The 71,302-nt window shown below is 33.4% G+C and overlaps 6 protein-coding genes, 3 long non-coding RNA genes and 2 other non-coding genes across 11 annotated transcripts; 6 read left to right on the top strand and 5 right to left on the bottom strand.

Moving 5' to 3' along the window:
* The first annotated feature begins 1,267 nt into the window (after positions 1–1,267).
* Positions 1,268–3,286, top strand: LOC134270027 (oligosaccharyltransferase complex subunit OSTC-like). The gene is made up of 4 exons (XM_062752199.1): positions 1,268–1,439; positions 1,864–1,937; positions 2,860–3,074; positions 3,178–3,286. Exons 1-4 carry the CDS (start codon positions 1,301–1,303, stop codon positions 3,194–3,196), a joined length of 447 nt encoding a protein of 148 aa, XP_062608183.1. The 5' UTR covers positions 1,268–1,300; the 3' UTR covers positions 3,197–3,286.
* Positions 3,287–11,054: 7,768 nt separating this feature from the next.
* Positions 11,055–13,766, top strand: LOC134269984 (uncharacterized). Its single transcript, XR_009992699.1, has 6 exons — positions 11,055–11,137; positions 11,234–11,687; positions 11,787–11,888; positions 12,954–13,034; positions 13,135–13,584; positions 13,696–13,766. It is a non-coding gene; the product is annotated as an uncharacterized LOC134269984 (long non-coding RNA).
* Positions 13,767–15,321: 1,555 nt separating this feature from the next.
* LOC134269983 (uncharacterized) lies at positions 15,322–16,260 on the top strand. Its single transcript, XR_009992698.1, has 4 exons — positions 15,322–15,461; positions 15,602–15,677; positions 15,782–15,862; positions 16,183–16,260. It is a non-coding gene; the product is annotated as an uncharacterized LOC134269983 (long non-coding RNA).
* Positions 16,261–33,290: 17,030 nt separating this feature from the next.
* On the bottom strand, positions 33,291–37,067 carry LOC134270023 (uncharacterized). The gene is made up of 5 exons (XR_009992710.1): positions 37,021–37,067; positions 35,860–35,928; positions 34,904–34,976; positions 34,684–34,718; positions 33,291–33,337 (listed from the first exon to the last, which is right to left on the bottom strand). It is a non-coding gene; the product is annotated as an uncharacterized LOC134270023 (long non-coding RNA).
* On the bottom strand, positions 34,525–34,613 carry LOC134270064 (small nucleolar RNA SNORD14). The gene has a single exon (XR_009992713.1). It is a non-coding gene; the product is annotated as a small nucleolar RNA SNORD14 (small nucleolar RNA).
* LOC134270065 (small nucleolar RNA snR60/Z15/Z230/Z193/J17) lies at positions 36,001–36,082 on the bottom strand. Its single transcript, XR_009992714.1, has one exon. It is a non-coding gene; the product is annotated as a small nucleolar RNA snR60/Z15/Z230/Z193/J17 (small nucleolar RNA).
* A 533-nt stretch (positions 37,068–37,600) lies between the features above and the next one.
* On the top strand, positions 37,601–41,785 carry LOC134270021 (endoplasmic reticulum chaperone BiP). The gene is made up of 7 exons (XM_062752192.1): positions 37,601–37,758; positions 38,549–38,687; positions 38,842–39,321; positions 39,433–39,663; positions 39,778–39,937; positions 40,047–40,196; positions 40,351–41,785. Exons 2-7 carry the CDS (start codon positions 38,551–38,553, stop codon positions 41,173–41,175), a joined length of 1,983 nt encoding a protein of 660 aa, XP_062608176.1. The 5' UTR covers positions 37,601–37,758; positions 38,549–38,550; the 3' UTR covers positions 41,176–41,785.
* A 3,437-nt stretch (positions 41,786–45,222) lies between these two features.
* Positions 45,223–50,511, bottom strand: LOC134270028 (protein C10-like). The gene is made up of 4 exons (XM_062752201.1): positions 50,456–50,511; positions 47,742–47,918; positions 46,719–47,065; positions 45,223–46,191 (listed from the first exon to the last, which is right to left on the bottom strand). Exons 1-3 carry the CDS (start codon positions 50,496–50,498, stop codon positions 46,923–46,925), a joined length of 363 nt encoding a protein of 120 aa, XP_062608185.1. The 5' UTR covers positions 50,499–50,511; the 3' UTR covers positions 45,223–46,191; positions 46,719–46,922.
* Positions 50,512–50,706: 195 nt separating this feature from the next.
* Positions 50,707–59,203, top strand: LOC134270026 (eukaryotic translation initiation factor 3 subunit G-like). Its single transcript, XM_062752198.1, has 10 exons — positions 50,707–50,738; positions 50,838–50,881; positions 52,295–52,389; positions 52,552–52,611; positions 52,750–52,857; positions 53,436–53,564; positions 53,718–53,886; positions 57,326–57,459; positions 57,623–57,729; positions 59,074–59,203. The coding sequence occupies exons 1-10, from the start codon at positions 50,722–50,724 to the stop codon at positions 59,090–59,092; spliced, it is 882 nt and encodes a 293-aa protein (XP_062608182.1). The 5' UTR covers positions 50,707–50,721; the 3' UTR covers positions 59,093–59,203.
* Positions 59,204–60,251: 1,048 nt separating this feature from the next.
* Positions 60,252–61,649, bottom strand: LOC134270059 (uncharacterized). The gene has a single exon (XM_062752241.1). The coding sequence runs from the start codon at positions 61,647–61,649 to the stop codon at positions 60,252–60,254; it is 1,398 nt and encodes a 465-aa protein (XP_062608225.1).
* Positions 61,650–62,756: 1,107 nt separating this feature from the next.
* LOC134270020 (uncharacterized) lies at positions 62,757–66,602 on the top strand. Its single transcript, XM_062752191.1, has 4 exons — positions 62,757–62,918; positions 63,256–63,546; positions 63,887–64,084; positions 66,258–66,602. The coding sequence occupies exons 1-4, from the start codon at positions 62,855–62,857 to the stop codon at positions 66,473–66,475; spliced, it is 771 nt and encodes a 256-aa protein (XP_062608175.1). The 5' UTR covers positions 62,757–62,854; the 3' UTR covers positions 66,476–66,602.
* The last annotated feature ends 4,700 nt before the right edge of the window (positions 66,603–71,302 follow it).

Here is a 71,302-nt window from a genome sequence, read left to right as displayed (position 1 = left end):
GGGGGATGCAACACGGGGAAAGTGATATAAAAGAGAGACGATCGATCACTTCCATCAATAACAAAGCAATAATGTTGTCAAGCTTAATTGATTCCAGTACGTTATTTCTATTACAAAGCAATTAATATTGTGTTATTATTTTGACCACGATGAACAGTTACATAACACAAGCAGTGATATATGTAGATATAAATCGGAATCGGAAAAGGTCACAAATACCTTAAACATCCAAGATCATAAACACAACATAGAAACGGATGATTTTATATTTATTATCTGTTAATTTATCAATAAGAAACACCGTCATATTTTTCTCGGATGTCTTTTTACAATTAAAAGGATACATCGAGTGATGCCAGGGAAAGTTGAATATCATTTTAGGCCCTTATTTACAAATAAAGCACAAATTACAATTAAGGTAAATTAAATTAAGATACTGATTATGCCAATATCATTATTTTTTCTTAGCTATTATTTTAAAAATCAAATACTATCGTATGCAGGAACGTGCAATTGTCAGTTCTAATCATATACATGTATTTCTGTGGGCGCTATAGATAGCACTGAACTAAAGTTCTTGTTTTAAGCTTATACAAGCAAATCAAGCATAATAACCATGTTTTTTTTCCAAACATATGCAATAATTTTCAACTTTTTAAGCAAGTTTTACCTTTCTTTTTTTTTTTTTATTTGACGTTGAAGTAGAATTAGAGGTTCTGGGTTTTTTTTTCCTTTTTAATTGAAAGCATTTTAGAATTTTTCGAATACTTTTTCTTAATTTATAAAATTCAAAGAACAATGAATTTATTTAGAATAATATATTTACTTTATTTAGGCACAAATGGCTTAATTTGGATCATATGTTTTGAGGTACTTGCCACTTGGTCTATTATTTTAAATTGCATGAAACCTTTGCTCGCTGACCACCTAAACAATTATATTAGGACTACAGTGACACTCTTTTAAATTATTGATGCACAAATAATTTTCAAATTAAGAAATTTAAAAGAAAAAGATTCCAAAAATGTAAAACCACGAAAAGACCAATGACGTTATACATGTGCATCTACATGTAAACATAACTTTAATAATAAAAAAAAAACAAGAAATTAATGTATTAAAATCGTTTGTCTACTTTTTGTCAAACATTTAAAAAAAAAAAACCTGTTTGCATTGTGAAATAATTAATTTTTGTTCACTTTTTTCAAACTTGCATATATGCTATTTTCAAATACATTCGCAGTACGAGTTGTCAAAAATTCAACTTTCGATTTTTAACTTCCGGTTTTGCCACATCACGATGGAGGCTCTCTTCAATATCCCATTTCACGTTTTAGAAGTCCCAAATTTGAAGTTAAAGAGGCCAGGATGGGTGAAGCAACCGTCTGCAATGGTCATGTTTTCTATGGTCCTGTTTTCATATTTTCTGGTCACTGGAGGTATTGTTATACTTTCATTTACACGTCAGCAAATCTGAAGTAAACAAGCATCGAGTCATAAACACTACAGAAACAAAATGCAATCTGGTTTCAAAATAGTTTAATGACTGATTAAAATTTTAAATAATTATTTCAGATTCTTCTTCCTGAAAAACATATGAAAAAAGTAAATATAGGAAGTTCTTTTAATACACCATTTATGTCACTGCTCAGTTGAATTTGCAACATTTCAGTTAATTTTTTCTTTGGTTGTTCACTTAAATCTTTAAAATGTTTAACAATAAATACTTATTTTCTAAAAATGATATGCTGTAGCAGGTAAAAAGTAAATACCCAGCAAAGCAAAATTATCAAAAGATGAACCTTGTTTAAGATTTGTACTAAAATGGTTATGTTCCTTTCATTCCTTTGGTCTGATTTACAGGAATCATATATGACGTTATAGTTGAGCCTCCAAGTATTGGATCCACAACAGATGAAAGAGGAAATTCTAAACCAGTAAGTTAATAAATAGACAGCATGAATTATGTTTTGTAGATTTATTAACAGATCTTTTTACATGTCTCTACATGACAATAACAGGCATGCTCATACAGTTTAAATTTAAAAAATAAAAAGAGGTGAAAAATTATATTTAGATTATTCAGTATGGAATCAAGAATGAGATTGACAATCACTTTTAACTAATTTTGCATAATTATTTAAGCCTTTCATTATATTTTGTTATATACTTTATACATCCAAAACAGAATTTTTGATTTTCTTTTTTTTTTTAATATATACCAATAACTTTCTCAGAATTCTGTAGCTGCAGAACTGTAGCTCTGCTTAGCTTGGGAAAATTCAGACAGACGTTTTTAAAGCAGAAAGCTACAGATCCAAGCATTCTAAAAACCTTTGATTTATGCTGCCACTTTTTGTCCTCCAGTTCAGGTATTATATCTTGTAGTTTATGCTTTCCCTTGCATTTAGAATTGTATGTGATAATTTATCCTACATTTAACTCATTTTATTGATACTTTATTTACCTTTCAATGGTTTGAAAAAGTCCTTTATGGTTTTGGAAAGTTGATTTATAAAATTCCCATTTCGATGTTCCTAACCACAAATTACCATTTGGAATTGTTGAAAGGTAAATAAAATATCAGGAATAGGAATTTAAGGTATGGCCAATTTTTGGATAATATTTTTAAAACAGGGGAAAGCAAAGAATTCAGGCAATGATACCCAAAAGTAATCAACAACAAAGAGTGGCTGTGAAAATTGAAGGGTTTTTTTTTTACAACACTTGGATCTGTATCTCTCAGCTTTATATGTTTGAATTTTCTTCGGAAAAAAGGTTAAGAAAAGTATAGAAATACAATTAAGGCATTACACATGATTAATTTGTTAAAACTAAATATCTAATCCTATTTTGCAGGTAGCCTTCATGCCATACAGAGTGAATGGTCAATACATTATGGAGGGGCTAGCCTCCAGTTTTCTTTTTACAATTGGTGGTTTAGGATTTGTCATACTGGACAGGACGAATCATTCTATGCCCCGGCTAAACAGAATCCTGCTACTGTGTGTCGGATTTATTTCTATTCTTATCTCTTTCTTTATGTGCAGAGTTTTTATGAGGATGAAATTACCGTAAGTGCAGCAAGGATTTACTTGTGCAGTTCATTCAGCTTGATTTTCTTAAATATATCAGTGTTTGAGATATTTAAAATCATTGATATCTCTATCTTTTCAGGGGATACCTAATGGCATAAAGAGAGATCTATTGCTTCATCGAAGACTTTCATATATTTGATTAGTTGTAATTTTTGAAAAATTAAATCATTATTGATATTTTTCTAAAAGTTTGTTGATCATTTTGATATTATTTATCGTTTAAAGTGAATTCAAATGACCCCGCAAAATGTGTATTAAATAGGGTTTCTCTCAATTCACACAGCTTTAAAGCTTTAAAGCTAGGTCATTCAAAACTTGTATTAGAATTTGGTGACCGCAAGTTGCAAGAACATGTTCAACTGACAATGATGTTGTAAGACTGTAAACTTAAACCTTTTATATTTGGACGTTTGAGAAGAATTAATTTCCATGCCTAACAGTTTGATCATTTAATGTAGCTACACCCCAAACCTACTGGTCAGGATTTGAACGAAATTTAACTACCAGAGGATGATTCAATATAAAACTGATTTACATTTATTAGGGATGGATTAACAAGAAGAGCAGAATGATATATTTATCAAATTATGTTCAATTTGTGCATTAAGAAATTAAAGTAAAGTTCTCATTTTTCAGGGGTGTAGCCAGGGTACATCTGATTTGGACGACTGGATAGGCTGGGGGTTTGGAGGCCGCCTTTAGGCCCCCACTGGGTCCAGGGCGAGGCCCTGATTGGGGCTTAGGGGACGAAGCCCCCGGAAGGTAGTGAATTTTCGACGATTTCGATGTGCATATTTCACCCTTCTAGCATTTTTCTTACACTTTTTCGGTTTGTTACGCAGCTACATTTACGGTCTGTTCTTTCCTTGTACTAAATGCGGACAGTCACTCAAAAATGAGAAAAGATATGTCCACAAACGAACGCACTAAAACAATTGTAGACTTTTGAAGCTCGACAAAATACGTATGGTGACATACGGTTGTTGGTTAGAGTGGTTGACTGGTTTAGACAGACCACTGATAGTCAGGCTTACATTAATATTAAAATACAGATTGAATATATTATAACAAAGACAGAAGAATTCTTTTCAACACATTTTCTTGCACACTACCTATGTACATTGTATACATTTTAAAACGAATGTTCACAAATATTCACAAACCTGGTATCTTAAACTTTTTGCAACAATAATAAAAAACATGTAAAATATACTACTGGTTTTAAGGTAGTGTTACGATTGTCAATACTTAAACAGGCATTATTATTATTTTTTAAAGGTTAAACTGAATTTTACCAATTTTTCGATTTTCGACGTTCATATATAAAGCTGAATTATGATATTTGAAGTCTCGCATGAATCCGATATTAGGTTAAAATGATGTCGTTACAGAAGTTAAGCATTGCGGTTGGAAGTTAATTTCCATTATAATAGAAATTGAAATTTTTGGCATTAATTAAATTATCGTTTGTTTTAAGGGAACCGACTAGGGTTTTATTGTGTGACATCTACGATAGAGAAACTCTTTAAGAATGTACATGTAATTACACTTGGGGAAAAAAATCAGCAATATTCGATAGTAAACCAAAATCCGGGAAAATCTTTTGATTTCAGTTAGGTGTATAATATCGTATTTTCCCCCCGAAAACTGATTCTGTTGATTTTCATTAATTTTTTTTCGTTAATTCTATTATTTTTGAAAATATTTACTAATATAATTTTGCAAAAATGATGAGTACGCTTTACAATATTACGCCTGTCTCGCTCTCCTCTTCTCCTCTCCTTTCTTTTTTTTTTTTTTTTTGGAAAATGATGTGAACGTTTGTGCGTACAAACATACGCTTGGCTACACCCCTGATTATTGAAGTTTATATGACAAAAACAACTTTTCTGAGAAAAAAAAGTTCTCGACAAAAATTACTTTGAACACGATGTGCTTGTGAAACACCGATGCTCCTGTATGGCATGCTTATGGCAAGGGTAGAATTTTCTGAAACGGTTCCCATAGGAAGGTCTTGTTATAAGGAACACACTTGTGAAATATCAAAGCCTTAATTTTAAATATCAAAAGTTTTGGCTAAGGTTAAAGTTTTTAAAAAGTGGACCAAACTCTAAGGTCAAAAGGTCAAAAATATTTAAACCCACTGAAAGGTCTTGTCACAATGATTTACACATGTGGAGTTGGAAAATTGAAGTCTTAACTACAACTGTTCTAAAGTTATGGCAAAGGTGAAAGTGTGACATTTTTTGTAAAAGTAGGTCAAACTCCAAGGTCAAAAGTTCAAATTGAGTGGTACCCAGAGAAAGGTCTTGTCACAAGGAATACACCCGTGAAATATGAAAGCCATAGCCCCCACCCACTCAAAAGTTATGGGCAATGTTAAAGATTGTGCGGACAAACAGACAGACTGACGGACAGGACATATGCCCCTGAAACTTCGTTTATGTGGGCAAAAAAAGTGGTATTCGCGGTATAATAACCATAGCAATAAAATTCCAAGGTTTCATTTATTGAGATATTACCGAAAGTACTGTATAGTTTAATGCTTAACGAAACATCAAAGAAATTTTGTCACATGTACATTTATTTGAGATTGACCCGCTTCCGCACTACAGGCAGTTCGCTTGCCTTGATCATCCATCTTCATACAAATTTTATAACCTATATATTCTTTATGCCTATTCGTAAAAATTTAATCTTCTATTGTTGCAGGCATGAAGCGAAAGGGGGGTGCTTTCCAAACATAATGTTCATTAAAAGGTCGGTTGCCTCCCCCTCACTTTCAAAAACGATGCTACGTCACTGTGTTGCCATACCCTTACCCCGGGTCATGATTTGAACAAAGTTGCATGTACACTTCGTGTGGATGCCCTCACATTTGATGTAACGAATCATGATTTTAAGAACAAAACAGATAATGCACTGCCTGTAGCTAAGGATGCTCCCATATTTATATGACTTATCACGGTTCTTTAAAAGATTTTTGCGTTTATGTTCCTATGTGTAATGTAGTTTCAGGTGAACCAAAGTGCGGCCCAAAACATCTTTGTAACAAGTTGAAACTTTAAAAAAAAAAAGAAAAAATTCCCAGATTGAGAATAGAATATCCCATGAAGTAAGTCAACAGTTTGTTTTCAGTGTATGTTTCACCCAAAAAATTATGTGTGTGCGGGGATGGGGGTGTTCCAAGCAAAAGTTTGTATTATTTATCTTTAATTACATATTTTTTTAAAAAAAATCTCTAAACATGTCATGGTACTTGTAAAGCGAATAATACAGTTAAAATAGAACAGTAGGTCAGTGGTGTTCGTAAGAGCGAGCAAACAGATATGTGCATGTACATTGAATGTTACTGTCCATGGGAACCGGATAGGAAATTTGATATTATTACCAAGTAATTATTTTTAACAGTTAAAATGTGAAATGTGGTCTAGTAAAAGAAGTTATTAATCAGATTATACGAATTGATGTAATATACAGAGATATTAAGAGAATGTACGTGTGAATTAATCTATACATGTATATTTTGATATAGATTTACATGTCTAATGTACAGTCGTTTGGCCAGTTCCGGATTTTGGCCAGTTCCGAATAATTAGTAATTTAAGGACTGATAATTAATAAATTCAACGGTGTAAAAATAAATTGATTTCTATGGTAAGAAGGCTTATAATATGAGTGTTTGAATTATGTGAAGTTTTGATTTTTTGCCCTCAGTTTGGTTTCGTTATCGTACTTGAAACAGTTGACATACTTTTACAATGCAACAAATCTGAATCACCGCGACGCGTAAGTCGGCAGAAAAACCTCTGTAGATGCATAATTTTTCACATAAAACAACGTTCCAGGTATCAAAAGTAAGTTTGATATGTACTCTAATATATACTAAAAATATACTAAAAATTTGAAAATAAATATTTAGAAAACTGGAAGATATCGAAATATTTTCGTGTTCTTATTTTACCAGTTCCGAATATACCCATTTTAAACAATATTATAAATTCACTCTTCGATGTTTTTTTCATTGTAAACGTGACTTATTATACCCCCGCTTGAAAAACAGGAAGAAGGGGTATAAAGTAATGGGATGTTTGTCCATCCAGCCGTCTGTACGTCCGTCCGTCCGTCTAGCTGTACGTCCGTCTGTCTGATATGCTCTGGTGTATCCATTTCTTATCCGCAACCCCTCTTCTACCACTGAATAAAGTTTAATGACGCTTCACAGAATTTAATGAGTCTTTCACAGAATCTTTGTTTAACAGTGCCAAAGTGCACCTATTTTATTTTTGGATCTGGTACATAATTTGGGCTCCCTGGGAAAAACATAGATACTGCCATTCTTTGTAATATTGAAAGGTATATCCATCTCTTATACGCAATTCCTCCTATACCACTGAATAAGATTTAATAATACTTTCACGTATTCTTTATTGCATTGTGACATTGTGACCTTTTATTTTACATTTTGATCTGGCATTTATTTCGGGTCTCCCAGAGTAAAACATGGACTTTGTCTTAAATAATCATAAAGGTGGCGTGGGGTATCATTAAAATGAGCTCAGTGCCCACAGTATCTCTAGTTTCTCTTTAACCTTTGGAAATACATATAATTTATTGGTAAGCAATTAATTTAACTTTTCTTAGGCATACCAATGGATAACGTCTGGGACGTATATTTGTTAATTTAGGGTTGAATTGAATAAGAATCTCTAGGGTATCCGGAACCCGTCGGGTTATTCGTAACTGGTAAAATGGACACCTATGGTAAGTTGCGAAATAAATATTTTTGAGGGAAGTCTGAACTTTAATGAAACAATATTTCATTCCACAAGTCATCGAACTACCTTGACAAAACACTTGGATTTTGATATAATTCCTAGTATATTTATAGCACCGTCGAATCGGTTTCTTATTCGGAACTGGCCAAATAACTGTAGGATTAATGTTGGGTAAAAGTTTTGCTTTGGCTACGCGCAAAGGTACTGTAACTCAGCCCCCTCCCCTCTTTCTCTCTCTCTTTGAAAATCATATGTAAAATATATCTCATCAATGGGGGAAAATTGTATTTACATATTTGAAATAATTGATGTTTTAAATAACTGTTTCGTTTGAATTTTCAGTGCAGAGGCTAACTGTAAACCTCATATATTTTCAACCTCAAGCGCATACAAACACTTCCGGTAGCGTGAACAGTATTCTAGCTGAGCAGTAGTATGAGCCAAGACTGAAATGGCTGACAAGCCTTCCCCAGATATTTCACTGATTTTGTATATTTCAAGACACAAATTCTTTGTAAGTATTTATTATATTGTTTGTTTTACATCTGAAAATATGTATTGTAACAAGGAGAGAGATCAACTAGCACTTGACGTTTACAGAATTCACAGATATTACCATCGGCCAATGACTTTGTAAAATAGTATGCCAGGGTTTTTATGCCCCCTTAATCGAAGATTCGGGATATATAGTTTTGGCAATGTCCGTCCGTCTGTCTGTCCGTTTGTTTATCTTTTTGTCTGCAAAAACTTTAACATTGTCCATTATTTTTGAGTTGGCGGGCCAGGGGCTATGACTTTCATATTTCACAGATGTATTCCTTATGACAACACTCTTCGTTGGGTACCACCAAAGACCTTGTGACCTTGACCTTGGAGTTTGACCTTCTTTTACCAAAAAAATTTCTTCTGATTTTGTACGGAAATTTAAGCTCTTAAAAGGAAAAAGAGCAGAAAAGACCCTTCACTCGAAATAGGATTTTAGAATATATGCGTAAGCTGTTTGATTGTTAATTTGTTTCCGTTATTTTTTTCTCGTCTGTCAACTGTTATTGGAGGTTGCCCCTTTGCTACGGGCTTTACGTCGTTGTGCGATTTTTTGCATGAGATTTGGGGGAACCAACCCCCGCCCCTCATCCAAAAAATGCTAGATCCGCCCATTCCCTGTGTGCATTGAGGCGTGAATAAGTACGATTACTTTATATTCATCTGATTATTCTTATTAATCAAAATTTACCAGATTTTAAACTTCATTCACGATCACAAATCAATTGGTTTATATAGGCCCATCACTTTCAAAACTTTGTGCAAATTCTAAAGAGGAGACGTGGCTTAATTTATAATTTTTTGGTGTATTGTTTTCCAAACAATTTATAGTTCAAAGCTATCACTGCACCAAGGTGCGGCTTTTTATGCCCCGTAATGAATATGAACAGGACATTCATTGATAGTCATATGTCCGTCTTTCATCCTTTTGTCCGTCCGTCCATCCGTCTCCTTCCGTCCCGCTTTGCGTTTAGCTCTATTCAAAACCCAATTTCAAAGAAAATATCCATGATATTTTTTTTTTAATCAAATTTTATTTGCTGATAGATACTGAGGAGAGCTATTCAACTGCAACAGCATTTTTTACATTGACCTTTCATTTGACCTTGACTTGTTTTTTTCTTAAGAGTTAGTGTTTAGTTCAGTTTTAAAGAAACAATTCTGGATAGTTTTATCAAACTTCATATAATAATACATACTGATGAGAGCTATTTAACTGCAACAGCATTTTTTCACCTTGACCTTTCCCAAGACATTGACCTCAATTGTTTTTAAATCTAAGTGTTTAGCTCAGCTTTAAGGAACTCATTCAAAATATTTTTATCAACCTTCACATGCTGATACATACATGTACTGATAAGAGATATTCAACTGCATCTACATATTATAAGCTTGATCTTTCCTTGACCCCAGTTTTCTAAAGTTATTGTTTAGCTCATTTTTTTTAAAGAAATCATTCATGGTAGTAAGTGTTATCAAACTTCATATGTTGACACATACTGATAAGAGCTATTCAACTGCATCAATATTTTTTGAATTTGTTGGCCTTTCTTTTGATCTTGAACTCAGTTTTCTTAAATTAGTGTCAAACTTCATATGCTGATGCATACTGACGAAAGCTATTCAACTGCATCACCATTTTGACGTTTCATTTGACCTTGACCACACACTTCTCAATTTGTGATTTTACTCAGTTTTAAAGAAACCATAGAAAATATTTAAATTAAACTTGATAGGCTGATATGTATCAGTGAGAACGCTCCAAAATTTTTGACCTAAGTGTTTCCTTTGACCTCGACCTTTCATGTGAACTTGACCTCATTTTCCTAAAGCATATTTATGTAAGATTATGCACTTAAAATGCATTTTATTTTTTCAGAAATAACAACATGGCTAAATCTTTTTTGAATATATTTTTGAATCTATAAAGCTAATTCAAGTTTTATATACCGCAAATCTTTGAATAAATGGCTTAACAAAGATAACGTTAGAACTGTCTTTTCCATTTCTTCCAAGGAAGTTAGGGGAAAGGTATGTGATAAAATTAAGTTTTTGTGCACTTTTAAATACTTCTGTGTCCTAGATTGATAGGAAATGCATGGAAGATGCTTTTTGTGTGTTTCATTGCACCAAAAATAGGATTTCATATTCCATCATTTCAGCTAAGGAATGACGACGAGGATTATGTTTTTGAAGTGGGTTAATTAAAGTTTTTAGAATGGGTCTCATTTCTAAGTAACTATAAGCCCTATAATGACCAAACTTGCATAGATGATGCATCTAAGGATGCACACGGCTGAATTTGCTTCAGATGCTAGATCTGACCTATATCTTCTGGATGAGTGACCAGGTTAATAAAAATTTGGAGCAGATCTCATTTTTTTCTAAGTAACTGTAAGCCACAGGCACCTGTGCTGTAAGCCCTATGTTGACCAAACGTGCGTGGATGATACATCTAAGGATGTATACTACCAAGCTTACTTCAGAGCTAGATCTGACCTACATTTTCCAAAGGAGTGGGCAGGGTAAAATTTTTGTAGCAGGTTCATTATCAAGAAACTAGATGGCCTATCTGAATCAAATTTGCATAGATGATGCATCAAGGGATGAAAACTCTTGATGTTTTTCTATCAACAGAAGGCAGTAAGAATAATCTGCAGCCCCATGTGTGGATGAGACCTGCCTCCCATTACACTGCAACCATCGCTGGAAGACGTGGTAAGAATTGAGATGTACTCTTTTTTCCACTTTGACCATTTTTTACTTTATGATGCTTACTTGGTTTGGCCTTGACATCTTGACTTTCACTGACAGGATGCAGAAGAGAAGGAGCCATCCCAAGGTGCAGAAGAGGACCCAGTTCATCAGCTAGAGAGCCTGAATAGCTAAGCTTTTTGATTTATCCCTCTGTCTTTCTTTCTGTCCCCTCCTGACTCTAACAGACTAACCATCATCATTCCCATCCTCTTCTCTCTCCTTTGTTATGCCCCTTTCCCAAAGTAAGTTTCCCCTTTTGCTACTTTTTTTTGTCGAGTAATTTTTCTATTTTTGGGCTATGGGTTTTGTAATTTTCTGTCCGTTTTTGCAATTGTTTTGTGAATGTCTATTTAATTTTGCATCTGTTTTGATTTTGAACTGATTTGTTTGTCAGTTGTGTATTTTCAGGGGTTCAAATGAAGAAGGAGGACAGAAGAGGAGCTTGGCCGGCCTACAGAAGAAGAGGACTCAATTGCCCAGCTTTGAATAGAAAAGAACATTGGCCAGAGTGGTAAGAACATACTCTATTTGTTACGATTTTGATTCCCTGTTGTCTTTATTGTTACTAGATCAAAGCATTTAGGGAATTTCTGTTATAATGTTACAATAGGTAGATGCCTGGATCCCAGTGTTAAGAACAACTTGCTTGTTCGTCAGGAGGAGGGTGGGGAGGAGGGAGGGGAATTTGCTGTGGTCAAGCAGAGAAGGAAAGGTAGTACTGATATGATCACGTCTATTCTGTGTGGATTTCTTTTTCTCTTGTTCAGTTGAAATGAAGTCTGAAAATTCCTTTGACATCTTGATGTTTTTCTATCAACAGAAGGAAGTAAGAATAATCTGCAGCCCCATGTGTGGATGAGACCTGCCTCCTATGACACTGCAACCATCACTGGAAGACATGGTAAGAATTGAGATGTACTCTTTTTCCCACGTTGACCATTTTTTACTTGTTATATGATGCTTACTTGGTTTGGCCTTGACATCTTGACTTTCACTGACAGGATGCAGAAGAGAAGGAGCCATCCCAAGGTGCAGAAGAGGACCCAGTTCATCAGTCCGAGAGCCTGAATAGCTAAGCTTTTTGATTTATCCCTCTGTCTTTCTTTCTGTCCCCTCCTGACTCTAACAGACTGACCATCACCATTCCCATCCTCTTCTCTCTCCTATGTTAAGCCCCTTTCTCAAAGTAAGTTTCCCTTTTTGCTATTTTTTTTTTGTCCAGTAATTTTTCTATGTTTGGGCTATGGATTTTGTAATTTTCTATCCATTTTTGCAATTGTTTTGTGAAGGTCTATTTAATTTTGCATCTGTTTTGATTTTGAACTAATTTGTTTGTCAGTTGTGTTTTTTCAGGGGTTCAGATATGGGAGGAGGGCAGAAGAGGAGCTTGGCCGGCCTACAGAAGAAGAGGACTCAATTGCCCAGCTTTGAATAGAAAGCAACATTGGCCAGAGTGGTAAGAACATACTCTATTTGTTACAATTTTGATTCCCTGTTGTCTTTATTGTTACTAGATCAAAGCATATAGGGCATTTCTTTAACAACCTGACTCTGTGTGTTACAATAGGTAGACGCCTGGATCCCAGTGTTAGAAAAAACTTGCTTGTTCGTCAGGAGGACGGTGGGGAGGAGGGAGGGGAATTTATTGTTGACAAGCAGAGAAGAAAAGGTAGAACTGATATGATCACGTCTATTCTGTGTGGATTTCTTTTTCTCTTGTTCAGTTGAAATGAAGTCTGAAAATTCCTTTGACATCTTGATGTTTTTCTATCAACAGAAGGCAGTAAGAATAATCTGCAGCCCCATGCGAGGATGAGACCTGCCTCGTATGACACTGCAACCATCGCTGGAAGATGTGGTAAGAATTGAGCTGTACTGTTTTTCCCACTTTGACCATTTTTTACTTGTTATATGATGCTTACTTGGTTTGGCCTTGACATCTTGACTTTCACTGACAGGATGCAGAAGAGAAGGAGCCATCCCAAGGTGCAGAAGAGGACCCAGTTCATCAGCTAGAGAGCCTGAATAGCTAAGCTTTTTGATTTATCCCTCTGTCTTTCTTTCTGTCCCCTCCTGACTCTAACAGACTAACCATCACCATTCCCATCCTCTTCTCTCTCCTTTGGTATGCCCCTTTCCCAAAGTAAGTTTCCCCTTTTGCTACTTTTTCTCGAGTAATTTTTCTATTTTTGGGCTATGGGTTTTGTAATTTTCTGTCCGTTTTTGCAATTGTTTTGTGAATGTCTATTTAATTTTGCATCTGTTTTGATTTTAACTAAATTGTTTGTCAGTTGTGTATTTTCAGGGGTTCAGATGAGGGAGGAGGACAGAAGAGGAGCTTGGCCGCCCTACAGAAGAAGAGGACTCCATTGTCCAGCTTTGAATAGAAGGGAACATTGGCCAAAGTGGTAAGAACATACTCTATTTGTTACAATTTTCATTCTGTGTTGTCTTCATTGTTACTAGATCAAAGCATTTAGGGTTTTTCTTTAAAAACCTGACTCTGTGTGTTACAATAGGTAGATGCCTGGATCCCAGTATTAGGAACAACTTGCTTGTTCGTCAGGAGGAGGGTGGGGAGGAGGGCGGGGAATTTACTGTTGACAAGCAGAGAAGGAAAGGTAAGACTGATATGACCAAGTCTATTCTGTGTGGATTTCTTGGTCTCTTGTTCGGTTGAAATGAAGTCTGAAAATTTCTTTGACATCTTGATGTTTTTCTATCAACAGAAGGCAGTAAGAATAATCTGCAGCCCCATGTGTGGATGAGATATGCCTCCCATTACACTGCAACCGTCGCTGGAAGATGCGGTAAGAATTGAGATGTACTCTTTTTCCCACTTTCACTATTTTTTACTTGTTATATGATGCTTACTTGTTTTGGCCTTGACATCTTGATTTTCACTGACAGGATGCAGAAGAGAAGGAGCCATCCCAAGGTGCAGAAGAGGACCCAGTTCATCAGCTGGAGAGCCTGAATAGCTAAGCTTTTTGATTTATCCCTCTGTCTTTCTTTCTGTCCCCACCTGACTCTAACAGACTAACCATCACCATTCCCATCCTCTTCTCTCTCCTTTGTTATGCCCCTTTCCCAAAGTAAGTTTCCCCTTTTGCTATTTTTTTTTTGTCGAGTAATTTTTCTATTTTTGGGCTATGGGTTTTGTAATTTTCTGTCCGTTTTTGCAATTGTTTTGTGAATGTCTATTTAATTTAGCATCTGTTTTGATTTTAACTAAATTGTTTGTCAGTTGTGTATTTTCAGGGGTTCAGATGAGGGAGGAGGACAGAAGAGGAGCTTGGCCGCCCTACAGAAGAAGAGGACTCCATTGTCCAGCTTTGAATGGAAGTCAACATTGGTCAAAGTGGTAAGAACATATTCTATTTGTTACAATTTTGATTCTCTGTTGTCTTTATTGTTACTAGATCAAAGCATTTAGGGTTTTTCTTTAACAACCTGACTCTGTGTGTTACAATAGGTAGATGCCTGGATCCCAGTGTTAGAAAAAACTTGCTTGTTCGTCAGGAGGAGGGTGGGGAGGAGGGCGGCGAATTCACTGTGGACAAGCAGAGAAGGAAAGGTAAAACTGATATGATCAAGTCTATTCTGTGTGGATTTCTTTGTCTCTTGTTCAGTTGAAATGAAGTCTGAAAATTTCTTTGACATCTTGATGTTTTTCTATCAATAGATGGCAGTAAGAATAAACTGCAGCCCCATGTGTGGATAAGACCTGCATCCCATTACACTGCAACCTTCGCTGGAAGACGTGGTAAGAATTGAGATGTACTCTTTTTCCCACTTAAAACCATTTTTCACTTGTTATATGATGCTTACTTGGTTTGGCCTTGACATCTTGACTTTCACTGACAGGATGCAGAAGAGAAGGAGCCATCCCAAGGTGTAGAAGAGTACCCAGTTCATCAGCCGGAGAGGCTGATAGCTAAGCTTTTTAATTCATCCCTCTGTCTTTCTTTCTGTCCTCTCCTTACTGTAACAGACTTACCATCACCATTCCCAACCTCTTTTCTCTTCTTTATTAAACCCTTTACCTAGGTAAACCTCTCCTTTTTCTCACTTGTTCCTGAATAATTTTTTTAATAATTGCTAAGGTTTATGTGAATATCTATTTCTGAAATTGGTTTTTTTTTATGCTGTACTAATGTATTCTCAGTTGTGTATTTTCAGGGGTTCAGATGAGGGAGGAGGACAGAAGAGGAACTTTGGCGGCCTAAAGAAGAAGAGGACATTTATGCGCAGCTATGAGTAGAAAGTAACATTGGTCTGAGTGGTAAGAATACATTGTACATGTTGTATTTGTTCTAATTTGATTTCCTGTTGTTGTTTTTAAGTTGATCAAAGCATGTAGGATATTTCTTTAACATCCTCACTGTGTGTGTTAATATGAGGGTATCTTGATCTTAATTATAGGAATAACATCCTTGTATGTAAGGAGGAGGGAGGGAGCAGGGTGTGGAAATAGCTGCAAACAAACAGAGAAGAGAAGGTTATATTCACTTTTTAAAGTCTATCCTGTCTGGATTTCTTTGTCTTGTTCAGTTGATATGGTCTTTAAAGTTATTTAACATGTTGAGTTATTTCTTTCAACAGAAAGCAGTTTAGATGACTTTCAGCCACCACTGAAGACGAAACCCGCCACCCATTTAACTGCGGTCATCCTTGGAAGATGCGGTAAGATTTGAGATGTTCTCCCTATCCACTTTCCCAATCTTTTCCTTCAAAATATACTACTTGACACCATATCTATCTACAATGAATTAGTTGTTGATTACGTATAGCCACCAAACGATGGCGATCCACTCCAATCACTATTTAAGGAAAAAAATGAACACTGAAGGATGAAGGTTCGTGAGGGGAGTATCGGACCAGAAATTCTTCGCTAACAAAGATGATATGACAAAAATTATCTTGTCTAGATTTCTTTGGCTTTTGTCTTGTTGTTATGAAGTCTTTGCATTCATTTGACATTTTATTTTTTCTATTACTGATAGTGGTAAGGATGATCTGCAACCACTGGTCTGGACGAGTCTCCACTCCCATTCAATTGCAGCAAAGATTAGAAAATGAGGTAAGTTTTTTAAGTTCTACTTTCTTTACAATTAATTTTCACATCTTTTACTCGCGAATTTAGTTTTGTCAGGTATGGACAACCTCCTTTAGGTATACTGCTATATTTAATGTTTGTTGGGTTGATTCTGCAGTTAACTTCTATCTTTTTGATTAGCAGAAAATGAAGAGAGAGGAACTCCGGAGAATAATAAAGATGCATTCATTACTGAGCCAACAAAGGACATAAAGCACAGAAAATATGCTTATGTAATGGACTTGAAGAATCCGATTGAAAATGCTGATAAAAAGGAGAGCATTTGAACTTCATCTGGTCTTCATGATCCAGGAATCACCTCACCAGAACACCATCGAATGTACCTGAACAACTGAGGTAAAAAGACCTTGAACTTGAACTACTGAAGTAAGAGAAATCAACAGGAGACCTTAATTAAAATTCTTGCCATATGGAATCAGGACTTTACCTAAAATTCTTGCTATATGGAATGTGTGTCGATGACGATTTACAACAAAGATCGAAGATGGTATCTACTTTTCAACAGTTCATATAAGAATGGTGGATAATCAAGCCAAAACGGTTTTTACTGATAATCGAAAGGTGGTGTGAAACAAAAGAAACAGTTTACATCACTTTTATTATTTATTTTGGAATCGAGGAAGAACAAACTAAAAACAACAAAGGTTTACTCAAGTCAAAAGCAAAAGTACATTTAGAATAAAAGACCCACAATTAACCACGATTATTTACTTTAACTCAGAAATTGAAACCAACTATGTTAATAATTTAGTATCATTTCAGAATATTCATTTTTGAAGTTGATAAAGTCTAACTTCTTATTAAGAATATGTTTTTAGTGATAAATATTTTCTCCTTCACCCTTTTTCTTCATTAATTTTATTGAATTCCAAAGTTGACCTAACATTGTTTCTTCATTTATGTACCAAGTACATATCTTTGTCTCGATTTTGCTGTCGTTTGAACAATTTTTTTTTACATTTCATGTTGTTTAGATATTTGTTTAGCTGTATTTTGATCAGTACATGTCTGAACATTTATGCTTTGAGCGATTTTTTTTTTATTTTTAGGATAACTTAAATTTTTTTTAAATATTTTAGTTTGTCTTAGTATTTATATGTTCTATTTTTTTCTTCAGAACAATTTTAATTTTTATGCGCCCGGATCGATAGATCCGAGGCGTATATTGTTTTTGTCCTGTCTGTCTGTCTGTCTGTCCATTTGTTTGTCTGCAAACTTTAACCTTCGCCATAACTTTTGAACCATGAAAGGTAGAAACTTCATATTTGGTATGCATACTTCACTAATTAGGTGCTTTCAAATGACACCAATATTAATGACCTTTTGACCTTGACCGTGACCTATATGCTAAAAAAAAAGCTTCTCTCTTTGCAAACTTGAACCTTCGCTATAACTTTTGAACCTTGAAAGATAGAGATTTGATATTTAGTATGTATACTACACTAATAAAGTTCTTTCAAATGACACAAAGGTCAATGACCTGGTGACCTTGCCTGTCACCTCTATGCTAAAAATAGCTTTTTCGTACCTTCACCATAACTTTTGAACCATAAAAGATAGAGACTTCATATTTGGTGTGCATACTCCACTAATCAAGTTCTTTCAAATGACACCAAGGTTACTGACCTTGTGACCTTGACTGTTACCTATGCTAGTATGCTAAAAATAGCTTTTTCGATTTTTGTTGCCACCGGGCGCCTAGTGTTTCACAAACACATCTTGCTTAAAAATGTTTTAAGATTTTTCAAAGTTATTTAAGCTTAATAGCTATGGACATTTTTTATTAGATCAACGCTTGTCTTCGTATTTAATCTTCAAAGAACTGAACTGATATTAATATTTCAGCTTAAAAGCAATAGGGATATTTTTATCAGTGTTTCTATAAATACCTTAGATTTTAAATAAGAAGGTATATTGTGCTATCACTGATATTCACATGTAAATGTGAGGGAGGTATTTTTTGCTTGCTTGAAAATTTGATTTAAAAAATGAGGGAGTCTGAGTATTTAAGTTTAAATATAAGGGAGTATTTTTGTCTAAGTATAACGTGCCATTTTAAATGAAAGGGAGGTATTTAGTTCTTGCCTGAATATCCAAGCTAGATAAAACATGTTATCTAAATGCTTAGGAAGTATTTAGAGCTTCCATACATATTAAAGTATAAAAATGAGGGAGTTTTTAAAAAGTTATTTCCTGAGTAATAACACTTAATTTTAATACAGTTTTAGTGCTTGTCTGAGCATTTGATTTATAAAAAAAATTGCTGTTTGCCCTAGGTATAAACACTTTATTTTAAATGCAATAGAGGTATACGCATTTAGTTCCTGCTTGAATAGACAAACTTAAAAGCTGCTTGCCTAAGTGATAATTTATTTTTTATCTTATCTTATTTTAAATGCAAGGGAGGTATTTAGAGCTTAAAATGAGAAAGGGTTTATTTTTTTCTCCTGATTTTAAACACTTATGTTTAAATACGAAGGAGGTAATTTGTACTTGCCTCAATATTTAAGTATGTAAGCCTAAAAGTATATAGTGCTTGCTTAAGTAATAACATCTTATTTAAAATGTGGGGGAGGTATTTAGTGATTAAAATGAGAGAGCATTTATATTTTTTTTTAATTTTAAACACTTCACTTTAAATGCGAGGGAGGCAATTAGTACTTGCCTTGATATTTAAGCTTGTAAGCTTAAAAGTATGCAGTGCTTGCCTAAGTATAGTAACATCTTATTTTAAATGCAAGGGTGATATTTGTAGCTTAAAATGAGAGAGTATTTTTTCCTGATTTAAAGCACTTCATTTTAAATGCGAAGGAGTTATTAAGTACTTGTCTTAATATATTTTAGCTTGTAAACTTAAAAGTATATAGTGCTTGCCTAAGTAATAACATCGTATTCTATATCCCAGGGAGGTATTTAGAGCTTGAAATGAGAGGGGTGATTTAGAGCTTGTATGTATATTTAGGCTTCAATGTGGGGAAGTATTTTTAAATGCGAGCGAAGTATTAAGTGCTTATCTAAATTGTTCGGCTTAAAAATGAGGGAGTATAGTATTAGTTTGTGCTTGTCTGAGTATTTGGGATTTTTTTTATTTGAGTCAGATTGAGGAAGTATTTATTATTTTATTTGAATTTAAACGTGGGGAAATATTTTCAAATCCAAGCGAAGTATGTAGTGCTTATTTTAAATTTTTCAGCTAAGAAATGAGGGAGTATTAATTTATACTTGTCTGAGTAATTAAGATTTTTTATTTGAGGCAGATTAAAGGAGTATTTATTATTTTGTTTGAATTTAAACATGCTATTTTAAATGCAAAAGGGGTATTTTGTACTTGCTTTGAATATTCAGGCTTAAGGGATTAAATTTGTGAGTATTAGTATTGAGAGCTTGCATAAATATTTTAGCTTTAAAATTAGAGTTTATTAATTTTTTCAAGTGTAAAACACTTAATTCTAAATGCGAGGGGTGTATTATGTGCTTGTTCGAGTATTAAAGCATGAAAATGAAGTGTATATTCTTTGCACGAATATGAACACTTTACTCTAAATGCGAGGGGGGAGGGGGGTTATGTAATATTTGACTATTTAAGTTCAAGAATGAGGGGGTACCGGTATTTATTTGGTCTGAATATAAACACTTTATTCTGTATGGTACATTTAGGGGTCCGGAGGTGCCTTAATATTGAAGCTAATAAGTTTAAGAGTATATTCTACTTGCCTGAGTATTAACACGTTATTTTAAATTCAGGGGTGGGGTGGTTGTTAGAGCTTTTATGAATATATAGGCATAAAAATGAAGGAGGATTTTTTTCTGAGTATAAAGAATTTATTTTAAATGCGAGGGAGGTATTTAGTTTTTATCAGAATACCGGGTATCTAAGTTTAAAAAAAAAAAAAACGAATAAGTATTTACTATTTATTTACTATTAACATTCTAGATTAAATGCGAGGGAGGTATTTAATGTCGACCTGTATATTTATTTACAAACGAAAGAGAACTTTTACAAACGAGATATTTAACTTACGTCCGAAAATATAAGCTGAAATGTGAGAAACTCACGTTCTACTTGCTGAATATTAAAGCTAAAAATTGAAAAGGGAGTCGTCCGAATTAAGACATATGCAAAAAAACCTGCTCTCTTAATATTTTTTTCCCGAAGATTTAAGTTTTTTTTAAAATTGTGTATTTTCTTACACTGGAGGTAATTTTTTTTTCTCTATATTTTTTTTAAAGGGAGTTTGATGCATTTTGATAATGTTTAGTATGAAGACTGATCAGTGCACTTCCTCTCATTTTTCAGAGGAACAAAATGGCAGGAGATATCTCAAAGGCCATAAAAACCTCCCTCAGTTCCTCAATTTTGCAATGATCAATGAAAGGTTTGACTTCTTTCTGAATCAACAGATGTTATCCTTGCATACAGTTTTATACTAAGACAGCATTATTTTTTATTATCTATGGGTTTTTTTACTTCATCATATAATGGGTAATTTGTGTGCTTTAAATCGATTGCCATTTTCCGTTTTTTCTCTCAATTTATAAAGCAACATTTATTTTGGGGTTTTTTTTCTTTATAAACCTGCAAAATTTTACAAAAACTGAAAGAAAGATAACGAACAATGGTCCATCTCATTAGAAAACTTATAGGCAATACAAATCTGTGGAACGGACACAAAAGACGGACCCTCGGAAAAGTAAAAAGTGGTATTAGGTGTCTAGGAGGAGTCTCGTGGGCTGGTCACATCGGCCATGAGCCCCATGTTTTCGTAAAATGGACGCAATATTCCGTAGTCAAATTTATCTGTACAAAGAAAAGCCGAATAATTGGCATCAAATATGGCAGTCAAAATAAGCATCGAACTTACCCAATATATGATATATTTAAAGTAAAATATTCTCTCTTTCCCTTATTTATTTTTTTTAAGTTGTGGATTTTTATTTTTCTATCCTTTTCTTTAAAGTAAAATAATCTTTCATTCTTTCTTTCTCTTAGTATTTTTTTTTTGGTTAAGGTACATAAAGAATTCTTATTTTTTCTTTCTTTCTTTCCTCCTTTCTTTCTTTTTCAAAGTTTTTTTACATACTTTAATTTACAGATGTTTTCTTCTATAGTATATCTTTCATCTTTTCTTTTCTTTTTCTCTCTTTAATCCTTTGTCTATGAAGCTAAATGTAGTATTCATTTTATTCCTTTTTCTTTCTGATGCATTTATCAATTTTTACTACACGAAATTAGTTTTCTGAGATTTTTAGTCTCTCTCAATATAAGTTTTCTTTCAACGGTGTGTTGTAAAAAGGACTGATCAGTCCCCTTCCTCTCACTTTTCATAGGAACAGAATGGCAGGAGATATCTCAAAGGCCATAAAAACCTCCCTCATATCTCAATTTTCCAATGATCATTGCTGAATCAACAGATGTTATCTTCGCATACAGTTTTACTAAGACAGCATTATTCTTTTTTAATTATTTATATATTTTTTTTTATTTCATCATATAATGGGTTATTTCTGTGGTTTAAATTGGTTGCCATTTTCCTTTTTTCAGTTTATATAGCAATATTATAGTTTTTTGGGGGTTTTCTTTATAAACCTACAAAATTTTACAAAAACTGATTTAAAGATAACGAACAGTGGTCGGTCTCATTAGAAAACTTATAGACAATACAAATCAGTGAAACGTAAATAAAAGACTGACCCTCGGAAATCTAAAAAGTGGTATCAAGTGTCTAGGAAGAGTCTCGTGGGTTGGTCACATCGGCCGTAAGCCCCATGTGTTCATCAAATTGACGGAATATTACGTAGTCATATTTAACTGTACAAAGAAAAGCCGAACAATTGGCATCAAATATGGCAGTCAAAATAACCACAGAACTTACCCAATATATGATATTTTTAAACTAAGATATTCTTTCTTTCTTCTTCCTTTCCCTTATTTATTTTTTTTTAAGTTGTGCATTCTTATTTTTTCTACCCTTTTCTTTAAGATATCCTTTCCTTCTTTCTCTCTTTAGTATTTTTTTTTGGTTATGTTACATGGAGAATTCTTATTTTACTTTCTTTCTATCTTTCTTTTTCAAAGTTAAGATTTTTTTTTTTGCGGACGTTTTGATACTTTATCTCTCATCTTTTCTTTCTTTCTTATTTTTATTCTTTAATCGTTTATCTATGAAGCTAAATGTAGTATTCTTTTTTCCCTTTGTCGCTTTGATGCATTTATCGGTTCTTACTACATCAAATTAGTCTTCCGAGTTTTTTTAGGCTCCCTGAATTTTTTGTTTTCTTTCAATGGTGTGTTGTAAAAGGACTGATCAGTCCCCTTCCTCTCATTTTTCAGAGGAACAAAATGGCAGGAGATATCCCAAAGGCCATAAAAACCTCCCTCAGTACCTCAACTTTGCAATGATCATTGAAAGGGTTGCCTTCTTTCTGAATCAACAGATGTTTTTCTAAGACAGCATGATTTTTATTATATATAGTTCTTTTCTTTTTATCATATAATGGGTTATTTCTGTGATCTAAATTGATTGCCATTTTCCGTATTGTTTTCCTTTCAATTTATATAGCAATATTATTGTTTGATTTTTTATAAGCCAGCGAAATTCTACGAAAACTGAAATAAAGATAACGAACAGTGGTCGGTCTCATTTGAAAACGTACAGACAAGTCAAATCTGTGAAACGAGCACAAACACGGACCCTTAGAAAAAGTGGTATTAAGTGTCTAGGAGGAGTCTCGTGGGCTGGTCACATCGGCCGTGAGCCCCATGTGTTCATCAAATGGACGGAATATCCCGTAGTCAATTTAACTGTACAAAGAAAAGCCGAACAATTGGCATCAAATATGGCAGTCAAAATAACCACAGAACTTACCCAGTATATGATATATTTAAACTAAGATATTCTTTCTTTCTTCTTTCTTTCCCTTATTTATTTTTTTTAAAGTTGTGCATTCTTATTTTTTCTACCCTTTTCTTTAAAATAAACTTTCCTTCTTTCTGTCTCTAAATAATTTTTTTTTTTGGTTATGTTACATGAATTCTTTTTTTTCTTTCTTTCTACCTTTCTTTTAAAAGTTAAGAATTTTTAACATATTTTATTTACGGACGTTTTTTTTTTCATACCTTATCTCTCATCTTTTCTACCTTTCTTACTTTTTTTCTTCAATCGTTTATCTATGAAGCTAAATGTAGTTATATATATATATATATATATATATATATATATATATATATATATATATATATATATATATATATATTATTCTTTTTGATGCATTTATCAGTTTTTACTACATCAAATTAGTTTTCGGAGATTTTTAATCTCCAAGAATTTAATTTTTCTTTAATTTGTGTGTTGTAAAAAGGACTGATCAGTCCCTTTCCTCTCATTTTTCAGAGGAACAAAATGGCAGGAGATATCTCAAAGGCCATAAAAACCTCCCTCAGTACCTCAACTTTGCAATGATCATTGAAAGGTTTGACTTCTTTCTGAATCAACAGATTTTATCATAGCATACAGTTTTACTAAGACAGTATTATTTTTTATATCATCTATATATTTTTTTTATTTCATCATATAATGGGTTATTTCTATGGATTAAATTGATTGCCATTTTTTGTTTCTTCTTTCAATTTATATAGCAACATTAATTTTTGGGTTTTTTTTATTAAACATGCAAAATTCTACGAAAACTGAAATAAAGATAACGAACATTGGTCCATCTCATTAGAAAACTTATAGTCAATACAAATCTGTGAAACGAACACAAAACACGGACCCTTTGTGTAAGTGGTATCAAGTGTCTAGGAAAGTCATACGTCATCGGGCTGGTCACAAAATATCTTTCGTGAGCCCCATGTGTTCATCAAATGGACGGAATATTTCGTAGTCAAATTTATCTGTACAAACAAAAGCCGAATAATTGACATCAAATATGGCAGTCAAAATAACCATAGAACTTACCCAATATATGATATTTTTAAAGTAAGATATTCTTTCTTTCTTCTTTCTTTCCCTTGTATGTTTTTTTTAAGTTGTGCTTTTTTAATTTTTTTTCTATCCTTTTCTTTAAAGTAAAATAATCCTTCCTTCTTTCTTTCTCTTAGTTTCTTTCTTTTATTTTGGTTAAGGTACATAAAGAATTCTAAATTTTTCTTTCTTTCCTTCCATCTTCCTTTCTTTTTCAAAGTTAAGATTTTTTTTACATACTTTAATTTACGGATGTTTTTTTTCTATAGTTTATCTCTCATCTTTTTTCTCTTTTTCTTTCTTTAATCCTTTGTCTATGAAGTTAAATTTAGTATTCATTTTATTCCTTTTTCTTTTTGATGCATTTATCAATTTTTACTACATTAAATTAGTTTTCTGATTTTTTAGTCTCCCTGAATTTAAGTTTTCTTTCAATGGTGTGTTGTAAAAGGACTAATCAGTGCCCTTCCTCTCATTTTTCAGAGGAACAAAAATGCAGATATCTCAAAGGCCATAAAAACCTCCCTCAGTGCCTCAATTTTGCAATGATCATTGAAATGTTTGAATTCTTTCTGAAAAAAAACACCCCCAGATGTTATCTTCGGATACAGTTTTACTAAGACAGCATTATTTTTATTATCTATAGTTTTTTTTTTTTTTTTAATTTTATCATATAATGGGTTGTTTCTGTGATTTATATTGATTGCCATTTTCCGTATTTTTTTTCTTTTAATTTATATAGCAATATTATAGTTTGATTTTTTTTTATAAGCCAGCAAAATTCTACAAAAACTTTATTAGAGATAGCGAACAGTGGTCGGTCTCATTAGAAAACGTATGGACAATACAAGTTAGTGAAACGAGCATAAAAGACGGAGCCTCAGAAATTTAAAAAGTAGTATCAAGTGTCTAGGTGGAGTCTCTTGGGCTGGTCACATCGGCCGTGAGCCCCATGTGTTCATCAAATGGACGAAATATCCCGTAGTCATATTTATCTATACAAAGAAAAGCCTAACAATTGGCATCAAATATGGCAGTCAAAATAACCACAGAATTTACCCAATGTATGATATTTTTAAACAAAGATATTCTTTCTTTCTTCTTTCTTTCACTTATTTATTTTTTTAATAAAGTTGTGCATTCTTATTTCCCCCTTTCTATAAGATAAACTTTCCTTCTTTCTGTTTCTTAATAATTTTGGGGGGCTAAGTTACATAAAGAGTTCTTTTTCAAAGTTAAGATTTTTTTTTACATACTTTTTTACGGACGTTATTTCATACTTTATCTCTCATCTTTTCTCTCTTTCTGATTTTTATTCTTTAATCGTTTATCTATGAAGCTAAATGTAGTATATATTTTTTTTTAATTTTTACTTTGATGCATTTATCGGTTTATACTACATCAAATTAGTTTTCTGAGTGTTTTAGTCTCTAAGATTTTAATTTTTTTTCAACGGTGTGTTGTAAAAAGGACTGATCAGTCCCCTTCCTCTCATTTTTCAGAGGAACAAAATGGCAGGAGATATCTCAAAGGCCATAAAAACATCCCTCAATACCTGAAGTTTGCAATGTCTAAGGATAAAAATTGTGTGAAGTTTCACTTTTAAATAATTTTTCTCTCGTTGTTTCCTTTGTCAATGTTTTAATTTCCTTTATAACTTTAATGTGCTTTCACAAGATCAGCAACTCTGAAATGCCTATGTCTTTCCATTCCATTACGTTCCAGCTTTTAAAAGTTTTTGTTCAGAATATTTTTTCCATTCAAACCGTTTCTTCATAGAACGGTGTCTTCATTCGAAATACTCAGTTTCAGTCAATCAAATACCGCCTCTACTATTTACACGAAAATACACGACTTGCTTGTGATACCGTATATGTTTTTATTCCAGAGTTTTTCAGGAATTTTACCGAGTAAAACACACAATTGCATGCATCTTTAGCTGCTGATCTATGAGGTTCTACAACGTCATCGTTTTTGTCAATTTAAATGTGGACAAAATTTCTCTTTTCAACGAAGCAATATATATATATATTAAGCCATAATTTGGCATATGAATCGATGCAAAAATTCTTAATTTGAACGTCTAGGATTTTTTTTTGCTCCATTTTATTACTTAAATTTTGACTGCTCTGCGATCAATATTTTTGCAATTTTAAAATCTGGATGAGTTTAAAATAAATCATGACATTTTAAAATAAATTCTTATTCAGATCATTTGATCTTATTGTTAAAATACTTCTAATATTTGCCAAATACAGGATGGATATGACATCAAAAAAAAAAGAAGATATTACAGAGGTCCATGTATTCACTTTCATAGTTAAGCAATTTACATTTTTTTTAAATGCCTCCCTCCATCTGCTCAAGACTTCATACACTAAGACACTAAGTAAAAAATGTTCTTTTCATAATAGAAAAGTATATAAATCCTCTAAGACAACATAATAGCATCTTTAAATATATATATATTATTCTCAGACATATAAAATTTTATTGGCAATTTGTTTATTTGGCATTGATGATTGTATGGTGGCATCAAATGAAAGGTGATTATTAAGTTCAAATGATTTCTACTAGAGTAGACTTTCATTATGTATATATAAAAAATTAACCAACATTATATTCTCTCCTTGTCCATGAATTTGATTTTCCCCCCGTTGATCAGTACATATACCGTAAAGTTAGAAAAGGACTACAGAGTACAGCATGCAATATCTTTTTTTCAGTGTTTCTAATACATGCATTTTTAATGCATATTTATTACCACTTTATGGGTCAGGTTTACAAAATTGCTGAAATGCCTACTTACTGGAAAAATATGTTTGCTTTATATGCACAAGTCTTTGAGTAGGGTTGAGGTGTACAGGTGCATATTATGTAAATACCTGTACATGGTTCGATTGTTGCACATTTACTGAAAATAATATTAACACTGTATATTCGAGGTATTGTAGCGAAGGAATAGACATGCTGGGTCATTTTGAATAATTGCTTAAAAATATCCTCTGTGTGAGTAAATTTTCTGAATAGAAGAAAAACAAACAAACTCATCTATTTTATTTTTGTTAAATTTTGTTCATCAGTACATGCAAAAATATCAAACTCCTTCTTCTCACTATTATAAATTGGGGAGGCCGGAACATTTTAATAAAGTCATGTTTTTACTTTTTTAAGAGGAAAAAATATTAATCGCTACACAAAGTCAATAATAGAGAGAGCAAGACCTTAAATTTTTTATTTATTTTTATCTTATGCAACCGATGTTCTTTTTTCTATATTAATAGAACTTAAATGTTATTAAAAAACACTAAAACTTTAAAGTTTAAATAATACCTGTACAATGAATCAGAATTTTTTCTTTTGTACATTTTTTAATGGTATACACCATTTGTAGTCGAGTTTTCCCGCGTTTCCTAGAATAGCGGGAAAACGTTGTATGATAGGAACGTATTTTATTGGAAATGCCTGTTTATGGTAATCGTGGCCAAAGTAAGGCCAATGAGAAGGCGTTTTTTTTTTTTGAGGTGTTGGAACATTCTAAGCCAGTGCTCCGCAGAACACACACGTGTTTTTGTTTATATATTACGTTTATGTTTAGAATATTACCAACATTTGCATGTATTTCAATACGTTTATGTTTAAAATTTTGACAACAATATTGGCATGTTTTTCGCTCTATTGTACATGTACATCTATGGTGTTTATGCATACCAAGTACTGCACCGAATGCACGTCCGGCATTCTCCATTGAGACATTATTTACATAGCGACGGACACAGGTTTTCCATAGTTACGTGTCTATGGTTTTTTCCTGGGCGGTTTTCCATAGTTACGTGTCTATGGTTTTTTTCCTGGGCGGTTTTTAATGTCTGTGATAGGGATATAATGCATAGCATGTAACGTATAGTTAACAAAACATTGCAGTATTTCATTATTCACATGCACATTAATGTATGCCTGTTTATTATTTGTTGTTATTAAATGTCAGATGCTCCCACTAAGCTAGCCTGGCTTACAGCAGAAGTGTTATATTATTCGAGGTGTAGTCCGTCATATAATAAGTAAAGATTATACTTGAAAAAGAATTGCTAGTACACATAGGTTTTCTAGAAATTCGTTTTTATCCTAAGTTTCTCATCTGTGAGAAGCATGCAAAGAAATTTCATTGTCAAGCATCTTTTTCTTTATAGATTTTCTATAGTTTCTTCTTTCTCTAGTTTTTTTTTTTTTTTACTTTCTGAAAAGCATGAAAAGTAATACCAATGTAATGTTTTTATATATTGTTAAAAGTTGATGCTTTATGATTCAGATGAAAATAAAAACTTTACCATGCAATTTTCTTGCTGATATTTTTAAATTTTCTTGTTATGTAGAAACTGCAGCAGTTTATCACCACGACTTCAGATTAAACATAACAGTATTGATCAAGTCAACAAAATACAAATTATGCTGCTTGAAATATATTTAATCCTTTAAAGAATACTATATGACTAAAATTAAACCTTTTATGCCCCTGTAGTCAAAGATTCAGGGGTTATAATTTTTTCCCTGTCCGTACTTCTGTCTGTCCGTTTGTCTGCAAAAACTTAAACTTGCCAATAATTTTGAATTGGAGGGGCTGTGGCTTTCATATTTCAAAGGTGCATTCCTTGTGACAAGACCTTTCTTTGGGTTTCACCACATTTGACCTCTTGACCTGGGTCTACTTTTGAAAAAAAAAATCAAAATTTAACCTTGGTCATAACTTTTGAACAATTAGCACTAGGGTTTTCCTTTTTTACTTGCGCATTCCTTTCTCTGGATTACAATTTTGACCTTGACTTTGAATTTAGATTTGCACTTGAAAGCTTTGCCATAACCTGCCATATGTGGGCATCAGTGTTTCACAAACACATCTTGTTGTGCTCTTCTTCAATATTTTAATTTCATGTTTTAATTAGCATGTTGATTCATAAGTTCTTAATATAGCTTCCTAGTTCTGGAAATTTTTTTTTTTTGGCAATGCATTCCTTCAATATATTTCATATTCTGGCACACTCAATACACACAGACAAGAAAAAATAGCTTTTTTCCTAGTAGTTTGTATTTTGTTTGTTGTTTAAAGATCCCTCTAAAGAATTTTTCACTCATATGGAGTCTCCATAATTTATTGGAGATGCCAACATTTGCCAGTGGAGGGGAGGATAAAGGCCCTTCATTGCATTTTACCTACAAGATTGTTAGTATTCCGAGACTTACAATAACGTGTGTACAAGTGGATTAACTTGGAATGACTTGTGTCTCTTTATAGTAGATTATATATGCTAGAGATAAAGAAATTTGAAGTCCGAAACATTATTTCAACAAGACTCCTAAATTCCTATAACTCTGGCTTTGTTGAAGACATATTAGATTCCTCTTCAATTCTGAAATAATAAAACATGTTCCAAATTCAAAACAATCTCAATCAAAAGAATGAGCACCCCACAAAGCAATATATTGAATTGCATCACAAGAGACATTACATTATTTATAGCTCCAATTTATCATTTCCCATAATTACATAAAAGAACTGTACCAACATAATTGAAAACTTTCAATTAACAGTTTTAAGCACACATATCAGTATTTAAAAGATATTAATTTTATGACCCACCACCCCCTTTTTTTCCTAGTGAATTAACTCAATATCCAGTCCAAATAACTAGTTCAGTTTATCAGTTTATTGAAGTCGAGAGACATACATCTCATAGTCAATTTATTTAAAAGATATTAATTTTATGATCCATCACCCCCTGTTTTCTTTTGTGAATTAACTCAATATCCAGTCCAAATAACTAGTTCAGTTTATTGATACATCTCATAGACAATATGTGCCTATGTATTGATTGAACATAATTATACAGTTAGAATTTATGTGTCTATTTTAATTAGTAACCAATTGAATGAAGTCCCTACAATTGATGGCCAGTCTCTATACAGTTAGTATTTATGTGTCTTTTATAATTAGTAACCAAGTGGATGAAGTCCCCTACAATTGATAGCCTGTCTCAGAAAGAAGAGAATATCACAGAGATTCATATGTCCCTTTCTACATTTTAATCTTCTTTTCATCATTGCAGGCCATCCATTTAATTCCTACAAAATATTTTAAATTTTGTAAAGCATTCATGGCTATTCTCTTGTCTTTACACTGGGAAAATACACATGAATATTTACTTTGACATACTATCAATTTCCTAAGTTGTGCGCAATTCATTTCCAATACAACAAATGTAACACATTTTCTTTATTTAAAAAACCTTTTTTTTCAGTCGAAGAGAGGATATTTTAATACATAAGTGTCTGGTAAATTTTGAATACTACCAATACTGAAAATATCGACATATTACAAAGAATCTGTCTTTGTAAACTTAATTTTTGAATTTTTTCCTTAAATACATGTAGCTTCTAATCCTCCTACTGTTTCTAGATGCTTTACCTTAAGTAAACTTATTTGTTGTAAGACAGGCAGTCTCAATCATTTGCATTGCTAATTTGACATTTTGAGATTTTCATAAAGAAAAGGCCAGTAATCTTGATTTTCCGACTATTTTACAGATATGTGATTAATGCACAGTTTGATCAGATATTATGTTGTCCTCACCAATATCAGTGAGAGAGTTCAAATTCATCATGTACTGTGCAGCTCCAGATCTTATACATATGATTTTTCATCTTTTTAACAATTAATATTACAATGAAAAATTCTTGGATCATCCTATAGTTTTACAACTTTGGTTAAAATGTTATTCATGCTTGCTAGAAAAATGTCCTAATAATTTCTTACAATGATCCTTCATCTTTGCAAAATCTTTTCACTTCAAATAATCAAGTTTACAATGATCAGACCTTAGTGCCATTTTCATAATCTCCCCTAAATACATGTCTATTTCAACAAGGACTGATATGGACTTAGTCAGAATGTTATCTAAAGGCTTATTTGGCATAATTTGGTTTCAATGAGCTATACCCTGACACATACAACAACTGAATAAGACTACAAAATAGTCAAAATTGCTGTCAAGATATTTTATGGTAGTTTGAATGAGTATGAGGTAGATATTAAACTGAATTAAAGTTTTTAAATCAAGAGTAGCTATCCATCTATATAGTATTGGTAAAGCAGTTTTCAATTGACTAGCATTTTGTGTCCAGTATCAGATATCCGCAGATAACTCTTCAGGAATTCTGAAAGTTCTAATCATCATTTACTTTACACAAAATCTTTCACTTTTCATAATTTCCTACCTTAAGACTTGTATTTATGGAACTTGCATGTCTGAATAAACCCTATAGTGCTGAACATTTAGTGTAATGCACTCTTACACAGCTTTCAACTCTAATAAGTAACTGATCGTCATTTGAAAAACATATAGATGAGGTCATGTTTTATGATTAGCTGACTATATTATTATTATTGGTTGAAATGCAACATCAATTATCCACTTTCTAGTGACTTTTAAATTCTTCTAGTACAACACATTTCTACTAAGCTGACAATCATGATTGTATTGACCAAAATATTAGTTAAGAAAAATTGATCAAGGTTTACTACCATCCTAACATCACTTAAGCTAATATGTATAAATTAAACTCATCTTTACCACCAATTTTATTTCAGATACACATTTCTCATTTTTTTTCTCAGATTCCTTAAAACTAAGAATTGGAAGTATGATATTCTTAACTTAGAACTTTAAGTGATCTGTAGAAGTATTTTATTGTCTTGTTCCAAATTGTAAATATCTTGCTTGTTTGTACTCTACAGCATTGAAGCATAAAATTGATTTCTTTCAGTACATTTTGAAAGGTTTTTCAGTTCTGAAAAAATACGATTGACCTACTCAAACATGCTTGAAATGCAAATTATTTCACTATTTTGTTTTAAAAGTTATGATCATTTTAGAAGGCAGTTCAGACATCCAAGGAAGGATTGGTCCATCACCGACGGATCTCTGGTGGAAACCGCGAATGGAGAAAAAACTTTCATCATCACTGCCTTACAAGCTTTTCATTGGGTTATTCCATTCAACTTTATAGTACCAATTTTAGACAGCAATGACTTCATGATAATTTACACGACCTAGATATTACGTAGTTGCAATTGTTATTTTGAAATTTCATAAATTCGTTTTTTTCTACCTTTCATGTCAACATGTGGAAAAAATGTACCAGTACCTTTTGTGTAAATAGCTAGCAGCCAAGGCCATCCTTATTCTTTTGGTGAGTTTTTACATTATTCTGTCCAAAACCACCCGACTGGATTTTTTTTTTATCTGTTCAAAAATCTTTTTTTTTTTATGTATCCATTTTCCGTTTTTATCCGATTAATATTTTTTTACGTCTCCATTGCACTTATGCCGTTTTTATCCGATTGATATATTTTTTTTACGCCTCGGTTACACCGACGCTTTATCTTTCCCCAAGTACTATTAAAATGTTTTTGTGATCTACAAATTTAGAGATGGCGTAGGCGAAGGTTGCGGGAAATATTGACTCTATAGTTCTGTCAGTTACAGTGAATTTGAAAGGAAAAACATCTTAATTGCTAGTCCAAAATATCGTGCGTCAGTTCCACCTTACAGATACATGGTATGATGTTTAAAATATCAAATTGGTGGCAACAGTTCCATGTGGGATGATGAATTTGCAGCTAATTAATAAACTATCAAAATCTTAAACCTCATATATATCACACCCCCGAAACACTAGATTAGTGTGGAGTCAGTTATTTGAGGTACGTGGCTGATGAGAGTCACTTTCTTTGAAAAAGTTTGCCTAAAGAGAACTGATGTGTTCCGATATTTGAGCAATAAAAGATTGAATTCATTTAGAATGCTTTAATTTTCTTGTTTGATTAGTAAGGTGAAATCTAAGACATACTTAATACCTCTATATAATCGAAATTTATTTCTGACATTTTGTCTCAAAAAAAAAAAGCCTACCTACCTACTCACATCTAAAATGATGAGGCGTGTTACCGCAAAAAATAAATTTTTTAAGGATGGCCCAAGTCCTTATTCTTTTGGTGAGTATTTACATTATTCTATCCGAAACCTGCAATACAATGTACATACAAATTGATGAGCAAAAGAAACAGAATAGACATCTGATTATTATATACTAGAAGTTTCAAGTGTCAGATACTTGTATTGATCTCTTCATTGTATTGTCAGAGAGATTCCCACAAGATTTTTCATCATTCATTTATTAGTACAATAAGATTTTTAATCATTCAGTGCATTATTAATACTGTAACAATACATTCAAGATCAAATGGAACAGTTATGAAGAATGAGTAGACTAAAATGGGTTCAGGCAGAGCTGTGGAAAACTTTTTCAGATATTTCCGGCAGAAGAATTATTTTGTTTATTTTTAATCTTAAGTGTAAAATTATATTTATTTTCTTAAGTACACATTACTTAATAAAACAATTTAAAATTTATATATATTTATAACAATACTAGATTTCATCACTTTTAGCAGGTAACAATGAATGATAATTCTGCATAGTAAACGTAATTTTTTAAAAACATTAATGCATTTGGGAATTACATTTTGCCTCGAAAATGAGTCCAAGAAACTCTGTGCATCGATAATAAAGATACCAACATCATGAACATGCTCGATGAAAAAAAAAGAAATCGAGGACAGTCGGAACGACGGAAGAACTATTTACTCAACTGTGTTTGAATTTTCTGTCAAAATGTTTCACATACCCAGCTATTTAGCCTGTCTTATCTTAATTTTTTTAATTGTTTTTTTTACGTATATAAATCCTTTGTAAATTACTATGCGAAACAATGCTGGTTATGGGTTATATAGTGCAAAGAAAAAGTATTATGCAATCGTTTATAAGGTACGATAATAATTAAGTGTGCCGATGATATGCCTAAATCAAAATTTTTTCACTGTTAGGTTAAATTGGAAAGGATTTGTTTCATTCCCTTTAAAATGTTGTATTCCTTGCTTATTTTTCAAACCAGATCAATTGATTATTTTTCATATACAAGTTTGAATATGGGTACAGTAAAACTCGGTTAGTGCGAACACGGACATTGCAAATTCATGGATATAGGGAAGTAATTTAATAGGTCCCAGTGACTTCGTTATAACTTTTACTGTATCTGTTAAATGGCTGGCTATATATTGACACTATATCAGACTCATTTATTGATCATTTTAATATAGTATAACTATAAATCTAGTAAAAAAAAAAATTCCATTTGATTTTGAAGTCAGGTAGTTCAGACATCCAAGGAAGGATTGGTCCATCATCGAAAAATCTCTGGTGGAAACCGCGAATGGAGAAAAAAATTTTCATCATCACTACCTGAAATCTTAATCATGTTATTGACTTCAAGAAATAATTCTCCTGGTTTGTAACTTTTCAAATAATTACCTTGTTTATAGATTGAATAATTTCTTCTCCTTTTCCTGCAAAATAATTTCACACGATATTAATTAACTGCACTGAAGAGTTTGCTTGCTTTTCAGACAATACTGCATCGAGGCCAATCAGATAGAGCTAATAATACAAACATCACAAATCAGTAATTTGTAAAGCTTTCATCCCTTTGACAACTGTTAAAAAAATTTCCACTTTGGTAGAATATTCTTACCACTTTCCCTTCCAACACCACCACAGTGGCACTCGATATTAAAACTGACCGAAGAAGGTAACTTCAGCGTAGACTGCAATGATTACAGTATAAGATTAGAAAATTATTAAACATTAAGATTATCTATTAAACTAACATAACCCCCAAAACTCTGGTGGTAAGGAACATTAATATTGTAGTTAAACATATATATTTGAAATTAGTCCATTAGAAAGTCATAAAAGAAATTTTGTCACAAGTGATCTTGGTCCTCCTATTTGCTAGATTTTCCTTACGTTTAAAAAAAATACATTATAAACAGAACAGCAATTACGAATTATCTATTTTGTTCCCTTTAAACTTGAAAATGAACTTTATAACAGAGATACCAACTGTCATAAATTTTATTTTCACAAGAGTTAATGTTATCAAAAAGGGGTAAATATATATATATATATATTTTAACAACAGGTAGTTCAGACATCCAAGGAAGGATTGGTCCATCATCGAAAAATCTCTGGTGGAAACCGCGAATGGAGAAAAAGCTTTCATCATCACTACCTGTCATTATATTTATGCTATATCTACAGATGCTGCATGTTTAAAATCAAAATAATTACTTTCTGAGAATGAACTTGCAAACTTTTTCATCAAAAATAAAACTGGCTCAACAAAGTTCAACCATGATTTTTATTACAATTTTATACATCAAGAATACCAAGATACATCAAAAATAGCTTTGAATTTTTAATTTCTAAATGACTACCAGTGTTTTCCCATTATTACAAAGTAAAGGGCTAGAGAAAAATTGCAACAAACTAGGGGCTGAGGTTTATGAACAGAATCTGTGGACCTGACTATAAATTTTTATTTCAAAATGGCATTTTTGTCATTTGCAGTGGTCAATTTGGCCGGTGGCCGGTTCTTACGGAAAGCACTGGAATACACTTTTTATTTTAAAGAAATACCATTCTTACCCTACTTTCTTCAAATTCTGGTAATGTTGTCCAATCATCAATTCAAATGACAATTGCATTCACTGGGCCCTGAAATGATTCATATATCTTTCTAAACAGAATATGTAATGTCAGTGAAATGGGATGCCCTTTTCAGATTTTAGAGTGCATCAGCTAGAAGCGAAAGACATTTTGTGGTCTTCAATTAATTTCTGATGAACTATGATCTCATCATCTGCACTCTTCTGGTCTTTTTACTTCCATGAACATTAACCATTAAAACTGTATGTAATAAGAGTATATTGATTTACCTCACTCACTATATTCAACACACACTCAAGGTTGTGTACTTACCAATTCACTGAATGGAAATACATCTTTAACAGGTTGGGACCAATCGCCCAAATGGGATATAATAGTCCGTTTGGGATATAATATCCCAAATGGGCTATAAATTTACTGTGCAAAAATTGAAAATTTTTATTTTGATAATAAATATCATAAATCCGCATCAAAACACTTAAAATGGAATAACTTTTGGTAAGCAAGTTTTTCTGCAACCCTACTGTTTGTTAGATTGATCCACAAGAAGTTGCGGAACTTCCGAGGGATCAATCTCCTAAACAATGGGCATACAGCAAAACTTGTCAATCAAAAGTTATTCCTTTTTAAGTGTCCTGTTGCGAATTTAATTTCAATTTTTGCACTGTAAATTTAAGGCTCATTTGGGATATTATATCCCAAATGGACTATTATATCCCATTTGGGCGAGTGGTCCTAACCTGTTTAAAGTTTTGCTTAATGTTCAAAAGCAACAATGCTTAGACTATCTCTTTGGAATTCTTTTTCCTCTTTCCAACTGAACTACTGTCTACTACTTGTGGCTTTGTCTATTTGACTTTTTTTGTGTAACACTGTATACAATTTTAATTAAGCTCATTTGAATCTATAGCTAAATCAAGAGATTTCAACACTTGAAAAAGGCCTTATTGGGTATCAATATGGTCTAAATATTGGTTTGGACCGATATTCAACAATTCACATTTAAAAGAACTCTGCTCTACCAAAAATGCATTGATAAGTTTCTAGCTCTATTCATCTTTCGAAGAAAGGTATGTGGCCAATTGTCATTCAACTAAAATATTGAAATCCTAAAAAAAAAAAAGTACAGAGAATACATACTTTACGGTTACACGCACCAGGACAAGGATAAGGATGCATATCTGCATCTATACATCTTCGTCCTACCCTTCCCGTCTGGAGTGAGGCTCCTGGAATGGAGCACGTGTTCGTGTGGAAGGCATGCGCAGTCACGAACTGCTTATTTAGATTAAGGCGTACTATAGAATAAATACGTAAACATGTTTTATTTTCATATGAAGTCTTCAGAAAGCACACAAATATTTTTTTTTACAAACGTATTGCAAAAAATAATTCATTATTATAATGAAACTTGATGCACAGTAATTTTTCTGGAACATTTTGCACTTAAATACGAAATCAACAACGTACAACGAACTAAGAAAGTAAAGACAAGTTTTAATGTAGAATAAAATTAGATAAGCTATAACAATTACGTAATGAAACTTGGACATGATTCTTTGAAATCATATGTAAACAGTTTTTGCTGATGAAATTTTAAATTCTCGATTGTTCTCGGCAATTCTCGATATTCTTGATTTACGTAGTTTGTCGAAGTTATACGTGTCCTTGAGATATGAATGGGAGTATGTTAAGTTTATCCAATGAAATTTCATAGTGAACATTACGGTAGCCAATGAAAATTCGACACGACTGGTAGTGCTGTAAGAAGAAAGTACACGCGTGTAAGTATTTGGCATTCTGTTTGACAGGTGGAAAAGATATAAGTCGAAGTTTGGAGGAAACCGAGAAAAGAACGAACTTAAATTAAAATAGACAGTAAGTAATCAAAAATTTAGATATATATCAGTTTGTAAGTAATTCAGATAGGGCCTAGATAGCGAACATGTTACTACCGGCATTTTGCCGGCATTTTCTCAGCTGTGAATTGTCAACTGAAAATGTATTGAGGCATAGGAGAATACATTTTAGTTGAATTATTGACATATCTTATAGGCATATTTCAATGAAAATGTTAAAAACGTTAAGGTTGATAGAAGATTAACTGTTAAATTATTGGTGAACTTAGGTTGGGTAGGCCTGCTTCAACTCATGCCATATGCATCTTAACTGGACCCCATATGAACTACCTAAACATATTTAATTAAATTTTTTGCTGTGGACTTCACCTTAGTTATTTTTTAAAGTAGAAGTTGCCACACTGGATGTTGAGTTCTAGGTAGTGGAGACCCCAAGACCCTAAACATGACAAACAGAACTTTCATGAAATATCTAAATTTTATTAAAGAAAAACTTAGAGGGGGAACTTAATTCAGATTAAATACATGTATATATGATTCTCAGTTCAAGATTTTGTAATATTTCACTTGACTTTAAGCATAATTTTTTTTCAGCTTATTAAAAATGGAATCATTGCAACCCTTGAATCCAACATTGTGCCTTATTAGTTCTAACCAAATTAGAATGTGTTGGGTGAATGAATAAAGGAGGATTAGTAAAACCTAGCATAAATATATACAAAATCGCTGATCTTGAAAGGTAGAAGTATTTTGATTGTCCACAAGTTTTTCTGACTTGCGAGGGATTTAATGGTGACATTTTGTTTTAGAAATGAAGAAATTGGTGTTTTTGGGGATAGCCATTTTGTTGGTTACGTTGTCAAGGGCTGATGATGAAGGAGAAAAGAAGAAAGACAAAGACAGTGTAGGAACTGTGATTGGTATTGATCTCGGAACAACATATTCATGGTAAGTTATGGGGATCATTGCTTGATCATTGATCAGAATATCATTTATATCTTGGTCTTTAAATTGGAAACAGATATTTACAAAACAAATGTGGAGAAAAGGAGTAGAATAAATATTTGAAGCATAATATAACAATTTGCTCGTTTATTTACAGTGTTGGAGTGTTCAAAAATGGCCGTGTTGAGATCATTGCCAATGACCAAGGAAATCGAATCACCCCCTCTTATGTTGCTTTCACAGCAGATAATGAGCGTCTGATTGGAGATGCTGCCAAGAACCAGCTGACTTCAAATCCTGAGAATACCATCTTTGATGTCAAGCGTCTCATTGGTCGCACTTGGGACGACAAGTCCGTTCAGAAGGATATTCAGTACTATCCTTTTAAAGTCATCAATAAGAATGGCAAACCTCACATCAGCGTGAAAGTTTCCGGTGAAGACAAGCTGTTTGCCCCTGAGGAAGTCTCTGCTATGGTTCTCGGAAAGATGAGGGAGATTGCTGAGGGATTCTTGGGTAAAAAGGTCAACAACGCTGTCATCACTGTCCCTGCTTACTTCAACGATGCTCAGCGTCAGGCCACAAAGGATGCTGGCACCATTGCTGGTCTCAACGTCATGAGAATCATCAATGAACCGTAAGTTCTCTTATTTGGGCTGTGGAAACAAGGTATTTTATTATTGAATGTTTGGATGGAAGTATTTTATTGTTTTATTTAAGGTGTAATCAATTCTATATTTAATTTTAGAACTGCTGCTGCTATTGCTTATGGACTTGACAAGAAAGAGGGAGAGAAGAACATTCTGGTCTTTGATCTTGGTGGTGGTACTTTTGATGTGTCTCTGCTCACCATTGATAATGGTGTCTTTGAAGTCGTGGCAACAAATGGTGACACTCATCTGGGAGGAGAGGACTTCGATCAGAGAGTAATGGAACACTTCATTAAACTGTACAAGAAGAAGAAGGGAAAAGACATCAGGTAACTGAAAAGGATTTAATGAAAACACAAAAATCTGTTGGATTAACCTCAAGCATATTGTTTTGGATTAATGTTATATTGTTTACAACTTTTTTTCTTACTTGTATTAATCAGGAAAGACAACCGTGCTGTTCAGAAACTCCGTCGTGAAGTTGAGAAAGCCAAGAGAGCCCTGTCTTCACAGCATCAGGCCAAGATTGAAATTGAATCTCTCTTTGATGGAGAAGACTTCTCAGAAACAATCACTCGTGCTAGATTTGAGGAGCTCAACATGGTAGGTCCCGAAGAATTTATTTTACATATTGAAAATGTTTCAACGGAAAAGTTTTGTGTCTAAACTTTTGGTAAAATATATTTTAACACAATGTTGTTGTTTTGGACAGGACTTATTCAGATCTACAATGAAACCAGTGAAACAAGTCTTGGAGGATGCTGACCTGAAGAAGGAAGACATTGACGAAATTGTCCTGGTCGGAGGTTCCACTAGAATTCCCAAAATCCAGCAGCTGGTCAAAGACTTTTTCAACGGAAAAGTAAGTAATGTTTTATCCAGTATTTCAAGTTTGTCTTCAATATTCTTAAATGTGTATTTTTTTAGATTCCACAAATAAGGACGAGTTGATATTAACAGTCAACTGAGAAGTTACTTTTATATAAAAGCTAAATTTTATCTTTCCTTCATTTAAGGAACCTAACCGAGGAGTAAACCCTGATGAGGCTGTTGCTTATGGCGCTGCTGTACAGGCTGGTGTGTTGAGTGGAGAAGAGGACACAGGTGATCTTTTGCTGTTGGACGTTAACCCCTTGACTATGGGTATCGAGACTGTTGGAGGAGTCATGACCAAGCTTATCCCTCGTAACACTGTCATCCCCACCAAGAAATCTCAGATCTTTTCAACAGCTGCTGACAATCAGCCAACCGTTACCATCCAAGTCTTTGAGGGAGAACGTCCAATGACCAAGGACAACCATTTACTCGGAAAATTTGACTTGACTGGAATTCCACCAGCACCACGAGGTGTCCCACAGATTGAGGTCACATTCGAGATCGATGTTAACGGTATCTTAAAGGTTACAGCTGAGGACAAGGGAACAGGAAGCAAGAACCACATTGTCATCCAGAACGATAACAACAGACTGTCACCAGAAGATATTGAACGTATGATAAATGATGCTGAGAAGTTTGCTGATGAAGACAAGAAAGTCAAGGAAAAAGTAGACGCCAAGAATGAACTAGAAAGCTACGCATATTCTCTTAAGAATCAAATAGGAGATAAAGAAAAACTAGGAGGTAAATTGAGTGATGAAGATAAAAAGACAATTGAAGAAGCTGTTGATGAGAAAATTAAGTGGATGGAATCTAATTCTGATGCTGATGTAGAAGACTTAAAAGCACAAAAGAAAGAACTGGAAGAAGTTGTGCAGCCTATAATGAGCAAACTTTACCAGGGAGCTGGTGGTGCCCCTCCCCCATCAGGAGAAGAGGGGGCCGACGAAAAGGACGAGTTATAAAAACAGTTTATCATTAGGTTATCTGGACACTTTCCATTTTTTATCTCCATTTTTCATTATCATTTGATGGTCTCTGAAAATTTTTTTTTCCTTAAAAATTATTTTTTTCATGCAAGTGCTAAATTCAGTAGGAAATGTTAACTGTGTGTACATTTGACATCGTTTTGTCTTGTAAATCGGAGGCAACTGTTACCCTCCAGAAGTGTGCTTGTGTTGGTGAATACATCATGTAGCATAATTATTTTTTTAACGAATCATTTACTGTGAATTTCACAACAGATCTTGTAGAAAGTTTTGAGTTTTGATGTGTATAAGTTGTGAAAATGCTGCCATTTCCTCATGACCATGGTGTGAAGAGTGTTGAAAAGGAAATTGGTAATGCTGAATGATTATGCTGCCAAACTACTTGCAAGTTGCATCACAGAAACTGAAAGTTTAATGTTATTTATTGACAGCAGTGTGTGAATGTTGTGTTATGCGACTGAACTTTGAGAGTAAATGTAAATTTTGAACAAGGTGTGATGGATGAAATCCATTTATACGTGTAAATATGTTTTTGTTAATGGATACATGTATATGATGGATGTTAAATAAAATACATAAAATTTTATATCTTTTGTAATCTTTGCAGAATTTGAAATAATGCCTTATCATGTTAATTTGCAGTACCGGTAATTTTTAACTCCACTGGTTAAAGACCAGAAGAGCTCATGCAATAGTAAGGTGTTTGTCTGTGAACATTTCCCCTCCCCCCTACAGTTTTGGTCTAATGTCAATATATAAATTGGCACACAAGCAGATGACACTAAGATGCATAATTATGTATAGCGATTTTCGATTTCGATGAATGGCATTGCCATAGTTACTAATAATGGAAATTTCTTTGAAATGTTTTCAAAATACTACTCCAGGCCTAGTTACAGTGGAAAATGGGATTTTCTGAGCCATAAAAAAAAAATGAATTTTGAATATGAATGGGTGAAGTTTTATTCCAAGACATGTAGTCTAGTATACATTAACTTTTAAGAAGGGAGGCGTACCAGGCAAGGACAATACCCCACTGTACTGAGAAAAGACTTTTCTCAATTCTTAAAGTTCTTGAAAACTATACATGTATTTTTCAAAATAATATGGTTTATATAATCTTTCACACATTTAATTCTGTATTTCATTGTTTTAATAATTTATTTTTCAGTCATTGACATGTTTTAAAATATGTGAAAACAAAAAAGAAAGCTTCACGCATGGTTTGAACTCTCTCCAAAGCACAGGGTTTGGTGCAAGACAGACTGCGTTCGCCACTACTCTACGAAGTTGATGCATTATCGATGTCTGTCAGTGTAATTTAGTTTTTCCAGAAATATTCCATTTTCATATAGAATTCCATTTCTTGGACAAATGAAATAGATTTCACATTTACATTTGAAAATTCCATCATTTAAGCATTAACGAAGAATGGAGACTTGACCAATTCATGTTCAAAATTCATTTTTATGGCTCTAGTAAACCAATTTTTGACTAAATATACTAAACTCTCAACTTTGAAAAAAAGATTGTCAAATGATAAGTCGTTCAGCAAAATAAAATGAAATGTTTTGAAGACGACATTACTGAGAACATGATTTTAGAAAAATATAACTTTCCTTTGAATTTTGAAAATTGAGAAACATAATATTATCTCAGAGCAGGGGATTGTCCATGCCTTGTACGCATGTGCACTCTTTCTTTGACAGGAAAGTTCCATTATTTTTTAAAAATTCAGAATTTAACATTTGTGACAATTTTATGCATCAATAAACACTTGTTCATTGAAATCGCACCGAGAAACTTAATGGTGTACATAGTAGTGCACCATGTTTATTTGGTGCGCAGGTTAAAATCCCATATAGAGCTTTTTTTTTCATCTTTCCCATATACCTTAAAAAAATATAATGTAAAAAATAAATTATTTCTAAATACTAGTAAGCTATTCAGTAAAATAAAGGAAGTGAAATTGAAAATACAATTTTTGAAAAATGTAACTTTTCATGAGTGAGGTATTATCCTTGCCGTGTATGCCTCCATTCTTTCATAATCTTGATAGAGAGCATATCATCATGCCAAGTTTGTTTGCTTGATGTCCAGGGGTAAAGAAGAAGATTCTGATGGTTTTCATCCCATCCATCATGCCCCAGTGGGGCAGAGAGCATGAAATTCACAATGTTTGTTCCCCTTTGCCATTAATGGGTAAATACCATGTGGTTCAACAAGCAGTTACAGAGAAATTGAAAATGTTGAACTTCACAATTTTCACAAATGATGACAAACAAAAACTGCTAGCAATAGGTCACCTGAAAATTTGGGATGATATGACAACAGCTAGCATTAAAAAAAATTCAATCAACATATTAAAATTCATAATGGAACTGCCATTTGGCATCCTTGTAGGGATCCTATTTTTATCTGGTGGATGAAAGTGATTCTCCCAAGAACTTCACCACGTAGGCATCAGCACTCTAAAAGAGATGAGGACATTTCTACCCAGAAGGAGTGGGACAGTATGATAGTGTTGGACATATGGCATCCTACTAATTTGGGCTAGCGGATCGAGCCTTCAGCATGATTGGTAGACAGCTACTCCAGCATGCTAGAGGTTCACGGCGAGATACTTTTGACTTGGCGCCGCGTATATAAGGAGCATAGGGAAGTTAACCGAGGCTCTTACTTGTAGGAGTAGGTAGACAGCGCACTGGCATGCCAGAGCTACCAGGTTTAAATCCATTCAAAGGAACAAATATGATTCTTTTTAATACACAATTTCCTAAAGTTTGAGATCTTTAATCATGAATCTACACACATAAATACATTCCACTACATACTATGGTTATGAATACTTCATATTGCAACAAAAATGCATGTACATGTGCTAAAAAATATTAAACAACCTTGTTTTATACATGTATGATATCAAAGTAACAGTTTAATTAATGTAACATTCAATTGAAATAATTTAATTTCACGTGTATCAAGCTATTTCATTGGCTGAATCATTCAGAGGAACATATAATATTTTGGATAACATATACACAATGAATTACGTATAAAGCTTGATGTTACTTTTAAAATAATGCACAATTTGAAGCCTTATTCTGGGGAAAAATTGTCTTATTGTCTATACAAATTAAATTATAAGGAATGAAGCTAATTTCAACTGACAGTGCATAAACCGCTCAAATATGAACATTTAAAAAGTTTCATTTCTTAAATGAAGGTATTTTTGCCCATAATAAATACTTATACAGAACATAAAGGGCAACACCTGGGTAATCAAAATGCTCTGACAGTACATTCAAAAATGAACATTTAAAATGATGGGTGCCATCATTTTCTTTTCAAATTTGCAAGAAAAACATGTTGGTACAAATCTGTCTGTACATAAAATGACTATTTTATATTTTTTCAAATTTTGAAACACTGAAATCTATATTGTTTTCATGTTTAAAATCAAAAACAAATGTCAGTCATACTCTCTCTCTCTCCCTCTCTCTCTCAATAACATATACGAGGGTTGATCCAAAAGTTCGTGGAATTTCTTTTTAAAATTTTATCATGATTTGACAAAAGCAAACAATAGGCATATTTATAAAATAGAGTCATAATGCAACAATACTGGAAAATTTCACCACGTTCCAATTACCAATAAGGTCACAAGAGCTTTCTGAAAATGGATGGTTGTGAAACCCGGGGGAGACTTCGACGTAACGTCAAGTTAGGTATGTCACGTCACGTTATAGAATCATCTCACCCTAATGTCAAATTCGAACACATAATTCTTCAAAATGCTGCCCTTTTCTCCATTTTTTTTTCTCAAGAAAAGCCTGGGTATGCCCTCGCACCAAATTATCCTCATTTTTTACTCATATTTCAAAATACCCCCCATCTTTCCATATGATGTTCCGATTTCAGTAGCAATGTCAAGAACAGTACGTCAGTCGACAACGTATAATAATGCTTTCAATTTATCAAGGGGGACGACACTTAAAAAAGAGCCTCAAAAAGGCAGCCACACCTTTAATCAACGTCCATGAAGGTTCTATTTTTCTTCATTTTCTTACGCCACTGGAAAACCAGTGGCTAAATGCATTTTTCCTCAGTCTATGTCAATAATATACGCATTTAAGATAGAGTGATTCCGGTATTTTCACAAAACTTATGACTTGACCGAAATTTGACGTCTGTTTAACAACCTTAAGATGAACAATAAATTATCAACTAATAAACAAAATATCCAGTAAAATCAGTAAAATACACACACAAAGTTTTATAAAAGATGAAGCAATCGTAATAATGACATAATTTTCGTTTTCTATAACACGAAGAGCGGTTTAATTCTCATTTCAAGTATTAAGAATTAAAATGATAATAAACGCGTAGATGTCTCTCCCGCATTTCCAAACATCCGTTTCTATGGCAACTGCCATAGAGTTACTATCACAAATATTTAAAACATTTTTTAATTTAAAATATTCAATAAGTGTCTTTATTCTCATTTGTAATTTTCAACCAATTTCACTTATAAATGAATGAAATATTAAGAAATTCCACGAACTTTTGGATCAACCCTCGTATAAATTGTACTGGTCAGGTATTTGTGTCAAAATGATCTCAATGAAATGGCAATTAAAAATAGCATCTAACATGTACTTTAAATCACTTTTTATTCGCGAGGACTTTATTTTCGCACAATTACGCGAGACGGTATTCTCGCGAAAATTTCATTCTCGCATATAATAGAATTCCTTAAGATTATATAGAGCAATGACCACAATTCGTGAAAATTTTGCCTCGCTAATAAATAATCAATGACTATCTCGCGAAAATAAGGTGACGCGAAAATTAAGTGATCGACAGTATATTGGGTAAAATACATTGTATAAATTCATTTCACTTCATAATTGAAATATTCATGTACATTGGATCAGATACATGTAATGTATGTCACTTTACAATTGCTATGTAATATTTGTAATTATTATACTTTCATGTTAAATACTAAAATCTGATTGGTTTAGACGTAGGTAACAATCCGTTCGATTACCCTGAGCCTTAGCAACACACGTGACAACGGGTAACACAACGGTAATGCCGCATGCGTGGAAATTATGCGCGTACGGTTCACCGTAGAATTCTCAAAACGTCAGTTGCGCGTTTGAAAGAACCGGAATTAACTTGACGTCAATAAAAGCTTGCGTCCGATATAGCTTACTTGAAAACAACAAACGACAGACGATACATGCTTGCGAGTGTAGGAAACATGCTTGCGAGCCAGAAATAACGAAACTTTATATGATAAATGACTCAAATTCGAGTATCAAACAAACAATAAGGAGATTAGTGAACCGGTGAGTGTGATTTAAAGCTTTCTATACATGAACGTAAAGACGATCGACGGTTTTTTTTGCTGTCATTCAGTATAATAAAATAAATGGTGCTTTACAATTGCTATGTCGGTTGACAATGGTTTTCCTTGGGGTGTTTGTTACCCTAATATATATAATATATACCGGGGCGTATGTTGTATAATAGGCATTTTTCACAGAAAATGTTGTTCACATGGTGAATAATACAATAAAATTACCGTACATACATAGGTACATGTATAAGGTATTAAAAATAGTTCAGACAAGTTCCAATGGAATCTTTTGGGATTGTGGCATGAAAAAGTTGAGAACACCACTTCTAATGGCACAGCCTCTGTGAGAAGCTGGTCATGAGCCATTGTGCTGTTCTGGTCCACTGGGTATAACTGTAACGGTGGGAATTAGAAGTGTTTTCAAGGCATGGTTCAGCTGCTGGATCTCCTCATCCTGTTTTTCATACATTTTTACTGCTTGGGTAAATCGGATTATACCTAATAAAACATAATTATAACCATTTACATACATGAGAAAAATTATTGTCAGTAGCATTATTTCACTGGGAAGAGAAAGCATAGATTATGTAAATACTCATTCATTGATTTAAAGTGCTATGGCGGACTTCCTTGTTGAAGTTTCATAAAATCTTTTAATATGTAGACATAATTTTTCAATCGATAGTTTTTTTTTACAGTGATCTTAAGATTACAAGTAAAGTAACGAAGGAGTTAAGTACAAATAATCTCTACAATTATCCTGCTGTTCACTTATTGTACAGTAGTCAAGTTAAAAGCTTAGGAATGTCTTGTGAGAATTCTTGCATTTATTTTTACCACTAATGATGATATACGGGTACAACAGCAACCAGAATTTGTGAAAAATTTGTCTCATTTATAAATACCAAACATCTAAATCAAAATTATTGTCTCCCCTTAAAATACAAAAAAAAGCTACATAAATTAATTGTCTCCCTTATCAATGTAAAACAAATAACTCAAAACTGAAGTGATTAACAGTTATCTGTAAATGCTACATGAACATGTTCTGGTATGTTCTGGTATACAGACATAGAATAAGGAACAACTGTATCAATTAACAATGTCGATGAAATGATGAATACAACTGTGAAGTAAAAAAATCAATTGAACTTGTTCAAACAAGAACCAATACCTTCTCCATCCGCTGGGAACCCATATCTTTCTATAACTTCCATCTGAATGTTTGTGGCCACTGGGAAAACAATCTGCATACATCGCAGCATATCATTTCCTGCAGCAACCTTCGCTTCCTCTAATCTCTGAAAGTTATCTCCCTCTTTGAAGGCATCTAAAATGTCACTTAAAGCATCTGAAAAATAACGAAAAACAGTCAATTTTAATGATACCAGTATGAAAAAAAAAGTATATATGAAAGTTTTGAATACCAAAGATTTTTTTTTCATGAATGGAATAGTTTCCAACTTAGTTTGAAAAAAGATTCTTTCTTCTCATACTTCAGTCTATAAGAGGTGAAACTATGATACCCATACTGGGTATTTTGTTAGCTCATAAACACACAAAAATATTTTCATTCATGAACTTGATTTTACCTTTCTATGTACATGTATTAACTGACATGTAAAGGTAAATTCACTTTAACAACAAATGATTAGGACACAACTGCATATTGTGGAATCACTTTAATTTGTGGGCATGCAAAATTTAATGCATCCATGATGACATCACTTTAAAAGTTACTTGTTTACAAGTACATTTGTAGTTTGAATGCATCAATATGTGACAAAATAATAATGGTGGTGATGTAATTTTGTGAGTAATGGTGACTGGCAAAATCTAAGAACACTGAGCTCCCTCAATGACAATTTCACACTGTAGTTAAATCTTAACATTTTACCAGTCAGAATTCTGAATATTGCATGTGCATCTTGTTAAAAATCTGACAATTTGAAACATTTATCATGCACATAACATATTGTAGTGTGATTCTGAAACATTTTTTCTGGCCAACTAGCAATGTTTTGACACAAATTACATACAAAAAGGACAACAATGATAAGCATGTCATATGTACTTGGTTTTGTTCTAGTTCTGCCAAGCACTGCCCAGGACAATCATCGTATTGATTATTTTGACAGGTGGTATGCGTGGTGTGCAACTGGGCATGATATGCCAAAATTGAAAATTCAAAAGTTAATAGATTAAAAAATAGTTCTTTGTAGCAAGTGGGTGGTCACCTGAGACCTCAAGGTGTCAGGTGTATAGATTATTGCATTGTAAAAGAGAGTGACAGTATTTTGGATAACATATCGTCCATCTACTGATCTACACATTTTGGCCATATACCAGTAAAATTGATCTTTAGATTCTCATCCCCGCCCACCCCTCTCAAAGTGTCCAGCCCCGATGTTTTTTATTTTGATTTTGGGTGTTAATAAGGTATTTTCATGTATTTTTATTCAGCAAAGTCAAAGTTTAAGAGTTATCTCCCGTCTGTATTAAAAGACCCGTGTCGCTATTTATATGAAAAGAGCAATGTGAAGAATGGAGAAAAATCGGCAACAAAAGCAAATATACAAGGAAAAGATAATTTGTCAGTATAGAGAAGGCAGAGAAGAAAAACACATCTAGATACCATCACTGGCAGGAGCAAGTTTTTAGAGAGATTGTAACTAAGTAAAAATAGACGAGGAAAATGACACCTCAGACCTGTTTACCCAAATCGTTGTCTCTCAGTACTTTTGATTAGATTTGCACGTGAGATTTGGCATTTGCCAGTAAGATTTCATTTTCTATCGATTTTACGTATATTAATGGAGAACAATTGCTTTTTGATTACTAAAACATGGTTTAATAACGTGTTCTTGGTCATTATATACCACAGCTTTTTGGCAAACCGACATATCTTCTGTGTTTGAAATCTTTTTCTATCGATTAAGAAGTGTGAAACTAAGACAAATCGTAAGGAAAACTTCCTACCCAATTCTAAACAAGTGTACTTTTTATTTCCGTATTTTCATAAAAGCAAAACGTGAGTCGTATTTTGGACTAAAAATCCGTACAAAATACGGCGAAATCGTAAGAGTAAACAGGTCTGACACCTGGTCAAGTTATATATAACGATCTCCAGCTGTGTGTGGTTTTGCTTTGAAAAAAAAAAACCCAACAACATCATAGACAGACTTTAGAGAAGGCCTAGATTTTTCAGTACAATAATTATTAGAACATTTAATATATAGATTTTACAAAATAAGAAGTCACACATATACAATTTATTGGTATTCCCATCTCATTTTGTTCAGGGTGTGCCGTATAATGTGTACTTGATAATTTGTTCATTAACAATAAATATTAAATTTTTAAAGCAAGAATTTTCTTTAAATATTTAAAAGAATATGAAAAGAATTAAATCTATTCATATTTGCATTAACATAATGAAAAAAATGTGTACAAGGCGTCCATGTTTTGTTGTTACTTATAATTTAACAATTAGAAAAAATAAAAAAATAAAATCCGCCCACCCGTCCCAATTTTTTAGCAAATTAGGATGAGAATCTAAAGATTAATTTTACCTGGCCTTTTCAGACTAAGAGAACGTAAATGACTGAAATACTTTTGACAGCCATACTCCTTGTACTTTGCTATATGACATTATTGAGTTACTATTATTCAATGTGATGGAAAATGTTTACAACAGAAACAAAAAATACAATGTAGATATTGTTTTCAACTTTGCATGTGATGTGTGGAGTTCCAAAGATAAGATTGCCCATCTGTTCTATTGCCGACATTTGTGTATATCTCTTAACTGATATCATGTGTGTTATATCATGTTTGTTACATCAAAGGACAGCATTTAAAAATATAAAATCCACAACTTCCACATACTTCTACAATCCTGTAATGAAAAATGTTGTATGGGGGCTGCCATCTTGCATTAAAAATGATAACTCAAAGATTAATATTTCGGAAGAATCATTTATGTCATAAATATAAATTTATTTATTTGTTTGTTTATTTGTTTAAATAATATGAATTGTAAAAAGTATATTTTAAACAAAAGTAAGTTGTTTAGTGGCATAGATCTTTGGAAAATACTCAACATGCATCAACGTACAATTTAACCAATCTATACCCGGAAGTCATCATCAAGCATGCCTTCCATTGACGAGTACGAATTTTTAGTCAATTTTCATACCAAAACTCCATAATTATTTTGTTTTGAATAGTGTAAACACTATGTTAATGTTATATCTTTCTTATATTTCAGTAAACCAATAAGTTGGGCAGAACAGGTGGAGCAAGTGGAAGATGGTAAGCCAACATATTGAGCGGTTTTCAGTGCTATCTGGCATATGCATTTTAATTATTTGACATAGATCTAGGTTAATTTTGTGATTTTCTTATTTAATTATACATTGTTTTTTGAGTGAAATAATCTCATAAAATCTCCAACACTTTACGTGACCCCTACCCCCAGGAAACAATTTCCCCGGCCCGGTGAATACTGTACATGTGCATAAATTAACGCCTTTAAAATTTAGCACAATCACTGGGTATGTAGCTGCAGAACTGTAGCTCTCCGAAAAAATGTATATTGATAGACCAGAGAGCTACAATGCCAGCCATTGGAAAAACTGTATATTTATTGTGCACAAAAAGTGTGCTGCCTCGATTCTGGATTAATTCTTCCAAATACTTACCTCAATTGCAAAAAAGCTATATTTCAAAAAAGGTCCTTACTCCTCTATCTATTACTTTCATAGTTTACATCTGTACAAAGTGCATTGGCCCAAAATTATCTAGCAAACCAAAATGGCAGTCATCTTCGCTAGCCAAAGGTTTCTGATACGCTACTCTCCTCATAAACCCTTGGCCTACGGTGTTCATAAAAATCGGGATTTTTTTCCAGAGTTCTGATTGGATTTCAGTACACACCTGTCGACCAATCATCAATTGTTTTTTGTAAATGACGATATTTGCATTCGGGATACTTCTTGACTCTTTAACCTCGGAATTGAAAAACGCAAGTAAACAACGATCCGTAAGATAACATGCAATTCTATAAATAGCTATGGTGTCATCCAATATCTTCTAAATATGTGATTAAGAATCTATATTGAAGCTTCCGATTTGTACTATAAATAATAAATAAACATTACTCAATTATTGCTTCTAAATTATTCTTGAAAAAACTTTAAATTTTTTTAAACATGCGTCTTTATTTCTGTCGATGACGCAATCTGTGAGTACCTGATAGATTCAAGATCACGTGACGAAAACAATCCCGTCTTTTGACTTCACCGTATGCCAAGGGTTTATGAGGAGAGTAGCGTATCAGAAACCCTTGGCTAGCGAAGATGAATGGCAGTATAAATAAGCAAAATTTTCAATGATCTCAATTTAACAGCCAGGATGGCCGTTAAAAATGATTATAAGGAATGTTTTGTTGTGGAAGTAGTGAAAGAATATGTAAGAAACTCAAGGATAGTAATATTTTGATATGACAGTTTTAAAAAAACCTGGAGAAATAAATCGAGAAACATAAATATACAATTTTTTCAATGGGTGGCACTGTAGCTCTCTGGTCTGTCAATATATATTTTTTTGGAGAGCTACAGTTCTGCAGCTACAAGGTATGGAGTATGAGTTGTCACAGAAATTCCAAGATTTCAGTCTGGTAGAATTCTTGGTGGACTAGATTATAATATTTATCATTTTGTACAGGAGTCTTACCACCATCTTCAGAGCAGTATGATGATGAGAAAGGCATAAAAGTAATCACAGAATTCAAGTATAATGATGATGGCAAAATGGTCAAGGTGAGTCAGGCATTGTTTACTTTGTATCTGTGATCTGATGGCATGAAGATACAAATTTAAAAGTTTTGTTGTTTAATTGTTAAATCAGTATTATTGAACCTATATAATTTAATGAACTTGTACTGTCCATGTATGTTTAAATCAGTTTTTCCCCTCTTGTAGGTTCTTAAAACATACAAAGTTGAAAAGCGAAAGGTACCTAAAAGCATTGCAAAAAGAAAGGTAATTTTCATTTTATGTTTGTACACAAACTTCATTAACTTGTCTAATATTCTCAATTGTAAATTTATGTTGTATGGAAATTATTTGATTATAATGTAAATAAGCAAATTCAAAGATTGGGCAACTTTTGTGTTACAGACCTGGAGAAAGTTTGGGGCAGCAGAGAGAGATCCCCCTGGACCCAATCCAGCCAACACCATTGTACAAGTAGAGGAGATTAACATGCAATTTGTCCATAATAAGGAGGTCAGTAAATGAACTTTTACCCTGTCTAGCATATCCTTATATTTAGCTGTTTCAACATGATATTTTAGATCATGTGAATTCGTCACTGAATTTCATTAAAATGTAAGTGCTATTAAGTAATCACCAGGTCTGTCTATCCATCAAGTGTCAGATGTAATAACTTTAATATCTGTAAATCTACAGACTTACAGCTGAACACAGCTTATAAAAGGCATTGTCCACCATATTTCTCTTTCATCACTTCTGTCACTACAACCCCTATATGAGCTGCAGGCCTCCTGACAATTGAAAGTATTTGGCCGTAGAGGTCTCACTGTACATCTTACATTGCAATGAAATTACTTGCTCGCAATAAAATTATTGAATTTACATACTTTTTCCCATCAGGAGAAAGTAAAATATACAAGACAATACATTATTAACAAACATGAAAATATGTACATAAAAGATGGAATAAACGCACAACGTCTGAGACCACAAAAGAAAAACTACATATCGACCCTGATGGGGAAATTTTCACACACAGGTACATAAATAATGCAGTTGAAAGAAACAAATTGTATTTTTCTTCTTTTTAGGAGACAGTGGAACAAGAAGAGGACCCATTACTGAAGTTGAAAAGCCAGAAACTGGTCTCCTGTCGTATCTGTAAAGGCGACCACTGGACCACAAAATGTCCGTATAAGGATACACTGGGACCTCTTCAGGTAATGCTTCTGTGTTTATCACTGTAATGTTTCAAAATTGTAAGGAACCCCAATGCAATGCTAAAATAAGAGAGAAAAAAAAGAAGCAGAAGAATCTTCAAAAATATTTAGAACGAATTTCTGATGGGAGTCTTTGGTTTTTCTGTACCACAGGAGAAGCTTCAGGATGGAGAGAAGCCTCCAGTGGGGGAGACACCGGGAGGACCAGTACAAAGCCAGGCACCTGCTGCAGCGGCCCCCAAAACATCGGGAAAATATGTTCCTCCAAGTCTGAGAGACGGAGGGGGTAAAAGACCAGGGGAAACTATGGCCTCAAAAAGGGGTAAACTGTGCATCATTACTAGCCTAGTAAAAACAAGCTCAACTGAGCTAATACCATTGTTGTTATTTGCCATTATTTTTGTCAGAGAGTGTCATTGGGACAGATGGCTTTCATTTTTACCATAAAGGAATATAAAGATTTTAAACTTAGTTATTCAACGGAGCTGCCAAACCTTATGATTTTGGCAGAAGGCTTATGGTTATATGCCTTAAGGTAGTTCTACACTCGGCACTAAATGGGCTCAATCTTAAAAAATCTACTTTCATAAGATAGTCATACATCCGAGCAATGGATAGACGCAAGAAAAAATATATGTCAACGTGTTAACTTTTCCGCTATTGCCTATCGGAGTATATACCCCGAAATGTAAAATATTGAAAATTTACCTGTCCTAGATTTTGTTGTATATAAATGAATTAAAGTCTAATTATTCAACTTTAATACCCAAAATAAAGTAGAAAAATGTTAGTAAACAATATATAATCATTGTTTTGCATGAATTATTATAAATAGATGCACTTTGTTAGGCTAACGTATCAAAATTTAATATGAGAAAATATGCTTCACAGTTCAATCTCGGCCATTAAAAAAAAATTATGGACTCAAACTTCGTAAATTTGCATTATTTTTACTAAATGATATTTAAGAAAAAGAATAAGCTAAAAAAAATTATATGTTGACACATTACTTTTCGTAGTATGAGCTCTACACTAAAGGGACCCCCCTAATATCCTTCTTCCAGAAGTAATATATTGCCACATTTTCCTGTAATACTGTTCATGTTTGAGTGACACGTATATTTGTATTAACAAAGTTGTACATATTTAAAACAATAATTATACACACCCAATACCTATTGTCCCTAAAATTTATCTTATTTTACGCTTTAAAAAAGATTAAAACACACTTGTCTGTAAATTGGAGACAATGAAAATGAAAGTTATTGACTGATTCTAACAAACTGGATAATTTTGTTACAGAAAGTAAGTATGCAAGTGAATCAACTTTTGTCATAAACTTATATTCAAAAGATAATTTTCGCATTGTGATTCATGGGTAAGCAGGTTGGGGGGGGGGGGGGGTATGCATCTTATACAATAATTATTATTCAAAGTAAATTTAATTTTGTAATGTTTAATTAGTAAAATTCATAAATTGTCTAAGTCAAATCGTAGTCATTACTTTTCTTCCGAATTATCACTAGTAACTTTAACTTGGCCGCCGACAATAGTCGCCTCGACTTCGACAGTTTGAAACATGTTCTGATGGTCCGTGTTATTGACACGGCATATAACTCATGCATTATTCACAGAAATATCATTTTCTTACCTAATTATTTCTGTCAACCGAAAGTTGTTCCCAGCCTTCTCTTTTCAATTAATTAAACTGTACAATCAGTGTTTGTACGTTTGTTGACGCGAGCGACTTGGAGCAAAATCGTTACCAGATATTTAAAACTAGTGTTGGCAAATCGGACGATTTTTACTAACCGGTTACTCGCTTATTCTTCCGATCGAGTACCCGGTTACTCGGATGATTTTTTGCAATAGTTTCCGTATTTATTACTTACCTCATCCTTTTACTTATTGGTAAAAATAATCCACATATGCTACGTATATGAATTATAATTTATTTACAAATACAAACTTTAAAAACACAGCATCTTCGAACACTATTGAATATAAATGTCACTTGAAACAGTCAGTTTGTTTTCGTCTCGTTTCGTCTCGTCTCGTCTTGTTTAAAAAAATTATCAACACATGACCTTGTTATTGCTGGTTGTTTTTGTAGAGTTTCCTGCAAGTCACTGGTTTCCGAATTATGTTTAAAACTAAGGTGATTTAGCATATTGTAGTTCCACCCGTATTTCGATTCAGTTTTTTTTAATATACCCACGCTTTAGATGTTTGCGGCGGCATCTTGTGAAAGTAAGTCCCTCTAACTATCACAGGTCTACTTTAGAAGTAATTATAACTCAGGTTTTCAAAACATGTACCCCCATGGTAATCAAAGCCATCAATTATATACGCTGTGAAAACTAATCAAAACAAATCGATCCCAACTGTAAACCAGCAAAGCAAGCCTATAGCTAACGGTAATTAACGGTAATTAAATGAGGGAAATGTGTCAATAAACATTTACAAATAGCATAAAAATCATTTTATACCTATTAACTATGAAAAATGTATTTTATCCGCCGAATAGCAGTTTTACTAACCGATACTCGCAACGTTCGACGGTTAACCGGTTAACCGGGTACTCGTTGCCAACACTATTTAAAACGCTAAGTAAAAGTCAAACCAATATAGTTAAAAAATCACATCTCGGAAAAAGGAAGCGTGGTTCCGGTTTTACTATTCGTTAATGACGTAGTGCGAGTGTAGACCTACTTTAATGTTTCTCTAGTTATTCTTCATTTCTTGTGATTGTCTGTTTTCCTCCATCATAGGTTTGAAATGGCAGATTTTTTCGTAACTGTCTATTTTCCTTTAAAGCTCACCTGAGCCAAAAGCATTAGTGACCTTTTCTGATCAATTGAAGTCCTGCATCTGTTGTATGTCGTCTCTAAAAAGCTTTTCACATTTTTGACTTCTTCTAGGCCAGATTCACAACCAATCAAACCAAACGAAACCCTACTCCAAATACTTAAGATAATACACTAAATCTGCTACATATGAGAGTATGTAAATAAATTATGTGATTTATAAATGTAAAATGTTATCATAAGAACATCAATTTTTTAAAAAAATGCAATTATTAATGAATAGCAAACTATTCTTTTCTTTCATAGGCACAACAGGTACAACTTTATTTTTATCTTTTAAAAATATCTTTATCTGACTTTTTTATCTTGCTGTTTCAAATTTATATCAATACAAATACTGCATGCTTTTAAGGGTGTGAAATAACAACAATTCAATTTGAACATGGGGGGGGGGATGCAGGTACAAATTTAAACTCTGGGTCTGAATTTTACATCATAAATATGATAACTGGTATAGATTCCTTGAGGTATCATTTAATAATTGATAGCATGTACAGGTGCACAAGTGTTAGTGCATATAGTATTTTGTTCCAAATAAGTTGACTGTTTCTATGCTATTTATTTGGTGTTTATACTATTTCATTTAAATTTTGCAATAACTTGGATTTTTGTTAACTTCATATTGTGTTCAAATACAGTATGTTGCAGTTATCATGATTACCTGCATATGATTAAAACAATTGTCAAGTAACCTTATAACATTGCAAATATTTTAAATAGTTTAATTATAAATAATGAGATTGTATTTGTAAAGCATTTAAAATAATCCTAATTGTTTTCAATTCATTTTAGTCTTTGACCACATGTTTATCATAGACATTTGCTGTTTTCCTTTTGTAGATGAGTTTACCACTATTCAAGTTACAGATTTTAATTGTTGTTTTCCTTCTGTAGACGAGTCTGCCACCATTCGAGTTACGAATCTGTCCGAGGACACCAGGGAGTCAGATTTACAGGAACTCTTCAGACCGTTTGGACCCATTCAGAGAATTTACTTGGCGAAAGACAAAAATACAGGCCAGTCAAAGGTAACAGTTTTTGTGTATGACTGTATTGAGTACTCTGTGATAAGATGTATAACAGTTTAATTAATTGAGCAAAATGATTCACTTTTGAACTCTACTGTTGGTGTCTTTAATTTTGGTTTTATCATATGGCTCAGAATGCTGACATTAGTTTAATTTTTTACAGGGATTTGCATTCATTAACTTCCACAGAAGAGAAGATGCTGCCCGGGCTATAGCTGGTGTGTCAGGCTTTGGCTATGATCACCTCATCCTCAATGTGGAGTGGGCCAAGTGAGTTTTACAGGATTAGTCTATTTAGTGCAGGCATTTTTACCCTTGGGTAAAGTGTTTGAAAATCTGCTGCAAGCCTCCTTTAAGTACAGAGCTGCCAACCCTTATGATTTTGGCATAAGTCTTCCGAAATTAGCATCCAAAATACGCCTTACGATTTCTCTCACTATTCTTTTGATTTCAATTTTTCTGGATCAAAGTTTATAACACCGGAATTTTCATAGCTGGCCATCTACAGATTCTACTATTATAATGAAATATAGTCATAATCTTTACAACTCTTGCTTGTATCGTTGTTTTTTAAGATGGCCGATCACATTCATGTCAGTGTTTTAAAGTAAACAAAATGGAAATGTGCTTCAAATTACTCCGATTGCATGTCCATTTACAAAACATCTTCAGCGGTAGGGGGCCTAGGCGGTCGCCGGACCACGCCTTACTATTTTTCATTTCAGAATGTTAGCAGCTCTGTAAGTAGAGTCCCAATTTGTTCAGATCATCTCGGCAGGGTGTCTGGGGCCAAAATGAGAGATCAGAGATTGGGGAATATACCATTTCAGTTCGAACAAGGTGTTACATGTATTAATATGCTACTGTCTTCAGATAATGTAGATTCAAGTTTAATATAGCCTGGGGCCCAGAGTAGGGTGGGGCACAAAAATTTTACATGAAAATATGTAGGGAATTTTTTCTAAAAAAAAAAAGAGAGGATGGGCATGATAATGTATATTTTGCAAGCATTCTATAAAGTCTTGTAGATTCAAATTCTAGTATAATCCAATTTTGGGGGGGGGGGGGGGGGCAGTTGAGGCAACAAAAAAAAGCAAAAGCAACAGTTTAACACATGAGAATATGCAGGAGAGATTTTTAAAAATCTTTACATCAAAAACAGCATGCTGATGACAATGATATTTTAAAGTATGCAAGCACCTTACGATAGTGTAGTGCAGTTAATTGACTTAATTCAGTCAAGAGCCTGGGATTTGATTGGGCTACAGTAGGTGATGACTCATAGGAACTTTCTGGCTCATTGCCGTTTTGATTATTAATGCGATGGAAATATCCTGGAGTTTTCACACACCTGTGTCTCTATGATCTTGTGTGTAGTAAAAGCCAGGTACAGAAAATCTGGATACATTCTTTTTCCCTGTTTTTACATGTTTCACTGTATACAGAAAATGTGTCCTGATACACAATTTCATCTTCATGCTGATTAAGCTTCACTTTAATCATTGAAAATTCAGGAAGTTTTTATCTATATATAACTGTTGATAATTTTGATAAATTATTTATTTCTTAAGCATTTTGCTATAAGATTAACACATATTTATTTTCTATTTGTAGACCCTCCGGCACCAACTAATTTGCAAAAGATCCTATTTATTGTAAAGTTGCTGATGGCATATTGACTGGAAATTAATTTGGATTAATTCGTAATTCTGAAGATTTATAATTAAAAAAAGTATTCATTAAATGATCTTTTATGTCTTTGTACAAGAAGTCTTTGAGGTTTTGGAATGAAATTTATATTACAACTCCCTATGGCCTAAGGAAGATCCCTATTGGTTTTAAGGTTCAAAGGTCAATGCCAGAAATTCATACATTGTAACATTTGATTTCACATTAATTTCTCTACTAGCCTTTGAGCAGTGAAATTCCCTACAGCCTAAAGAAGACACCTATTGATTTTTAGGTCAAGATCTTAAATCATGTCTGTGTGTAATATTGTTTCCAAGCTTTTCGCAATGAGATTTTATATGGCAACTGCATGGCCTAAAGAAGACCCCTATTGATTTGAAGGTCAAGGTCATAAATGCATAGTAGTACATTCTGTCTGTGTGAAATGCCTCTGTTTTTGTGTGATATCAGTAGAACCCTTGAACTTTTTGCAATGAAATTCTTTACATTTCCATTTGGCCTGAAGGATATTGAAGTCAAAAATTAAAGGTCATGATTTCATTCATTTTTGTGATAAACTTTGTTTCCAGGTTATATCTTTAAAACTCTTTAACTTTTTCAATAAAATTATACTATAACACTACTCTTTACGGCATAAAGAAGAACCCTTCTGGTTATAAGGTTAAAAGTACATTGAGAGGTATAAAATGAAAATTGCTGCATGAAAAGATTTTATTTTTAAACTTGATTCTGAGGCTTTTTGAATTAAATTATAAATAAACAGTTATTCTTCCTGGCTGAGGACTGGAGTACCTTAAGTATAGTTATTCCAATAATATCAAAAAGTCGTGATTGGTATATCGAGGCCATATCATTTGAAAGTCCACAAAGTATCCCTATACGTTGAAGTTCAATATTGCGTGTTTGGTTTCTAAGTACATTCAATTTTTAATTTGGCGTTTAAAGCTATGTATATAAAACTTTTTTTTTTTATTGCGAAGAGCCCTCATTTTATCATGTTTTTTTCAAATCGTTCAATTGTTTCGGGGAAAAGGACGACTTTTCGAATGGATTCATATAAAATGAGTTGGCATTGGCAGTAGATGCATCGTCTCATATTTAAGCTACTTCAGATACTTAATGATTTTTATTTTCCCAAATCGTTCCAGCAACCACAGATTATCTTCGTTGTCAACACTAACACCATAGGGATTAGAAAATCCACAATTATCCATTAACAGGACTACATTTCCATCCATGTCGAGAACGTGAACAGATTGGTTCTTGATGTCGGAAATTAGAATATTGGCCTGACTGTCTGTCGCAGTATACCGAGGGATGAACGACCCTTCCCCTGCCCCAGAGTACTTAAATCTGAGTCTCCCTCTCCCATTGACGACCACCACGGCATTCGCATTCCAGTCTGCTACACAGATATCCCCGTTTCTGTTCTCAGTGACAGCAAGTCCCGTAAATTCGCCCTCTATTTGAAAGAGAGGTTGCCCGTTTTCATCGTTCTGGATATCTTGTTTTAGACCTGTTTCACAAAATCTTGTGACTTTGATTTCTTTTTGCTTCCCAGTCAAGCCATTCCACATTGCAACCAGAAAATCCCCGTTGTCCGTGGAACATATGGTACCCGGGAACCACTTTGGTTTGCAAAGTACCTCTGTTGTACCGTTTCGTACAATGTTGATGCTTTTGGCTTTGCGATCTGTGTACATTAGTTCTCCGTCTTTAGTAACAGTCAAACCAACCGGAATATCACCAGAGTTCGCATCAACAACCTCCAAGATTGAACCCTGCTTATCACATCGAATAAGAGATTTACTTGAGCCGTTGATCCATGCTTGTTCCTTCCCAAAACAGCTCAGTCTAAACAGGTTCTTGTACATGTACTTAGGGATTTCAATGGAGGCAATGACGTATGGCTTTTTCAAGACATCTCTGTTAGAACTCGTCTGAGTAAGTGTGTAAGAATCATTGTTTATGATTTTAGAGGGGATGATTTTGCCTACGTATTTTAAAAACTTATCGTCAGTATTCATGTCCATTTTTGCTGGAATGAACATAGGTGGAGCTGCAAGCGTTAGTCTTGAAGGAACGTCTGTAAATTCAGTCAACGTAGACTTGTAGCTAAATATTTCTTTATCCATCGACTGAAGGTATCTGTTATTCTCCTTAATTTTGTTTTGCACCGTTTGCAGGAGCCTTTTAAACTCGGACAGGTTCTGCTCAACTTTGCCGATTTCTTGAGTTTCCATTGCGTCAATATCAGAGTGGCATTTTTGGATGGCGCTGTCTATAAGCTGGTGTAACCCTTCTCCTCTCTTTAAGACAGCCGACCGAAGATTATAATAGTAGTTTGATAAGTCAGCTCTTAATCCATGCAGCTCCCCAACAATATTTTGATATTCTTTTACAATTCGGTTTTCGAGAGTTTCGGTATCTTTTGCTACGGTTTCCTTCAAGATGGCATATTTTTCTTGGAGTTCCTTGAATTGATGGTTTTTATGTGACATAGAAGCGATACATTTAGAACAAACGGGAGATTGACACTCTTCGCAGAAAATCTCGCATTGCACATCAGGATGTGCAGTACAGAATGGCTGGAAAAGTACGTCATATTTTGAGGAATATTTGACGACATCGTGTTTCTGCAATGGAAGAGATAGCATATGCTGACCAACACACCCTCCACACAAATTTATACCGCAGGTGGAACAGTAAAGTCCTACTTGGGTGGAACAGAGATGGCATGTTATCAACACTTGTGCAAATTCAGAATCAGGAGACTTCGACGCCATAATAAAGATCTCCAATTGGATTTCGGCATAAATGTTGTCGGAGTTCCTCGACAGTTTTAGAAGTTAATCCGAAGACAGCAAATAGGTTTATCTTCAACCCCTAAATAACAGAAACATCAAATCCATCAGTATTACCATTGAAACCACCATATATTTTCGCCCATACGAATTTAGTCATGGGATATTAAATGTTTTGTTCAGTCATGGGATAAGTATTGTACTAAGTACCGATTTCCTCCTTAGTTTCCTGTTTAACTTATGAACATAAAACGATCCCGCTTTGTTGGTCTCCTATTTGACAGTTATTATGTCAAATTGCCGCTAAAACCGTTTGCTCGTCTGTGATATATCAGTTGAAAAAAAGATCATTTGCTGCACAATTAAGGCCTCTCACTCCCCCTAAGGGCGGGGAAGCACGCCTGGAGGGCAGAGTTACAAGAGCGACATCGGGAGAAAGCTAGGATAACACTTGTTCTTTCACTTAAAGAAACTTCTTCCTGTTGTTACCCTCGGATTCCCGATCAAGGGAGGGACTGGCAACACCATATCATTATGATCCAAAAACAGACATTGTATGTAGAAATAATGCATATACTAGGGCTAAAAATAGGCCTTACATGTATGAATACATAAAATTGAAATAACAAGAAAAAACTCTTAAACTAGCTAAACCTTTTGTCAAGTACATACTTATGGCACTCAAAATTCACAAAAAGAGCAAAACATAAATAAAGTAAACAAGATAACCATGCACATGTGTACGTATTGAAACAAACAACTTTCATTGTATTGTATTCAAGAATTTACTTTCCCACATTTTAACCTTTCACGTTTCTTATCTCTCGAACTTGATGTCACTCAAAGTGGTGTTCACTAAAGAATAATCTTATCATACAATGCTATATTTCTGATTTCTTCTGATGCGAGAAAAAATGCTTGCATACAGCTGGATTGTTGTGTGTTACATCTTTGCAATAAGCTATGGTAAATGTATACTATACATCTTTTACTGTAACCTTAAAATTCACTATATTCAATATATTCTACCCCATGCGCATATTTTGCGACAATTTGTCCAATGCCAACCTCCGGAATGTTTTAAAATAAGACTTTTAAAAAGTACCTAACATTCCCAACTCCAGTAAATAGGTTTGCATGATTAGAAATTTTGAATTTTTTTCTCCTAGTCAAAAATGTCCTAGTTTGGTGTCTGTAGGGGTTTTTGATATGTGGAACCCCCCCCCCCCCTTAAAAATTCCAATTCCCTGATTCGCACCTGCTCAATATTTCTCCGTTCGATACAAAATACAATTAATTCTAGGTAAAGCTCAACAAATAGCATGTACTGATGCAGAAGAAAACTGCCAACATTTGATACAGACTTTGGATATCTGTAACCTTCGACCATCTTCTGCTCTTTTTCTGTGTGCCAAGACCTGTAACATGTGTAACACAGACCCAGGAAGCGTCACAAATCCAACCAATCCGATCCCTACACATACTGACGTAGCATCTTCTAGTATCCAATCAACACTCACTACCTCTGGCCAATCCAGCAAATCAACTACAAGTGCACTGCTAACGTCATCAACCGTTGTTAATCCATCCTCAGGTATTCATTGAAATATAAACAATTCTTGGAGAAATTGGTGGTCTATTTTTTTTTCTGTCTGACAATGATGTTCAAAAGCTGCTCAAGGGGTTCCATTCTAAAATTGATGCTCAATTATTGTATCGACCATAGAACTTGCGAGATGAGGCTTTAAAAGAAACTGTTCAAATCCTTGTCTACTTAACTGGTTCGTCAATAAGTGACGATTAAAAAGTTGAAGTCATCACGTTCATCATAAAACTTTACTTTTGTTAAGGTTATCATCTTATGTTATCATTACGGAAATGTCAGACAGTATACTGAATAAATATATCTTGCAGACTTTTTAGTTTTTGTTAAGGTTCGACGACAGTAAGTTGTGACAAGCATCAGTCGGCCACTATGACGATACCCGATACAGATCACGGTACTTGTTATTACTTCTACGATCTCAATAAACGCTACAAGGACGCCAAACGAATCTGCGAAGCCGAAGCCACCCACGTGGTGCATCTAGAATCTGACGAGGAGGAACTGAGATTGGGAAGGCTTATGACAGGTTGAATATCTTATTTAGATATGATAAATTGTCTACTTGTTCCCCGCTTTCGCGAAAGCAAGGGGACATTAAATCTCATTCGTCTGTCCGTCTGTCACAAAAACTTTACCCTTGGTCATATCTTTTGAATAAGAGATAGGACTTTCATATCATATATTATGTGTATTACCTGTGAAAAGACCTTTCTAAATGTCCTATGAATTTTAAACCTGTGACCTTGACCTTGGAGTTTGTCAAAAATTTAAACATTAAATTGGCCAAAACTTTTGAATGAGAAGAGATAGGGCTTCATACTAAAACATGTGTATTACCTGTGAAAGACCTTTCTGAATACACACTGTTTTTTGACAAAGTTAACTTGGCCTTTACGTTTGACCTACTTTTTAAAAATGTTAATTTTTCGTTATAACTTTTGATAGAGAAGAGATAAGACTTTCAAATTTTTGACATGGGTATTTCCTGTGACAAAATATTTCCGAGCATGCTGATTTCCCTTGGCCTTCATGTTTGACCTACATTTAAAAAAAAAAATCAACTTTGGTGATAAGTTTTGAATGACATATGATACGGCGTTTATATTTGACACAATATGCTATAATAAATGACATCTCACCCACATGGATACCGAAAGCATGGGACTACAATTCTTTGAATTTGCTTGTTTCATTAAGGTAGGATTCTTCTCACATTTCTTGTATTTGAAAAATGAAAATTAATGAAATTTTCACAGAATCAAGAGGACAATATCACTAAGTGATGGTATCAGTGAGATTAAATTTGACCGTTTTATATTAGAGGCAAGGTCAGGTCAAGGTCATTACCCTTTTCTTGGACATTAAGAATAAAAAATTACTGTTCCCAATCATGCGATCCTTACTTGTAATTGAAAAAAATCGAATGTTTTTCTTTTTGCATAAAAAGATACTACCATATAGGGCCTATTAGATGATATTACCAAATTGACATGGATAATTTAAATAAAATGAATATTTGCTAATCCGAATTTCCTCTACTTTTCTTAAATTTTTTAGGATTTATTAGTTATTCTTATATGCTTCCTATATTTAACTTTTTGTAATTTTCACATATAGTAAAGTTGTCACATAAAGGTACAAAACGAGGCAAAAACTAAAAGTTTTTATCGTTTACTAAGCGAAAAATAACACTTTACGGATTTTTGGCTCAAATCTGTAATTAGATTTGAAGCATTTAAAAGACAACATATTTCTAGTATGTGTGAAAAATCGTATTTATTTGATATATTTAGTCCCTTATTATTAATTTAACTTACATTTGAAAATTTAACTAAATTCAATGTTCTATACTAATTTTGAATGGCAGAAAAGAAGATATTTTCATACGCCACCATTCCGCCAAAAATATAGTCACTGCTAGTTTTCAAACGCAGTTTACCATTTCTATTTAAAGTTGTATAACTGTGATGAGGAAAGAAAAATATGGTCTTTTAAATCTCTTACATCTAAATATATAAGACATATCAACAGATATGTACTTTGAATATTCCATCTTGTCAGAAACCAGAGAAGAATCCTACCTTAAAGTTCACAGAGCAAGGAGGGGGGAGGGATTTGATACTTTTTCCATTTCAGCACAATTAAATGTTCTCCTTTTGAAACAATGCCTGGTTAGATTTACTTGATTTTGCAACCGATACTGTTTTCTTTTTTTAGATTATGTTTGTCTGTTTTTAAATCCTAGGACCTTCTGGATAACCAAAATAAAAAATGTCTGATATTTGACAATCTCTCGTTATAACAGACAGCTGATAAATACCTAAGGGGAAGACCAATTGATCCGGGGAAAAGGGGGCAAATTTTGTAAACTGTATACTGGTTTATTTTCGCCCTTTTACACTTGCTAACAATTTTGTCAATTTTAACAATTGTTACAGTCACAGTTCTGTTTAAACAATTATACTGTATTCTGTGAATTAGCCCCGTTTTAAATTCGCCCAACTGTGAGAAGGTATAATAACCATGATTTCGGAAATATATTGATTCCCAAATTAATTTCGTTCCATGGAAAAAGTTGACAAGGAAGTTTGGGATGGGGACTTGTAATTTTTTTTTTTACCAGGTAACTGATTTTCATTTACTATGTATCTATATTTATATCAACAGGAAAATGATGAAATCTTTTATTGAATTGACAGGTTACGCCCCTCAGTTCTGGTTGGGAATGGAGGTTGTTAATGGAGACTGGCAGTGGGTGGGGAATGGACAGTCTAGTCCGGTCACAGATAATCTCTGGGAGGGTCAGCATGACCCCCACGGTCACTCAGTGTATGCTTACAACTCCCCTCCCGACCACTGGAAAACTGGGGACAATAACATGGAGTACCGGGTACTCTGTGAAGAAAATTTCTCCTGAAAGTCCCACTGGATGTCAGAATTAATATCAAATAAAACAGATGTTGGAATTAGTATTAAATAAAAAATATTTGTAGTAATAATCTAACAAATGATGACAAAAATATTCATCAATATATACACTCCCCACCCCCCCAAAAAGGGTCAACAACTGATTTAATATATTAAAATACTAATTTTATTGTTAAACTTCTGATGAATCATCTTGCAATGACAAATGCCTCCTATCACAACATACTGAAAATATCAAAACTCTTATGATAAAAAAAAACTTCTAAATTACTCCAATCACATACACCATATTTACCATTTAAAACAATACAAGATGAAATAAAAATGTTCTTGCCATCTTTCAATACATGCAATGATGATGTCATACATATCTCAAACATTAAATAAATCTGAATTCGTACAATCTTTAAAGAAAAAAAAATGAGAGAATTTCTTTTTCTATTTTACAGAACATTTCAACACTTGCAATGTAATACAGCTTAAGTAAAATTCGTAATATTGGTGTAGTCAAAATTTAGGCATATTCGGCTAAGGGGACATTGACACAATGTTAAATTGAGAGTATAGTAAATATATGAAGTGTATACATGTATTTATACAAGTTGTTTACATGAATTAGGATTGGGACAAAAAAGCACTAGAGTACTGAAATGCACTTAAGAAACATAATTACCTTCCTACCCCCCACCCTGACCCCTTTTCCTGAAAAATGACAAAATGGTAAAATATATATGGGTCATTTTCAAAAAAAGTCTATTTTTTTGTCTTTTGGTCAGAAAAATAGGAAAAAAATTTTCTAGAGTGAAAGTTTTTTTCCCGTTGGATAATATACATGGTCATACAGCTTATAAGTTATTTTATGATCATCTCCCATGTTTTATAAAAAATTTCATGCATTCGCAGTAAAATTTAACAGTAAAACCATGTCACATTAACAAAAATTTTATATTTATTTAAATGATAGAAAAATATCACCATGTGAAGATATGTACAAATTTTGCACTTATTAATCGTTTTTTACAGATTAATTTAATATGATTGTTTTACTTATGCCGCCCACTAAATACTAGCATTGTGCATTTAACATTCATGACATGTCCCTATATATCATTTCTGTTACCAAAAAGAAAATGTTAAAATAAAAGTTATTTCACTTTCCTAGGAACTGTTTTCATGATCCACAATATATCATCATTTTCTGTTGTCTCAAGTTTATGAGCGCCATGATTTGAAAGTGAGTAAAGAAAGGGTTCAAAGGTCGATACGTTTGTCTTATTGGTAGAGTATAATTAAAATACGTCCTATCTGTTACCTTCTTAATATGCAAGTACTCTTTAAATTGTTTATTCTGCTAAAACAATTAGATTAACTAAGCTACAAAGAAATTGTTTCAATGTCTCGATGTTGCAAAAAGAGTACGTTATACTAAATAACGGGTGATTTATATGAAAAACGTCTATCCTGTTACTGTCATTTCTGTTACCATTAATATGGTAACAGTAAGGAAAACTGGACTTCATATCTTGAGTTTTAACAATAAAAACAATTACTTTTATTTTTCTAAGTAATATAAGTTTAATAACATATGTTAAAAAACTTCGTATTATAATATTGAAATATGTTAGTGCTTCAAATAGTGCCATTACTACTTAAACATGCACTCTTGTAACAGAATGGACAGAAATTATAACAGGAGGGACAAATTATCATGGTATTTATATACTGATTTAAGTTTTATCATTTGTTTTTCTTAAAATTATGAAAAATTCTTAGTTTTGCAACAGCATAGAGTACCTTTAATAAACAAAAATTGAAGACATAAATATTTTAATAGCACTTTACAATTAAATTTCGATAAAAACATAAATGTCTTTTATTGTCTCGAATTTGCCAGATTTGACAAAATCATGTTTTTATTCTACATTTATTTCTCTTTTCCTAACCAATAAAGTTTAAAAAAAGTCAATTTTTATTTCAAATGTAGATTTCATTTTCCATCCTGTTACACTGTTTTGTCCATCCTGTTACTGTTTTGTCCTTCCTGTTACCCAAGTCCTTACTGTTACCAGTATATTTTCCTAGTTTAAATTGCTTTGGCAGAGCACCTGTTTAAATAACTTTCTGTAACTGTTTATTCTAATCACAAAAATAATGTACAGAATGTTTTTTTCTACTATAGCATATAAATATTTAAGGCATTTCAATGAAAAACCCATAGATTTTGCTTCTGTTTGGTATATGGTAGTTTGACATGCTTTTAAACGCATATATTAGATGAATGTCAAACATCTTGGCATTCAATGATAATTTTTTTCATTTTTTGAGAGATTATTAGATAAAAATTTTGAAATAGAGTTTTACAGCTTTTTTTATGAAAGTAACAGGAAGGACATTAAAATTTAAATGACTAAGATAAAATGTCAATATTTTTAAAAAGAAATATTTTCTTTTATGCAATGCAGTGGATTTTAGGAGTTTATTACTATATTATTCTAATAAAGTTGAAAAAATCATAGTAAAACCACTTTCATTTTTCAAAAATATGTCATTTAAAAAATAGACATTTTTTGAAAATATATATAATACTGCATAATCATTTAAATACATGTACTAATTTTAACAAGAGGCCCAGGGGCCACAGTGCTCACCTGAGCACATCAGCTAGGAAAAAGCACATATCATGGTTTGGACGAACTAGAGTCTACACTACCTGAGGATAATTCTATATAAATATTACTAATCATGGCTTTGAAGTACTTGAAAAGAAGATTTTAAAAGGTTTCCCTTTATATTCCTATGAGAATTAATTTTTGGTCGGCCATTTTGGCCCCACCCTACCCCCGGGGTCATGATTTGAACAAACTTGAATCTACACTACCCGAGGATAATTTCACATGAGTTTCTTTTTTTCTGTCTCAATGGTTCTTGATAAGAATTTTTTAAAAGATTTTTCCTATATACTCCTAGGTAAAACTTTGATCAGCCATTTTGGCCCCACCCTACCCCCGGGGGTGATGATTTGAACAAACTTGAATCTACACTATCTAAGGATGAATCCATATGAGTTTTATCTTTCCTGGCCCAGTGGTTCTTGAGAAGAAGATTTTTAAAGATTTTTCCTATATATTCCTATGTGAAACTTTGATCGGCCATTTTGGCCTCATTACCCCGGGGGTACACTTGAATCTACACTACCCGAGGATAATTTCACATGAGTTTCATTTTTCCTGTCTCAATGGTTCTTGATAAGAATTTTTTAAGATTTTTCCTATATACTCCTAGGTAAAACTTTGATCAGCCATTTTGGCCCCACCCTTACCCCGGGGGTCGTGATTTGTACAAACTTGAATCTACACTATCTGAGGATAATTTCACATGAGTTTCATTTTTCCTGTCTCAATGGTTCTTGAGAAGATTTTTTTTAAAGATTTTTCCTATATACTCCTAGGTAAAACTTTGATCAGCCATTTTGGCCCCACCCTACCCCCAGGGGTCATGATTTGAACAAATTTGAATCTACACTATCTGAGGATGAATTTTTATGAGTTTCATCTTTCCTGGCCCAGTGGTTCTTGAGAAGTTTTTTAAAGATTTTTCCTATATATTCCTATGTGAAACTTTGATCGACCATTTTGGCCCCACCCTTACCCCGGGCATTGTGATTTGAACAAACTTGAATCTACACTATCTGAGGATGATTCCACATGAGTTTCATCTTTCCTGGCCCTTTGGATCTTGAGAAGAAGATTTTTAAAGATTTTTGCTATATACTCCTATGTAAAACTTTGATCGGCCATTTTGGCTCCACCCTACCCCCGGGGGTCATGATTTGTATAAATTTGAATCTACACTATCTGAGGATGAATCCTTATGAGTTTCATCTTTCTTGGCCCAGTGGTTCTTGAGAAGAAGATTTTTAAAGATTTTTCCTATATATTCCTATGTGAAACTTTGATCGGCCATTTTGGCCCCACCCTACCCCCGTGATTTGGGAGGATGATTCCACATGAGTTTCATCTTTCCTGGCCCAGTGGTTCTTGACATATTTCCTATGTAAAACTTTGATCGGCCATTTTGGCCCCAACCCCCGGGGGTCATGATATGAACAAACTTGAATCTACACTACCTGAGGATGATTCCATGTGAGTTTCATCTTTCCTGGTCCAGTCGTTCTTGAGAAGAAGATTTTTTAAAATGGCATTAATTTTTCTCAAATTCATAATTATCTCCCCTTGGAAAAGGGCATGGCCCTTCATTTGAACAAACTTGAATCCCCTTTACCCAAGGATACTTTGTAGCAAGTTTGGTTGAAATTGTCCCAGTGGTTCTTGAGAAGAAGATGAAAAGTTTACGACGACAACGACGACAGACAACGGACAAATTTTGATCAGAAAAGCTCACTTGAGCCTTCGGCTCAGGTGAGCTAAAAAGGTTTAGTCTCATGAATGGATTCCTTACATGAGAAAAACTAAATAATCAAGAGTCAATGAAGAATTACATACAAGAATAATTTAATTTTATTTGTATTCTCGCCTCTCATTGGTTGATTTCCAAAAAGGAACGCATAACATTTTGTATAATCTGGTTTGGTATGGGGACACACCCCCTTGACGACCAGCTTCATCATCATATCCATGCAATCCCCTCATTTCCAGTCCTCGGAATCCATGGAAAATTCCATTTAATAAATGTACCTTCAACTTTAAAGAATTACTCGTTCTTACCTCATGTTAACAAACATCATGGCTGCTAGATCTATGTATCAGTTATTACCTCCCCTCGCTTCAAATCACTTCCGTTACTACGGTTGTATTAT

The sequence above is a fragment of the Saccostrea cucullata genome, unplaced genomic scaffold (assembly GCF_032062105.1).
Source record: "Saccostrea cucullata isolate Sc308-1 unplaced genomic scaffold, CSIRO_AGI_Scuc_v1 ctg261, whole genome shotgun sequence".
NCBI classification, from domain to species: Eukaryota; Metazoa; Mollusca; class Bivalvia; order Ostreida; family Ostreidae; genus Saccostrea; species Saccostrea cuccullata.
The sequence above is the reverse complement of the archived record's forward strand: the minus strand, read 5'-3'. Positions and strand labels throughout refer to the sequence as shown.

Excerpts from the sequence above, each read along its gene's own strand:
- LOC134270027 (XM_062752199.1), top strand. The coding sequence starts at position 1,301 with ATGGAGGCTCTCTTCAATATCCCATTTCACGTTTTAGAAGTCCCAAAT. Across the intron at positions 1,440-1,863 it reads ATATTTTCTGGTCACTGGAG|GAATCATATATGACGTTATA; the intron begins GTATTGTTATAC and ends TCTGATTTACAG. Across the intron at positions 1,938-2,859 it reads AAAGAGGAAATTCTAAACCA|GTAGCCTTCATGCCATACAG; the intron begins GTAAGTTAATAA and ends CCTATTTTGCAG.
- LOC134270026 (XM_062752198.1), top strand. Across the intron at positions 50,882-52,294 it reads GGTGGAGCAAGTGGAAGATG|GAGTCTTACCACCATCTTCA; the intron begins GTAAGCCAACAT and ends CATTTTGTACAG. Across the intron at positions 53,887-57,325 it reads AACTATGGCCTCAAAAAGGG|ACGAGTCTGCCACCATTCGA; the intron begins GTAAACTGTGCA and ends TTCCTTCTGTAG.
- LOC134270020 (XM_062752191.1), top strand. The coding sequence starts at position 62,855 with ATGCGAGAAAAAATGCTTGCATACAGCTGGATTGTTGTGTGTTACATC. Across the intron at positions 62,919-63,255 it reads CATCTTTGCAATAAGCTATG|GTAAAGCTCAACAAATAGCA; the intron begins GTAAATGTATAC and ends AATTAATTCTAG. Across the intron at positions 63,547-63,886 it reads CGTTGTTAATCCATCCTCAG|GTTCGACGACAGTAAGTTGT; the intron begins GTATTCATTGAA and ends GTTTTTGTTAAG.
- LOC134270059 (XM_062752241.1), bottom strand. The coding sequence starts at position 61,649 with ATGTCACATAAAAACCATCAATTCAAGGAACTCCAAGAAAAATATGCC.
- LOC134270028 (XM_062752201.1), bottom strand. The coding sequence starts at position 50,498 with ATGGCAGCCCCCATACAACATTTTTCATTACAGGATTGTAGAA. Across the intron at positions 47,919-50,455 it reads TTCATTACAGGATTGTAGAA|ATGCTTTAAGTGACATTTTA; the intron begins GTATGTGGAAGT and ends GTTATTTTTCAG. Across the intron at positions 47,066-47,741 it reads GTTCCCAGCGGATGGAGAAG|GTATAATCCGATTTACCCAA; the intron begins GTATTGGTTCTT and ends ATGTTTTATTAG.
- LOC134270021 (XM_062752192.1), top strand. The coding sequence starts at position 38,551 with ATGAAGAAATTGGTGTTTTTGGGGATAGCCATTTTGTTGGTTACGTTG. Across the intron at positions 38,688-38,841 it reads CTCGGAACAACATATTCATG|TGTTGGAGTGTTCAAAAATG; the intron begins GTAAGTTATGGG and ends GTTTATTTACAG. Across the intron at positions 39,664-39,777 it reads AAGAAGGGAAAAGACATCAG|GAAAGACAACCGTGCTGTTC; the intron begins GTAACTGAAAAG and ends TGTATTAATCAG.